Source organism: Heterodontus francisci, chromosome 2 (assembly GCF_036365525.1).
Source record: "Heterodontus francisci isolate sHetFra1 chromosome 2, sHetFra1.hap1, whole genome shotgun sequence".
Lineage (NCBI taxonomy): Eukaryota > Metazoa > Chordata > Chondrichthyes > Heterodontiformes > Heterodontidae > Heterodontus > Heterodontus francisci.
Window position 1 is genome coordinate 217,133,180 of NC_090372.1, and position 71,877 is coordinate 217,205,056.

The 71,877-nt window shown below is 45.8% G+C and overlaps 2 protein-coding genes across 6 annotated transcripts in view; both read left to right on the forward strand.

Annotated features, from left to right (window-relative positions):
• The window catches only part of slc52a2 (solute carrier family 52 member 2), a 26,367-nt gene extending 20,842 nt beyond the window's left edge, over positions 1 to 5,525 (forward strand). The window contains exons 5-6 of the mRNA XM_068015754.1: positions 3,383 to 3,506; positions 4,210 to 5,525. Of these exons, the coding sequence (XP_067871855.1) occupies positions 3,383 to 3,506; positions 4,210 to 4,422 (337 nt within the window). The 3' untranslated portion in view covers positions 4,423 to 5,525. The remainder of the gene's footprint in view (positions 1 to 3,382; positions 3,507 to 4,209) is intronic.
• A 1,069-nt stretch (positions 5,526 to 6,594) lies between these two features.
• slc52a3-2a (solute carrier family 52 member 3-2a) lies at positions 6,595 to 54,685 on the forward strand. 5 transcript variants are annotated; one of them, XM_068015750.1, is made up of 6 exons: positions 6,595 to 6,814; positions 13,274 to 13,333; positions 25,842 to 26,335; positions 42,445 to 43,555; positions 46,866 to 46,989; positions 53,674 to 54,685. In XM_068015750.1, the coding sequence occupies exons 4-6, from the start codon at positions 42,525 to 42,527 to the stop codon at positions 53,884 to 53,886; spliced, it is 1,368 nt and encodes a 455-aa protein (XP_067871851.1). In that variant the 5' UTR covers positions 6,595 to 6,814; positions 13,274 to 13,333; positions 25,842 to 26,335; positions 42,445 to 42,524; the 3' UTR covers positions 53,887 to 54,685. The 5 variants fall into 5 exon arrangements, with proteins under 5 accessions (XP_067871851.1, XP_067871852.1, XP_067871850.1 ...); XM_068015751.1 differs by lacking the exon at positions 13,274 to 13,333 and adding an exon at positions 30,481 to 30,716; XM_068015749.1 differs by lacking the exon at positions 13,274 to 13,333.
• The last annotated feature ends 17,192 nt before the right edge of the window (positions 54,686 to 71,877 follow it).

A 71,877-nucleotide genomic window follows, 5' to 3' on the forward strand; every position in this document is an offset into this window, starting at 1 on the left:
ATTATCCAGATCACAACATGCTTCATTTATTTAATAAAATTCTGCTTGTATTCCCCTTGGGTTCTTTTGCCAGTTATCTCGAAGCTGTGTCTGCTGGTTATCAACCCTCCGAGTGAAAACAATTTATTTACCTTGTCAAAACCCTTTCATGATTTTGAATATCTTTAAAATTTCTTCGTCTTAGATCTAAGAACAACTCAAGCTCCTCTAGTCTCTCCTCTTCCACAGTCCCTCATCCCTGGTATCATTCTGCTATATCTCTGCAACCATTCTCAATCTGATTTTTAGGCAGCCCTCTTAATTTTTCCTTCTGCAGCTCAGTACCTGTTCCCTTATTTGTTCCTATTTATGATCTTTGCCCTTCTCTCGAAACTGTCTTCATGTTCTCTACACTGACTGCCAGTTGTCTATCTGCTAAAGGTTACTACACAAGATAAGAGCTCATGGTGTTGAGGATGATATATTAGCATTGGTAGAGGACTGGCTAGCTAACTGGAAACAGTCAGGATAAAGGGGTAATTTTCAGGTTGTCAAACTAGCTAGTGGAGTTCCACAGGGATCGCTGCTGGCGTCTCAACTATTTACGATCTATATTAATAACTTGGATGAAGGAATCGACTGTATTGTAGCCAAATTTGCTGACAATACAAAGATGGGTAGGAAAGCAAATTGAGGAGTACAGAGTCTGCAGAGGGATTATAGGTTATAGCTAGGTTAAGTGGCAAAAAATTTGGCAGTTGAGAGCACATACAAATTAGGAGCAGAAGTACATTCAGCTCCTTTGATCCGGCTCACCATTTAATAAGATCATGGCTGATCTGATTGTGGCCTCAACTTCACATTTCCACCTACCCCTGATATCCTTTGACTCCTTTAGTCAGAATTTATCTACCTCTGCCTTAAATATTCAATGACCCTGCCTCCACTGCTCTCTGGGGAAGAGAGTTCCAAAGACACTCAACCCTCAGAGAAAAAAATTCTCCTAATCTCTGTCTTAAATGGGCGACCCCTTATTTTTAAACTGTCTCCTAGTTTTAGCCTCTTCCACAGGGGAAACATCCTTTTCAGCATCCACCTGTCAAATCCCTTCAGGATCTTGTGTTTCAATAAGATCACCTCATTCTTGTAAACTCCAATGGATACCCAATCTGTCCAACCTTTAAGATATTCTTCCACCACCACCCCCCCCCCCCCCCCCCCCAAATTCTCAGGATATCAGTCGAGTGAACCTTCCCTGAATTGCCTCTCATTTATATCTCTCAAATAAAGAGACCAAAATTGTGTAGACCACTCCAGATGTGGTCTCACCAATACCCTAAACAACTGTAGCAAAACATCCCTACTTTTATATTCCATTCCCCTTGCAATAAATGACAACATTCCATTTGCTGCCTTAATCACTTGCTGTATCTGCATGCCAACTTTTCCTGATTCATGGAGCAGGAAACCCAGATCCCTCTGTACCTCAGAGTTCTGAAATCTCTCTCCATTTAAATAATATGCTGCTTTACTACTCCTGTAAAAATGGACAACTTCACATTTTCCTACGTTATACTCCACTTGCCAAATCTTTGCCCACTCATTTAAGCTCTAATATATATATATATATTGCAGACTCCTTGTGTCCTCTTCACAACTTACTTTCCTACCTATCTTTGTCATCAGCAAATTTAGCAACCATACCTTCGGCCCCTTTGTCCAAGTAATTGATATAAATTGTCAATAGTTGAGGCCCCAGCACTGAGCCTTGTGGCACTCCTTGTCAACCTGAAAAATGACCCATTTATGTTTGCTGTTTCCTGTTAGGTAACCAATCCTTTATCCATGCTAATATGTTACCCCCACAGCATGAGATCTTATTGATGAGTATAATGTGGTAAAATGTGAAGTTGTCTACTTTGACAGGAATAATAGAAAAGCAGAATATTTAAATAGAGCGAGACTGCACAATGCTGCAGTAATAGCATAAAAATACCACAGAGTAGAGGGATCTGGATATCCTTGTGCATGAATTACAAAGTTAGTATGCAGGTACAGCAAGAAATTAGGAAGCAAATGGAATGTTGGCCTTCTTTTCAAGGGGGATGGAGTATAAAAGTAGGGAAGTCTTGCTACAACTGTACAGGGCATTGGTGAGACCACACCTAGAGTACTGTGTATGGTTTTGCTCTCCTTACCTAAGAAAGGATGTACTTGCATTGGAAGCAGTTCACAGAAGGTTCAATAGGCTGATTGCTGGGATCAGGGGTCTGTTTTATGAGGAAAGGTTGGGCCTATATTCATTAGAGTTTAGAAGATTGAGAGGTGATCTTATTGAAACATGTAAGATTCTGAGGGGGCTTGACGGAGTAGGTGCTGAGGATCTAGAACTAAGGGGAAGAGTTTCAAATTAAAGGGTTTTCCTTTTAAGACGGAAATGAGGAGGAATTTCTTTGAGGGTCGTTAGTATTTGGAATTCTCCTCCCCACTCAGCAGTGAAGGCTGAGTCATTGAATATATCTGAGGCTGAGTTAGACATATTTTTTGATTGACAAGGGAATCAAGATCTTTGGGGGGGGGGGGGGGGCAGACAGGAAACTGGAGTTAAGGTCATGTTCAGATCAGCCATATATTGAATGGTAGAGCAGGCTCGAGGGGCTGAATGGCCTACTTGTGTGTATAACACTTAAGGCCATTTTCTAAATCCCTAAAAATGTGCAACTTGCACAGTGGTTAAAGCAAGTAGCGTAGAAACATTTAAGGGGAAGCTAGATAAGTACATGAGGGAGAAAGAAACAAGGATTTGTTGATGGGGTGAGATGAATAGGGGTATTAGTGGTTGTTACTAGACTGGTAATTCAGATGTCTGGAGTAATAATCTGGAGACACGAGTTAAAATCCTATAGCACAAGGGAATTTGAATTTAAATAATTTATTTCAGGTTTTATTAGGTTCACTGTCACTATTACTGATGTGATCAGATTGTTACTACAAGCCCATCTGGTTCACTAATTTCCTTTAGGGAAGGAAATCTGCTGTCCTTAACTGGTCTGACCTATATGTGACTCCAGACCCATAACAATGTAGTTGACTCTTAAATGCCCTCTGAAATGGCCTAGCACGCTATTCATTTGTATCTGGGCAATAAATGTGACATCCACATCCCATGAATAAATTAGGGGGAAAAAAAGCTCTGGAGCATAAATGCCAGCATAGACCTGTTGGGGCCCAATGGCCTGTTTTCTAATGTGGCCTAACCAAGATCTTTGTGCCGAGTAGTGGTGCTCTGGTCCTGTACGATCTCTTCCCTTTATCAAGAGTGTGTACACCTGGGCTGTACGACTGCAGAAAATTTTGGTTCTGTATATTTTAAAAATCTATTCTCTTGTTTTATTTTGTACAGATCAAGTCTTGGATTGAGTGTCCTGGCATTGCTAGGGGTGCTGTTTGCAGTCTACATCTTGACAGTGGCAGCATTCAGTCCATGCCCCCCACTGCTGGGGAAGCCTGTGGGTGTTGCTTTGATGGTAAGTACCACAGACCATGTTGTTTTAAACCATCAGCTAATGAGATGCATGGCAAGTACCTTTTTTTACATAGCATTACATACATTTTTATAGCACAGGCCATTTGGCCCAACATGTCCATGTTGGTGTTCATGCTCTACACGAGCCTCCCCCCAACTCCTTCACCTACTAACATATTCTCCATTTAAGGAGAACCTAGATAAATGCATTTGTTATTTTACTTCAACTATGCCTCGTGTTAGCAAGTTCCATTCTCTGGGTAAACAAGTTTCTCCTGAATTCGCTACTGGCTTTATTAGTGACTGTCTTGTATTTTATGACCCCCAGTTCTGATCTCCCTTCAATTACAAGGATTTTCTCTGTTAGGCCTCTCTGGAATCATATCCCAGTAAGCCAGCTACTTGAGAGAATTTACATTTATATAGCACCTTTTCAGGACATCCCAAAGTGCTTTACAGCCAATGAAATGCTTTAGAAGTATAGTCACTGTTTTAATGTAGGAAACATGACAGCCAATTTGCACACAGGATTTCACAAGCAACAATGAGATAAATGACCAGATAATCAATTTGATGTTGGTTGAGGGATTAAATATTGGTCAGAACACCAAGGAGATTAGATTGGCGGAATGGGATATGTTGCTTTAGTTGACACTGCCTGTTGACTCATGAACTTGACACTAGTGGGGTTCTCTCTCTTGCAGGTGATTGCATGGATGTTGTTCACTGGGTTGTTCTCCTACCTGAAGGTGGTGATTGGCAGCATCCTCCATGAGTCAGGTCACTTGGCCCTGGTCTGGTGTGGGACAGCAATCCAGATGGGCTCACTGATTGGCGCCTTGGTCATGTTCCCACTGGTTAGCATCTATCACCTCTTCACATCTGGGCAGGCGTGTGTGGACACTTGTGGGCAGTGACCAGCGTTGGAGGCATTGAATCAGACTGAACCAAGGGGGCATCTCCAATGACAGCAAAGAGCAACTGCACAGGTGATGCAACCTCAAACATGTACTTCTTGGCGATGGATAATCTCAGGGTTAAACAATTTTTGAAGGAACACTCCATGTCTTTCCTATTTGGCCTGGATTTCCAGCAACCCCCTCCACTGTTTTCCCATTTTAAACTTCATATTCCAACTCTGCCTCCATCCTTTCCAGTCTATTGTGTTCAGCACTGCCTTTTTATTCTCCCTGCATTTTTAATCTACCTGGTGAGTTAGCAGCCAATTGAAGGCTGGTATTGGCTCTGAGGGTAAGTGTGAGCCTCCTGCTGTTAAGGGGAAATGGTCACTATTTTAAATGCAGACCTGGGGATCAGTCTCTGATTTATGATCACTTGTTTTGTTCCTTTTCACTCTTCAATGCAAATGGTGTCAGCTGGTGATTTAACAGGGAGAAGTTATCTCCTATCAGCCATTTATGCTGCTGGGGGGGGTATTTGATTCAGAGAAGCAAGGTTGGGGTAAAAGTGGGGCTCAGCAGTTAAGTACTCCCCCAGGCCAGCAATAGACTGCATGCTCCAATATGGAGATGTCTGGTTTGAGGCCTTGCTGTGCCCTCTGTTAGCAGCTCCTCAGCCAGCTGGGCTTCATTTATCCAGAGGTATTCCCTTGCCCAGGGCAGGGATTCCTGCTCACAATCGGGTTCACCTCCCTTGAACCCTCTTCCACCCACCCCTTTCTCCTTTACTTCCCACCCCTGCCCCCAAATACAATTTACTTATTTGTAGACTTGGGGTGATGGCAGGGTTGGACTTTTTATGATGCACTCCACAATTCATTATTCTCCTAGCACTTGGGGCCCAGGAAGCGGAGAACAGCTGTACCCTGGTGAGTTGGTGGCTTCTGGTGAGGAATGTTTGGGGTGGGGGGGAGGGAGCAGTGTGGGTGATGTAAAGGATGGAAGAAAGAACTAATAACCTCAAATGCTTCCTTCAGGAAGAGAAAACAAGGTAGTGTGGACTGTTTTTTTTCTTTAATAAATGCTTTTGTTTCTCTATTAAAATGCCTTTTTTGACTCTGCTGCTACTTCATTACAAGTCTTTAAACATTTTAAGCCTTTAGGTGGGGGTAAAACCTGCCTAGGCTCTTTGAACTCAAAATTGGAAGTGGAAAAATCAGCAAAGAAGCTGGCTGGCAGTAGAAGTAACCCTGAAGCTGTTGGATTGCCTAGGACGGTGCAGTTGTACAGCACTTTTTCTGAACTTGGGGCATTCGAAAGCACTTATCAGTTATTCAAGCACCTTTTAAAATCTTGTAATGTACAAAATCCTAGGCAGCCCAAACTGTGCACAGCAAGATCCCACAAACAGCAAAACAATAAAGGACTGGATAGTCTGCATTGGTTTGTTAATGCTCGTCAAAGAATGGAAATATGATGTGGCAAGAGAAGCAGAGTTAACGTTTCGGGTCAGTGACCCTTTTTCGGAACTAGCTGCCAGACTTGCTGAGTGACTGAGCATTTCTTGTTTTTATTTCAGATTTCCAGCATCTGCAGTATTTTGCTTTTATTATGGAAATGTGCTGACTTTTTTTAAAAATTCTTTCATGGGAATGTGGGAGTCATTGGTAGGCCATCAGTTGTTTCCCATTAAGATTATCTTTCAATTCCAGATTTTTAATTAATTGAGTTTAAATTCTACCAGCTGCCATAGTGGGATTTGAACCTGTGTCTCCAAGGCATTAGGCCTGCACCTCTGGATTACCACTATGCCACCATCTTACCCCAAGGTTCAAGGAGGTGGCTACTTACCAGCTGCACTGTCTCAAGGGGTAGCTAGAGCCAGGATAATAATGGCCAGCTTTCCTCAAAGCAAATTCCCTGTTTCAATGTGATGGCCCCATGGCGCAGGGGCTGCCGCCTGCCACTCGAGCCCCAGGCTCTCTTCCTGGCCTTAATCCTGGCGCTCAATGGCCCACCTGTGCCGGCGCGTGCCGTTACGAAGCGCCGCCCTCGTAGCCACGGCAACGCGGGCGACCGTTAACCGTTTCCCCATGGAACTTCTCCAGGCGCATAAACAAGCCTCCGACCATCGCCGCTTGCGCACGCGCAGCAGCTGCAGTCGGAGCAGAAAAGTCAAAGCCCGCCCCCATCGTCGCCATCTTTGTTAAGGGCAAGTCCGAGCGCTGTTCAGCCAGGCCAAGTAAAGCACCACAGCCCCATAGAAAGATGGACGCCACTCCAGAATTGTTACACCGCAGAAGGAGCCCATCGTGTCGGTACCGGCTCTCCTAATGAGCATTTCACCTAGTGCCACTCCCCGTAACTCAATTCTGAAGGATTCTCTGCTCCCCTCTTCCCGGAAGTGCAGGTGAGAGGAGACGGGATTGTGCTTGGCTATGATGCCATCTACAGTTGAATAACCAGGAAATGCCATTCTAAGGTCATACATGAAAGGCCTTTGGGGTGAATTACTGGGGTGACTGTAGAAGCACCAACAGATTGTATTTATGTAGGACTGAGATGAGAGATTTCTTCACCCAGAGAGTGGTGAACCTGTAGAATTCTGTACTACTGAAAGCAGTTGAGGCCAAATCATTAAATATATTCAGGAAAGAGTTAGATATAGTTCTTGGGGGTAATGGGATCAAGGGATAAGGGGAGAAAGCGGGAACAGGTTACTGAGTTTGGATGATCAGTCGTGAGCCTATTGAATGGTGTAGCAGTCTCGAATGGCCGACGCCTGCTCCTATTTTTTTCTATGTCTTTAATGTAATACAACATCTCAAAATGCTTTGAGTGTTATTACCAAAATTTGACACCCCATAAGGCGATATTGAGCAGATGACCAGAAGCTTGATCAAAGAGGTAGTTTTAAGGAGTGTCTTAAAGGAGGAAAGCGAGGTAGAAAGCTTAAGGCCTCAATAACTTAAAGCACAGACGCCAATGGTAGCACAATTAACATTGGGCTACTGGAGGCCTGAATTAGAGGAATGCTGATATCTGAGGGTTGTGGGCTGGAAGATTGTTGAAGTAGGGAGGAGTGAGGTCATGGAGGGATTTGAAAATAAGCATGTGAATTTTAAAATCAAGGTATTGCTTAGCCAGGAGCCAGTGTAGATCAGTGAGCACAGGGGTGATGGAAAAAAGGGACTAGTTGTGAGTTAGGACACAGGCAGCAGAGTTTTGGATGACCTCCAGTTTAAGGAGGGTAGAATGTGGGAGGCTGGCCAGGAGTGCATTGGAATAGTCAAGTATAACAAACATATGGATTAGAGTTCAACAGTAGATGACCTGAAGTAGGGATGGAGGTGGAAATAGATGGTCTTGGGATGGTAACAGTTCAAGAAGGTCTATCATTACCACCTTCTCAAGGACAATTAGTGTTGGACAATAAATTCTGGCCTTGCCAGCAATACACTCGTCCCAAGAACAAATTTTTTTACAATTTAAAATGAATTAAAATGGGTCAAATAACCATCTGTAATTATTTTCTGAAACCTGCTCCCTCCACAGCCACCCCCTGTATGTACTACAGCTCATTTAATCTCCCAAGGAAAAATTCTCTTAATGTTCAAATGATCCTAAAAAAATCAAACAGGAAGCCATTCAGTCTTTTGCACCTGTTCCACCATTCAATTAGACCATGGCTGATCTGTACCTCAACTCCAAACTCTTTCTGTTTTATTTCCCTTGATGCCCCATACCTAACAGTCACTGTCTATTCAGCAGGGTAACTGTTACTCACTGAATCACAGAATTGTTGCAGCACAGAAGGAGGCCATTCGACCCATCATGTCTGCGCAGGCTCTCTAAATGAGCAATTTACCTAGAGCCAATACCCGGCCTTCTCCCCATAACCCTGCACATTCTTCCTTTTTAGATAAGTCTAATTCCCTTTTGAATGCTTCAATTGAACCTGCCTCCACCACATTCTCAGGTAGTGCATTCCAGACCATAACCACTCACTGTGAAAATTTTTTTCCTTATGTCGTTTTTGCTTCTTTTGCCAATTACTTCAAATCTATGCCCTCTCGTTCTTGATCCATTCATGAGTGGGAACAGTTTCCCCCGATCTACTCTGTCCAGCCCACTCATGATTTTGAATACCTCTATCAAGTCATCTCTCAGCCTTCTCTTCTTTAAGGAAAACAGTCCCACGTTCCTCATCACTGAAGTTCCTCATCCCTGGAACCATTCTTGTGAATCTTTTCTGCACTCTCTCCAATGTTTTCACATCTTTCCTAAAGTGCAACACTCAGAACTGGATGCAATATTCCAGCTGAGGCCGAACTATTGTCTTATACAAGTTCAACATAATTTCCTTGCTTTTGTACTCTGCCCCTATTATTAAAGCCCAGGATACTGTATGCTTTATTAACTGCTTTTTCATCCTGTCCTGCCACCTTCAATGACTTATGCACATATACACCCAGGTCACTCTGCTCCTCCATCCCCTTTATTCTATATTGTCTCTCCATGTTCTTCCTACCAAAATGAATCACTTCACGTTTCTCCACATTGAATTTCATCTGCCACCTGTCTGCCCATTTCACCAACTTTATGTCCTTTTGAAGTTCTACACTATCCTCCTCACAGTTCACAATGCTTCCAAGTTTTGTATTGCCCTCAAATCTTGAAATTATGCCCTGTTCACCAAGGTCTAGGTCATTAGGTCCAGAGGAACAAAGGTCCCAACACTGACCCCCTAGGTAATTCCAATACAAACCTTCCTCCAGCCTGAAAAACATCCATTAATCACTACTCTCTGTTTCCTGTCATTCATCCAATTATGTATCCATGTTGCTACTGTCCCTTTTATTCCATGAGCTATAACTTTTCTCACGCGTCTGTTGTGCAGCACTGTATTAAACGCCATCTGGAAGTCCATGTACACCACCTCAACAGCATTGCCCTCATCAACCCTCTCTGTTACCTCTTCAGAAAACTCCAGCAAGTTAAATATGATTTTTGCTTAACAAATCCTTGCTGGCTTTCCTTAATTAACCCACATTTGTCCATGTGCCTATTAATTTTGTCCCGAATTATTCTTTCTAGAAGTTTCCCCACCAACGAAGTTAAACTCACTGGCCTGTAGTTTCTGGGCTTATCTTTACACCCTTTTTTAAACAAAGGTGTAACATTTGCAATTCTCCAGTCCTCTGGCACCAACCCTAAGTCTAAGGAAGATTGGAAAATTACGGCCAGTGCTTCCACAATTTCCACGCTCTCTTCCCTCAGTATTCCTGGATGCATCTCATCCAGTCCTGGTGCTTTATCAACTTTAAGTACAGACAGCCTATCTAATACCACCTCCTTATCAATTTGAAATCCTTCTAGTGTATTAATTACCTTCGCTTTCACTGTATGCAACAACATTGCTTATTTGGGGTAAGGGTTATTCTATGTGTAACTACAGTCACTTTATTCCGGGTAAGGGTTATTGACTGTACAGAGGTTACTATTCATTCAGCGGGTACGCATTACTGTCTAAGTAACTTGTATTCAGGACAGGGGGTTATTGCCTATGTAACTGTACAGAGTCACGCTGTCTGTGTGCTTAGGGGCGGCACAGTGGCGCAGTGGTTAGCACCACAGCCTCACAGCTCCAGCGACCCGGGTTCAATTCCGGGTACTGCCTGTGTGGAGTTTGCAAGTTCTCCCTGTGTCTGCGTGGGTTTCCTCCGGGTGCTCCGGTTTCCTCCCACACGCCAAAAGACTTGCAGGTTGATAGGTAAATTGGCCATTAGAAATTGCCCCTAGTATAGGTAGGTGGTAGGGAAATATAGGGATAGGTGGGGATGTGGTAGGAATATGGGATTAGTGTAGGATTAGTATAAATGGGTGGTTGATGGTCGGCACAGACACGGTGGGCCGAAGGGCCTGTTTCAGTGCTGTATCTCTAAACTAAACTAAACAAAACTAAAGATACTCAAGCAGTCCGCGCCTTAATGCAGCAGAACCTGGACAACATTCAGGCTTGGGCTGATAAGTGGCAAGTAACATTTGTGCCACACAAGTACCAGGCAATGACCATCTCCAATAAGAGAGAACCTAACCATCTCCCCATGACATTCAATGGCATTACCATCGCTGAATCCTCCACCATCAACGACCTGAGAGTTACCATTTACCAGAAACTGAATTGGACCAACCACATAAATACCATGGCTGCAAGAGCAGGTCAGAGACTGGAAATTCTGTAGTGAGTGACTCAACTCCTGACTCCCCAAAGCCTGTCCACCATCTACAAGGCACAAGTCAGGGGTGTAATAGATTACACTCCATTTTCCTGGATGTGTGCAGCTCCAACAACACTCAAGAAGCTCGACACCATCCAGGGCAAAGCAGTCCGCTTGATCGGCATCCCATACAGAAAACAGAGAGTAGGAATAAATGGCTCTGTGACTAGTGGGGTACCGCAAGGATCAGTGCTTGGGCCCCAGCTGTTCATAATCTATGTCAATGATTTGGATGTGGGGACCCAATGTAATATTTCCAAGTTTGTCAATGACACAAAACTAGGTGGGAATGTGTGTTGTGAGGAGGATGCAAAGAGGCTTCAAGGGGATTTAGATAGGCTAAGTGAGTGGGCAAGAACATGTCAAATGTGTAAAAATGTGAAGTTATTTGCTTTGATAGGAAAAACAGACATGCCTAGTCTTAAATTGTGAGAGATTGGGAAGTGTTGATGTCCAAAGAGACCTGGGTGTCCTTGTTCATAAATCACTGAAAGCTAAAATGCAGGTTTAGCAAGCAATTAGGAAGGAAAATGGTATGTTGGCCTTTATTGCAAGAGAATTTGAATAAGGAGTAAAGAAGTCTTGCTGCAATTGTATAGAGCCTTGGTGAGACCACACCTGGAGTATTATGTACAGTTTTGGTCTCCTTACCTATGGCAGGATATACTTGCCATAGCGGGAGTGCAACATAGGTTCACCAGACTGATCCCTGGGATAGTGGTTTTGTCCTATGAGGAGAGATTGATGAGACTGGGCCTATATTCTCTAGAGTTTAAAAGAATGAGAGGTGATCTCATTGAAGTATACAAAATTCTTACAGGGCTCGACAGGGTAGATGCAGGAGTCACAGTCATTTACAGCACTGGAGGAGGCCATTAGGCCCATCAAGTCCATGTTGGCTCTCCACGGAGCTGTGCTGTCAGTCCCACTCCCCAGCTCGATCCCCGTAGCCCTGCTAGGCCATTCAACTTCCTTTTGAAGTCATTGATGGTCTTCACTTCCACCCCTCTTGTGGGCAGCGAGTTCAAGGTCATTACCACTGGCTGCGTAAAAAAGTGCTTCCTGATATTCCCCCTGCATATTTTGCCCAAAACGTTCAATCCTAGCCCTTATACCATTAGTTCATGGGAACAGTTTTTCCATCTCTAACTTATCTAAGCCTGTCATAATCTTGCACACCTCGATCAAATCTCCCCTCAATTTCCTTTGCTCCAGGGAGAACAACCCCAGCTTCTCCAACATAGCCTTGTAACTAAAATCCCCCCTCCCTGGAACCATTCTGGTAAATCTCCTCGACACCCTCTCAAGGACCCTCACATCTTTCCTGAAGTGTAGTGACCTGAACTGGATGCAATACTCCAGTTGGGGCCTAACCAGAGCATTATAGACATTCAGCATAACTTCCCTGCTTTTGTCCTTAATGCCTCTATTTATGTATCCTGACATCCCACATGCTTTACTAACCACTCTCTCAATTTATCCTGCCACCTTCAAAGATTAATGCACACGCACTCCCATGTCCCTCTGTTCCTGCACACTCTTTAGAACTGTGCCGTTAAGTATATGTTGCATCTCCCTATTCCTTATGCATCACCTCACATGTCAGTATTAAATTCCATCCGTCACCTCTCTGCCCATTCTGCTAGTCTATCTATGTCCTGTTGCAGGCGGTTCATGTCATCCTCACTGTTTGCTACACCTCCAGATTTGGTGTCGTCAGCAAATTTTGAGATTCTACTCTGTATTCCAAGATTTAAGTCATTTATATATATCAAAAAAGCAGTGGTCCCAGCACTAACCCTTGGGGAACTCCACTGTCTACCATGCTGCAGTCTGAAAAGCAGTCATTTACTATGACTGTTTTCTGTCCATAAGCCAATTTCTTTTTATCCAATTGGACACTGACCCTCCTATTCCATGAGGCTCAATTTTCTTAACAAGCCTTTCATGTGGTACCTTATTAAATGCTTTCTTAAAATCTGTATAAACAGCATTCACTACATTCCCTTCATCAACCTTCTCTGTTACTTCATCAAAAAATTCTATCAGATTAGTCAAGCATGACCTGCCTTTTACAAATCCATGCTGACTATCCTTAATTTACTCAAGCCTCTAAGTGTTCGTTGATATTTTCCCTCATTACAGTTTCTAAAACCTTACCCACCACTGATGTTAAACTAAATGGCCTATAGTTGCTAGGACTGTCCTTACACCCTTTCTTGAATAAGGGTGTCATATTTGCCACTCTTCAATCCTCTGGCACCTCACCTGTATCCAGGGAAGATTGGAAGATTATGAAGCCCTTCCACTATCTCCACCCCCACTTCCTTTGGCAACCTGACATGCAAGCCATCGAACCTGGCATGCAAGCCATCGGACCTGGCCACTTATCTACCCTAAGCATAGCTAACCTTTTCAGTACGATCCTCTCTCAATTTTTATCCTATCCATTGCCTCTACTCTCACTGCTTCTACTGATATTTTGTCAGCCTCGATTTCCTTAGTGAACACTGATACAAAATACTCATTAAGCATATCAGCTTTGCTCTGCACCACTAAGCATACATTACCCTTTCTGTGCCTAATAGGAATGATGGTTCTCGTGGCTGGAGGGTCTAGAACCAGGGGACACTGTCTCAGAATAAAAGGTAGGCCATTTAGAACTGAGACGAGGAGGAATTTTTTCACTCAGAGGGTTGTGAATCTTTAAAATTCTCTACTTCAGAGGGCTGTGGAGGCTCAGTCATTGAGTATATTCAAGACAGAGATCAATAGATTTCTAGATATTAAAGATATCAATGAAAATGGAGATAGTGTGGGAAAATGGCGTTGAAGTAGAAAATCTGCCATGATCTAGTTGAATAGTGGAGCAGACTCGAGGGGCCGAAAGGCCTACTCCTGCTCCTATTTCCTATGTTCCTGTATTCCATCCACTGGTGCGTAATGGCACTATCTACAACATGCACTGTAGCAACTCACCAAGCCTCTTTTGACAGCACCTTCCAAACCAGCGACCTCAACCACCTAGAAGGACAAGGGCAGCAGACACATGGGAACACCACTAGCTGCAAGTTCCCCTCCAAGCCGCACACTATTCTGACTTGGACTATATGGGCGTTCATTCACTGTTGGGTTAAAATCCCTCCCTAACAGCACTGTGGGTGTACCCGCACCAGATGGACTCGGTTCAAGAAGGTGGCTCACCACCACCTTCTCCAGGACAATTAAGGATGGGCAACAAATGCTGGCCTTGCCAGTGGTGCACACAACCCATGAAAGAATAAAAAAAGGTGATTAGTCTTGCTATGATTCCATAGAATTGATAAATTGTCCTTTTGTTTCTTCATTTCTTTCAATCCATCTTTCTTCCTTGCTATATTTCTCTGTCTTATCTTTCTCAATTTCTTTATTTCTTTCCCCTTCTTCCTCTTTCATTCTGTCTGCTCATTCTCTCTTTTATTTTCTTCCATCTCATTGCCTATTTTTTTCTCAAACTTGCTGTCATCAGCAGGTGGTAAGGATATAATTTCTGAAAAGTTCAGACCAGCTTTTCTAAATTGTACATTGTAAAAACAAACTTCCAAGGCTAACTGAGCTATAATCTTATCAAAATGCCATACATTGGCATTCTGTGTGTATTGCAGACTCTAGACTCAATATTGTTGCACTCAACTTGCTAGAACATGTTGTTGACCTTTCCTCCACTCGTTTCCTTGCCTAAGTATGTGATCTACCCAGGTTTGTCTCTCTCCACTCTACAGCAGGAACCTGTATTCATATAGCATCTTTAACATAGTACAACATCCCAAGGCACTTCACAGCAGTGTAATGCCAAAATTTGACATTGAGTCCTGCATCCTGTCAGTGTCAATGGGGTTTTCAGCTGAATGGTACAACTTTGCCTGATTCTGCCTTTCAGATATAAGTCAGAGTTGCTGGATAGCAATAAGGTGCCAGAACACCAGCTGGTTTTCTATGGGATCTGAGGCCCCTACTTCCATATCAGTTGTGATCACTTAGTGGAAAGTGGGGGACGGAGTGGGGGTGAGATTAACCAGCAACACTGGATGCTGAAATGGGGTGTTCTTTAGGATCTTTGCAATTAACCTGCTGAAATAGGCTGTACTTTAGGAGCTGTCTGGGTGCATTAATTAAGATTGTTGCTCGATCAAAATCAAGGACCTCTGTATCCAACAGTACCTCATGGACAGCAGTGGTTCAAGAGGATCCATCAACTCCATCAAGGATGGGCAATAAAAGCTAACTTTGCCAATGATGCCCACATACTGAGAATTAATAATTTAAAAAAAGGCAAAAGGGCTTTTCTTTGCAAATAATTGTCTTGTGAGAAGTTTGATCTTTGCCCCTCCCAGATGCTCCACTGAAGCCATTGACTTCCATGAAAAAGCAGAGTGCTTTATTAAGTTCAGTAAGTTTCATAAATGCAGTGGGAGAGGAGGGAAAGTCCAAGAGAAAGAGACTAATTTTCAGGAGTCAGAGTTGTATTTTCCTTGTTTTTAGACCCACAACGTCTTCCACCTAGAAGGGCAAGGGCAGCAGATTCCCCTCCAAGCCACACACAATCCTGACTTGGAACTATATCGCCGTTCCTTCATTGTCACTGGGTCAAAATCCTGGAACTCCCTTCCTAACAGCACTGTGCGGGTACCTACCCCACATGGACTGCAGCGGTTCAAGAAGGCAGTTCACCACCACCTTCTCAAGGGCAATTAGGGATGGGCAAAAATGTTGGCCTTGCCAGCGATGCCCACAACCAATGAAACGGATAAAAAAAATCCCTCTGTGTCGACCATCCCTATCTCTGTAACCACCTCCAGACCTACAACCCTCCTAGATCTCTACGTGCTTCCAATTCTAGGCTCTTGCACACCCCGATTTCCTTCACTCCACCATTGATGTCTATGGCTTCACCTGTCCAGGCCCTGAGCTCTGGAATTCCCTCCCTAAATCTCTCTGCCTCTCTAATTCTTGCTCTCCTTCTTTAAGGCTCTTTAAAACCTACATCTTTGACCAAGCTTTTGGTCACCTGTCCTGATATGTCCTTATGTGACTTGTCAGATTTTGTTTGATAACTTTCCTGCAAAGTGTCATAGTGATTTATGGCACAGAAGGAGGCCATTTGGGCCGTCGAGTCTATGCCAGCTCTCCACAGAGCTATCCACTCAGTCCCACTCCCCCTCTCAATTGCCATAGCCCTGCAAGTTTATATGTTTTATTTCCTTCAAGTGGCCATCCAATTTCCTTTTGAAGTCATTGATTGTCTCCACTTCCACCACTCTTGTGGGCAGTGAGTTCCAGGCAATTACCATCTACTACGTAAAAAAGTTCTTGCTCATATTCCCACTCATCTCTTGCCCAAAACCTTCAATCTGTGTCTCCTAGTCCTTGTACCATTAGTTAATGGGAACAGTTTTTCCTTGTCTAATTTATCTAAGCTGTCATAATCTTGTACACTTCTATTAAATCTCTCCTCAATCTCTTTTGTTCTAAGGAGAACAACCGCAGCTTTTCCACCCTAACCCTGTAACTAGAATTCCCCTTCCCTAAAGTGTAGTGACCAGAGCTGGAAGCAATACTCCTGGTGGGGCCTAACCAGAGCTTTATAAAGGTTCAGCATAACTTTCCTGCTTTTATACTCAATGTTTCTATTTATGAAGCCCAAGATCCCATATGCTTTACTGACCACTCTTCTCAATATGTCCTGCCACCTTCAAAGATTGATGCACATGCACCCCCAGGTCTCTCTCTTCCTGCCCACTCTTTAGAGCTGTGTCATTAAGCATATATTGCCTCTCCCTACTCCTTCTGCATCACCTCACACTTGTCAGTATTAAATTCCATCTGCCACCTGTCTGTCTATGTCCTGTTGCAGCTGGTCCGTATCATCCTCACTGTTTTCTACACCTCCAGGTTTGGTATCATCGGCAAATTTTGAGATTCTACTCTGTATTCCAAGATCCAAGTCATTTATATATAGCAAAAAAGCAGTGGTCACAGCACTGATCCTTGGGGATCTTTTACTACATTAAATGCACTGCATAAATGTATGTCACTGTTGTTCTAAAAGTAAAGAAATCTCCAACTGAAGAGATTGAATGGTTTTGGGAGTAACAAAATAGGTTGAGCCAGCACATTTCAATCTTTAACTTCGAGATTAATTGAATAGCTCTACCAAAGAGCTGTCACAGGCAAGATGGAGCGAATGGCCCCCTCTGTGCTGTAAATTCAATGATTCTGTGAAAAAAGCTGAATTCAAGAGGTGAGTTGAGAATGAATGTCTTTGACATCAAGGCACATTTGATAAGTTTCTTCCTTATTATTCTTTTAATGTTTTTTTTATCCTTCTCCCTGCCATGATGCAGAATATTGAGAAATCGGACTGGGCAGTGTCCTCCATGTGACCTGCAATACGCCCTAATACAAAAAGGATGTGTACATTTTTCACAATTCAGTAAGATTTTGCAAAGAGAAAAAGAAGTAGCTTCATTGAAGGTTCGGGGAACTTGCTCAGTTAATTGGCAATTATTCATTTCCCGATAGTGCAAATGTAAGTTTCTGAATGACTCATTTCCCCACCCACTGTGGGAGATCTTTTACTGCTGGTTCCTGATAGAGGTGGCAACCCTCCAGGTTTGCCCTGGAGCCTCCCGGAATTAAAGTTTAATTTCCTGGAGGCTGCTGCAGCAATCCAGGAAAAACATAGTTAGTGCTTGTCATTGAATGCTTTAGTTTATTAGTTATAAAATTATTGGAGATGGGAGTAAAGGTCAGGGAGGGTAGAGGCGGGAGTTCATGTGATGAAAATTCAGGAATACTGCCAACTAGAGTTGATAACCCTGCCACCTTTTTTTTTTATTCATTCACGGGATGAGGGCGTCGCTGGCCAGGCCAGCATTTATTGCCCATCCCTAATTGCTCTTGAGAAGGTGGTGGTGAGCTGCCTTCTTGAACCGCTGCAGTCCATGTGGGGTAGGTACACCCACAGTGCTGTTAGGAAGAGAGTTCCAGGATTTTGACCCAGCGACAGTGAAGGAACGGAGATATAGTTCCAAGCCAGGGTGGTGTGTGACTTGGAGGGGAACTTGCAGGTGGTGGTGTTCCCATGTATTTGCTGCCCTTGTCCTTCTAGGTGGTAGAGGTCGCGGGTTTGGAAGGTGCTGTCGAAGGAGCCTTGGTGCATTGCTGCAGTGCATCTTGTAGATGGTACACACTGCTGCCACTGTGCGTCGGTGGTGGAGGGAGTGAATGTTTGTAGATGGGGTGCCAATCAAGCGGGCCGCTTTGTCCTGGATGGTGTCGAGATTCTTGAGTGTTGTTGGAGCTGCACCCATCCAGGCAAGTGGAGAGTATTCCATCACACTCCTGACTTGTGCCTTGTAGATTGAAACAGGCTTTGGGGAGTCAGGAGGTGAGCTACCCGACATCTCCTGATGTTACCTGACAGCTGAAATACACAGGAGTAAAGTGGGAAGTGTGAACTGAGGAGGAAGGTTTCAAGAAAGAAAGCGTCAAGGTTGGTAATAGTACAAGACAAGACAAAAATAAATTGTGTAATTCATGATGCCAAGTTTATGTTGCACAGACCTTCAGATTAGCAAAGCTCAGTTTTCCAACCAATAAATTACTTCTGAACTGTAGTCACTGTTGTCACCCTGAGTATCTCTCTGAATGACATTTTAACTCTGTCTGCATCAGTCAACAGAGGTTTTGAGCATAATAAAAACAAGAAATGCTGGAACCACTCAGCAGGTCTGGCAGCATCTGTAGAAAGAGAAGCAGAGTTTTAACGTTTCGGGTCAGTGACCCTTCATCGGAACTGACAAATATTAGAAAAGTCACAGGTTATAAGCAAGTGAGGTGGGGGTGGGGCAAGAGATAACAAAGGAGGTCTAGATTGGACCAGGCCACATAGCTGACCAAAAGGTCACGGAGCAAAGGCAAACAATATGTTAATGGTGTATTGAAAGACAAAGCATTAGTACAGATTAGGTGTAACTACACTGAATATTGAACAGCAGCAAGTGCAAACCTGAAAAAAAACAGTGGGTAAGCAAACTGAACAAACTAAGATGAAATGAAATAAATGCAAAAAAAAGATTGTAAAAAATGTAAAAAAAGAATGGAAAAAAAAGGAAGAAAAAATAACTAAAAATGAAAGTAAAATGGGGGGCTGTCATGCTCTGAAATTATTGAACTCAATGTTCAATCCGGCAGGCTGTAGTGTGCCTAATCGGTAAATGAGATGCTGTTCCTTGAGCTTGCGTTGATATTCACTGGAACACTGCAGCAATCCCAGGACAGAGATGTGAGCATGAGAGCAGGGGGGAGTGTTGAAATGGCAAGCAACCGGAAGCTCAGGGTCCTGCTTGCGGACTGAGCAGAGGTGTTCGACAAAGCGGTCACCCAGTCTGCGTTTGGTCTCCCCAATGTAGAGGAGACCACACTGTGAGCAGCGAATACAGTATACTACATTGAAAGAAGTACAAGTAAATCGCTGCTTCACCTGAAAGGAGTGTTTGGGGCCTGGAATAGTGAGGAGAGAGGAGGTAAATTACACCTCCTGCGATTGCAGGGGAAGGGGCCCTGGGACGGGGACGAGGTGGTGGGGGTAATGGAGGAATGGACCAGGGTGTCGCGGAGGGAACGATCCCTTCGGAATGCTGACAGGGGAAGGGAGGGGAAGATGCGACTGGTAGTGGCAGAAATGGCGGAAGATGATCCTTTGGATATGGAGGCTGGTGGGCTGAAAAGTGAGGACAAGGGGAATCCTGTCACGGTTCTGGGAGGGAGGGGAAGGGGTGAGGGTAGAGGTGCGGGGAATGGGTCGGACACGGTTGAGGGCCCTGTCAACCACAGTGGGAGGAATCCTCGGTTGAGGAAAAAGGAGGTCATATCAGAAGCACCGTCATGGAAGGTAGCATCATCAGAGCAGATGCGTCGGAGACGGAGAAACTGGGAGAATGGAATGGAGTCCGTACAGGAGGTAGGGGGTGAAGAAGTGTAGTCGTGGTAGCTGTGGGAGACGGTGGGCTTATAATGGATATTAGTGGACAATCTATCCCCAGAGATGGAGACAGAGAAGTCGAGGAAGGGAAGGGAAGTGTCAGAGATGGACCATGTAAAGGTGAGAGAAGGGTGGAAATTGGAAGCAAAGTTGATAAAGTTTTCTAGTTCGGGGCGGGAGCAGGAAATGGCACCGATAGAGTCATCAATGTACCGGAAAAAGAGTTGGGGGAGGGGGCCTGAGTAGGACTGGAACAAAGAATGCTCGACATATCCCACAAAAAGACAGGCATAACTAGGACCCATGCGGGTACCCATAGCGACACCTTTTACTTGAAGGAAGTGCATGGAGTTGAAGGAGAAGTTGTTCAATGTGAGAACAAGTTCAGCCAGGCGGAGGAGGGTGGTGGTGGATGGGGACTGGTTGGGCCTCTGTTCCAGGAAGAAGCGGAGAGCCCTCAAACCATCCTGGTGGGGATTGGAGGTGTAGAGCGATTGGACGTCCATAGTGAAGAGGAGGCGGTTGGGACCAGGAAACTGGAAATTGTCAAAATGACGTAGGGCGTCAGAAGAGTCACGGATGTAGGTGGGAAGAGACTGGACCAACGGAGAAAAGATAGAGTCTAGATTGCAAGAAATAAGTTCAGTGGGGCAGGAGCAGGCTGACACAATGGGTCTGCCGGGACAGTCCCGTTTGTTGATTTTGGGAAGGAGGTAGAAGCGGGCTGTTCGGGGTTCTGGGACTATGAGGTTGGAAACTGTAGAGGGAAGATCTCCAGAGGAGATGAGGTCAGTGACAGTCCTTTGGACGGTGGCTTGATGTTCGCTGGTGCGGTCATGTTCCAGAGGGAGGTAGGAAGAAGTGTCCGTGAGTTGGCGTTGAGCTTCTGCAAGGTCGAGGTCGGTACGCCATACGACAACAGCACCACCCTTGTCTGCAGGTTTGATGACCATGTCGGGGTTAGACCTGAGAGAACGGAGTGCCTCAAGTTCAGAGGGGGACAGATTAGAGTGAGTGAGGGGGGCAGAGAAATTGAGACGACTAATGTCTCGCCGACAGTTTTCAATGAAGAGATCAAGAGCGGGTAAGAGGCCAGGGGGAGGGAGAATGCTGGAGGCGGGTGAATGGGTCTGCTGGTCGGGGGGAGGACTCCTGGTCAAAGAAGTGAGCCCGGAGGCAACAGAAGAAGAGCTCAACGTCATGCCGAGCGCGAAATTCATTGAGGTGGGGGCGTAAGGGGATAAAACTGATACCTTTGCTGAGTAGAGAATGCTCAGCATCAGAGAGGGGGAGGTCAGAGGGTATAGTGAATACACGGCAAGGGGTCAGATCAGAAGGGGCGGGGTCAGAGGGAAGTGAAGCGGAGGGAGGATCTGGAGGGGCATTAGTCCCCATCAGCTGCTGGAGCTTGTGTTCCTTAACACCTGAAAGGAAGAAAAAAAGTTTTTTGTTAATGCGTCGGATGAGACGGTTGCTTGCCATTTCAACACTCCCCCCTGCTCTCATGCTCACATCTCTGTCCTGGGATTGCTGCAGTGTTCCAGTGAACATCAACGCAAGCTCGAGGAACAGCATCTCATTTACCGATTAGGCACACTACAGCCTGCCGGACTGAACATTGAGTCCAATAATTTCAGAGCATGACAGCCCCCCATTTTACTTTCATTTTTAGTTATTTTTTCTTCCTTTTTTTCCATTCTTTTTTTACAATCTTTTTTTTGCACTTATTTCATTTCATCTTAGTTTGTTCAGTTTGCTTACCCACTGTTTTTTTCATGTTTGCACTTGCTGCTGTTCAATATTCAGTGTATTTACACCTAATCTGTACTAATGCTTTGTCTTTCAACACACCATTAACATATTGTTTGCCTTTGCTCCGTGACCTTTTGGTCAGCTATGTGGCCTGGTCCAATCTGGACCTCCTTTGTTATCTCTTGCCCCACCCCCACCTCACTTGCTTATAACCTGTGACTTTTCTAATATTTTTCAGTTCCGATGAAGGGTCACTGACCCGAAACGTTAACTCTGCTTCTCTTTCCACAGATGCTGCCAGACCTGCTGAGTGGTTCCAGCATTTCTTGTTTTTATTTCAGATTTCCAGCATCCGCAGTATTTTGCTTTTATTTTGGAGGTTTTGAGCAATTTGTCCAGAAAATTCTAAAATGAAAACAGGGCTCCAAATGTCTTTTTTCTCTTTCTATTTCCTGATGTGAAGACATTAGTTATGAAGGATAATAAGATGACAATTAATTTTCATCAGCAATTAGGTTCTCATTTGCCTCAAGTTATGCCCCCACCTGCTGTTCTTTGTCCAGTTTTGGGTTTGGTAACAAAAAGTAAAATAACGCAGATGCTGAAAATCTACAATAAGGCATCAGCCGTGAGTCAGTGGGTAACAATTGTACCTTGGAAAGTTGTGGATTCAAGTCCTATTCTAGAGACTGTAGCCCATAATCTAAACTGAAACTTCAGTGCAGTACTGAGTGAATGCTGCACTGTCAAAGATGTTGTAGTTCAGATGAAACATTAAATGGAGGTATACCTACCCCCTCAGGTGGATGTAAATGATCCCATGGCACTATTTCAAAGAAGAGGAGGGGAGTCCTCCCTCGTGTTCTGGCCAATATTTATCCCTCAATCAACATATATAAAACAGATTATCTGCCGAGGACATTTTGTTCAGGGTCAGGGAGTGAAAGGCCTGAAAGGATAGCGAAAAAAGGATAGCGATTTGGGAACCTTGGATAACGCGGGATATTGTGAGCCTAGTCAAAAAGAAAAAGGAAGCATTCGTAAAGACTGGAAGGCTGGGAACAGACGAAGTCCTTGAGGAATATAAAGACAGTAGGAAGGAACTTAAGCAAGGAGTCAGGAGGGCTAAAAGGGGTCATGAAAAGTCATTGGCAAACAGGATTAAGGAGAATCCCAAGGCTTTTTATATGTATATAAAGAGCAAGAGGGTAACCAGACAAGGGTTGGCCCACTCAAGGACAGAGAAGGGAATCTATGTGTGGAACCAGAGGAAATGGGCGAGGTACTAAATGAGTACTTTGCATCAGTATTCACCAAAGAGAAGAACTTGGTGAATGATGAGTCTAGGGAAGGGAGTGTAGATGGTCTCGGTCATGTCGTTATCAAAAAGGAGGAGGTGTTGGGCGTCTTGCAAAGCATTAAGGTAGATAAGTCCCCAGGGCCTGATGGGATCTATCCCAGAATACTGAGGGAGGCAAGGGAGGAAATTGCTGGGGCCTTGACAGAAATCTTTGTATCCTCATTGGCTACAGGTGAGGTTCCAGAGGACTGGAGAATAGCCAATGTTGTTCCTTTGTTTAAGAAGGGTAGCAAGGATAATCCAGGAAATTATAGGCCAGTGAGCCTTACGTCGGTGGTAGGGAAACTATTAGAGAGGATTCTTCGGGACAAGATTTACTCTCATTTGGAAACAAATGAACTTATTAGCGAGAGGCAGCATGGTTTTGTGAAGGGGAGGTCGTGTCTCACTAACTTGATTGAGTTTTTTGAGGAAGTGACGAAGATGATTGATGAAGGAAGGGCAGTGGATGTTATCTATATGGACTTCAGTAAAGCCTTTGACAAGGTCCCTCATGGCAGATTGGTACAAAAGGTGAAGTCACACAGGATCAGAGATGAGCTGGCAAGATGGATACAGAACTGGCTCGTTCATAGAAGACAGAGGGTAGCAGTGGAAGGGTGCTTTTCTGAATGGAGGGCTGTGACTAGTGGTGTTCCGCAGGGATCAGTGCTGGGACCTTTGCTGTTTGTAGTATATATAAATGATTTGGAGGAAAATGTAGCTGGTCTGATTAGTAAGTTTGCGGACGACAAAAAGGTTGGTGGAGTTGCGGATAGTGATGAGGATTGTCAGAGGATACAGCAGGATATAGATCGGTTGGAGTCTTGGGTGGAGAAATGGCAGATGGAGTTTAATCTGGACAAATGTGAGATAATGCATTTTGGAAGATCTAATGCAGGTGGGAAGTATACAGTAAATGGCAGAACCCTTAGGAGTACTGACAGGCAGAGAGATCTGGGCGTACAGGTCCACAGGTCACTGAAAGTGGCAACGCAGGTGGATAAAGTGGTCAAGAAGGCATACGGCATGCTTGCCTTCATCGGTCGGGGCATAGAGTATAAAAATTGGCAAGTCATGCTGCAGCTGTACAGAACCTTAGTTAGGCCACACTTAGAATATTGCATACAATTCTGGTCACCACACTACCAGAAGGACGTGGAGGCTTTGGAGTGGGTACAGAAGAGGTTTACCAGGTTGTTGCCTGGTCTGGAGGGCATTAGCTATGAGGAGAGGTTGGATAAACTCGGATTGTTTTCACTGGAACGATGGAGGTGGAGGGGCAACATGATAGAGGTTTACAAAGTTATGAGCGGCATGGACAGATTGGATAGTCAGAAGCTTTTTCCCAGGGTGGAAGAGTCAGTTACTAGGGGACATAGGTTTAAGGTGAGAGGGGCAAAGTTTAGAAGGGATGTGCGAGGCCAGTTTTTTACACAGAGGGTGGTGAGTACCTGGAACTTGCTGCCGGGGGAGGTGGTGGAAGCAGGTACGATAGCGACGTTTAAGAAGCATCTTGACAAATACATGAATGGGATGGGAATAGAGGGAATTGCAGAAGGTTTTAGTTTAGACAGGCATCAAGATCGGCGCAGGCTTTGAGGGCCGAATGGCCTGTTCCTGTGCTGTACTGTTCTTTGTTATTAGGAGGAGTGATGGGATCAGGAGACCATAGGTGTCAGTAAACAGAGGACACCAATTTACAATAATTGTTAAAAGACCAAAGATGATATGAGGAGAATTTTTTCGACGCAATGAATTGTTATAATCTGAAATGCACTCTCTGAATGGGTGGTGTTACGACCGACTGCTCCAGACAAAGCCCCCAATCAAAATATATGATTCTGATTGTGGTGGGAGCAACGCATTGTTGATTCAGTCCCGCCCCTCCACAGATCGCTTAACAATCATTTTAAACTTTCCAAATTAAAGAAAACCATAGCCAAATTGACCATCTATTAAACCCCGAATGAGGCTAACCAAACCAGGTGTCTTAAGATCAACAAATTAACTGTTTAATTAGAAAAACTAAATTCTTGAACACTATTAAGATATAAACAACATTTAAAATAGAAAAAATTAGTGTCCTTGCAGATTTACGCTCCCGCCAAAGTAAAATCTTCCAATGTGGAACAGTCCAAGGTTGCTTGAAGTCCTCACAGCCATTCGATGGGAGGAAAAAAAGGTTCTTCAACAGTAGAACTTGTCTGTAGTCTAGTTCAGCAGTTGAAGTGATGCTTTTCTTCTGGCGATTAATTCAGCAATCAACAACTTGCAGACACTTTTTAATGAATCAGTTTGGCTTTAGAATTTTTGGGGGATAAAAGATTGTCACAGTCTAACTTCGCTTCCTTCAGTTTAAATTATCAGAGATCTCTGTTCCATTCATGCTGGTTCAGCTGTCTGTCTGTGTCTGTTAACTGTGTCTCAAAAGCCATTTTTTTCAGCCAGTTTCAAATGTCAGTCAGCAAAATTGTATCTTTGTCCTTGTTCTCCAAATGGCTATATCCTACGGCAACGGGAATTCATTCCTTGACTCAGTTCCTGGAGCTTGCTCCCTTAAAGCAGTACTGATCCTTTTCCAGCCTTGAAGGCACACCGCATACTTCCCGAAAACAAACCTACAGGATCATAACAGCGGTGAAAGCAAATTCAATAGTACCTTGCAAAAGGGAATTGGTTAAATGCTTGAAAGGCGAAAATTTGCAGGGCTGTCGGAAAGAGTAGGGGAATGCGACTAATGGATAGCTTTTTCAGAGCCGGTACAGACATAAAGGGCTGAATGGCCTCTTTCTGTGCTGTATAATTTCTATGGGAAGAAAGCAAAGAGGAAGAGGGATCAGGAGAGGCGTTAGCAACCGAGCGTAATCAGAGAGTTTGCTGTTTTTGTCACCTGAAAGGAAAAAATAAAAGGTTTTTGTCAAAGCATTCCAGGAGGCAAAGGATCAAATGGAACTAGACCTGAAACATTATCTGAAATAAAAACAAAGTGCTGGAAATACACAGCAGGTCTGTTATTCTTTGACTTCTCTCTCCACAGATGCTGCCTGACGTGCTGAGTGTTGCCACCATTTGCTGGTTCAGCTTCTGATGTATTTCAAAGTGTTGTAATGAAGGGTGGAGTGAACTGTGGAATTTCTTCACTCAAAGGACTGATCAGCTGCTGGGTATTAGAGACAAAGCGCTTGCATCACTTAAGAATTACTTGAATGTTGTAATGGAACTGTAGGGTATTTTTTTTTTAATGAATAGACGAATTATAGGCCACAACTGTTCTTTGTCTCATCTACCTATTGAGAAGCTGCTTCCCTGAACCCTTTGTACTCCGGTGCGGTACAACATCCCTTTCCCCCTGCCAAAACGGTCGCTGCCAGTTTAAACCATTACTAACTTGGAGCTTCTCTGCTGAATCTCAGCCGTTAATGCTGACTCATCGTTCGCTGACTTGGTGCCTCTGTGGGGGGTGGGAAAGGAATTATTCATTCATTTGAAATGCGGTAACTGCATCGTGTCAATGTGATCGACGCTGAGTCGGTGAGTGGTTTATCTTACACTGAATAATCTTCAGTTAAAGGGATTCAGGGGTTATTATGAAACGTGTGCTGACTCTCCTCTCTCTGATCATCCCGCTGCCGATCCTATGTAACCGGGGGTGGGGGCTTTTAAAGAACGGTTCCCTTGGGTACATTACCAGTTACTTAACCCCTGACTGAGGCTCTCTGTAATTATCGTCATGAACCAAACTAAAGCGGTTAGCGTTATAATAGTTATCCTTCGTTCAAAAAGCCAAACATTCATTATATTCAATTTAACTGCTGTTTGAGTTGATCATCACAGAAGCTTATTAAGGTCTATTTGTACCAGGAGAACTAGATGGGCTGTGATCTTTTTCCTCCTTTAGTAATTCTGTTATGTAGATACAGTGATGCTGCATTAGAAAAGTAATTTAAACGGAATCAGTGTTTCTTTTCTTAAAAAAATACAGCAGTGTAAGAGACGTCTCGCGTTTGAGAATAAATGAAGCAAATAAGATTTAATCTTCAATCTGGAATGCACGTTGGTGAGGGGGTGGGGGGGGGAGCTCCGAGTATTTTACTGGACACTGGTTATAATAGCCCCCTGTTAGCGGTGCGCTGCTTGCAGCTCGGGATTAAGGGGATGTTTGTATCCGTTTGTTTCACGTTATTACATTTCACTCCAAAGGGAGCCGCGCTCCTGTCATTCATGAAGGGAAGAGGTGTGGCTGTGTGTGACCTAACGATGGCATTGTCCAATTAGTGAACACGACGCCCACTGAACCTGCTAACCGTAAACCAATCGGGAAGGAGAGCGAGGTTGGGGGGTGACATGGTTATTGGAGCAGGCGCAAGGGGATTTGTGACAATGTTGGAAATGCATACGAATTATAAAATACAAAACAAGGTAAAGCTTTCTTAATCATTTTCTTTAAAAAAAGAATATGACCAGTGTCCCATTGGCAGTGCAACAAAAACAATCAACCAAAACCTTCACACATTATTTTTTGTTAAATCGGTGTACTATGTTACAGATCATGTACAGGAAGGAGGTGGATGCTTGTACTGACTGAGATATGCATAAACCAACCCTCCTGTAGCTCAAGGAAGTAATGGAAAGTGCAAAGTTTTAAAAATTTATTCTCAGGATGTGGGTATCACCAGCATTTATTTCCTATACCCAGTTGCCCAGTGATTTGATGCAACTGAGTGGTTTGGTCAGTTAGAGTTAACCATGTTGCCACGGGACTGAAGTCACCTATTGGCCACACTGGGTAAGGCCACGAAGTTCCAGTCCCTAAACGGCATGAATGAACCAAAACACAAAATGCTGGACATGGTCAGCAGGTCAGGCAGCATATGTGGAGAGAGAAACAATGGAAAACATTGCAGATGTAACAGCTTTTACGAAAATAAAGGGGGAGAGATTGAAAAACCAAAAGGGAAGGTCTGTGCTAGGGTGGAAAGCAGAAGAGACAAAATGGATGATGATAAATACTAAAAACCTCTCATATAATGGAGAATCAAGGGATTAGTGTAAACAAGGAACTGCAAGATACAATGTCGGCGAGACATTGGTCGTCTCAATTTCTCTGCCCCCCTCACTCACTCTAACCTGTCCCCCTCCGAACTTGAGGCACTCCGTTCTCTCAGGTCTAACCCCGACATGGTCATCAAACCTGCAGACGAGGGTGGTGCTGTTGTTGTATGGCGCACCGACCTCTACCTTGCAGAAGCTCAACGCCAACTCACAGACACCTCTTCCTACCTCCCTCTGGACCATGACCCCACCACCGAACATCAAGCCACCGTCCAAAGGACTGTCACTGACCTCATCTCCTCTGGAGATCTTCCCTCTACGGCTTCCAACCTCATAGTCCCACAACCCCGGACAGCCCGCTTCTACCTCCTTCCCAAAATCCACAAACGGGACTGTCCCGGCAGACCCATTGTGTCAGCCTGCTCCTGCCCCACTGAACTTAATTCCTCCTATCTAGACTCTATCTTTTCTCCGCTGGTCCAGTCTCTTCCCACCTACATCCGTGACTCTTCTGACGCCCTACGTCATTTTGACAATTTCCAGTTTCCTGGTCCCAACCGCCTCCTCTTCACTATGGACGTCCAATAGCTCTACACCTCCATCCCCCACCAGGATGGTTTGAGGGCTCTCCGCTTCTTCCTGGAACAGAGGCCCAACCAGTCCCCATCCACCACCACCCTCCTCCGCCTGGCTGAACTTGTTCTCACATTGAACAACTTCTCCTTCAACTCCACGCACTTCCTTCAAGTAAAAGGTGTTGCTATGGGTACCCGCATGGGTCCTAGTTATGCCTGTCTTTTTGTGGGATATGTCGAGCATTCTTTGTTCCAGTCCTACTCAGGCCCCCTCCCCCAACGCTTTTTCCGGTACATTGATGACTGTATTGGTGCCGTTTCCTGCTCCCGCACCAAACTAGAAAACTTTATCAACTTTGCTTCCAATTTCCACCCTTCTCTCACCTTTACATGGTCCATCTCTGACACTTCCCTTCCCTTCCTCGACTTCTCTGTCTCCATCTCTGGGGATAGGTTGTCTACCAATATCCATTATAAGCCCACCGACTCACACAGCTACCTCGACTACACTTCTTCACACCCTACCTCCTGTAAGGACTCCATTCCATTCTCCCAGTTTCTCCGTCTCCGACGCATCTGCTTTGATGATGCTACCTTCCATGACGGTGCTTCTGATATGACCTCCTTTTTCCTCAACCGAGGATTTCCCCCCACTGTGGTTGACAGGGCCCTCAACCGTGTCCGACCCATTCCCCGCACCTCTACCCTCACCCCTTCCCCTCCCTCCCAGAACCGTGACAGGGTTCCCCTTGTCCTCACTTTTCATCCCACCAGCCTCCGTATCCAAAGGATCATCCTCCGCCATTTTCGCCACCTCCAGCGTGATGCCACTACCAGTCGCATCTTCCCCTCCCTTCCCCTGTCAGCATTCCGAAGGGATCGTTCCCTCCGTGACACCTGTGTCTGCGTGGGTTTCCTCCGGGTGCTCTGGTTTCCTCCCACATGCCAAAGACTTGCAGGTTGATAGGTAAATTGGCCATTAGCAATTCCCCCTAGTATAGGTAGGTGGTAGGGAAATATTGGGACAGGTGGGGATGTGGTAGGAATATGGAATTAGTGTAGGATTAGTATAAATGGGTGGTTGATGGTCGGCACAGACTCGGTGGGCCGAAGGGCCTGTTTCAGTGCTGTATCTCTAAACTAAACTAAACTAAACCCTGGTCCACTCCTCCATTACCCCCACCACCTCGTCCCCGTCCCAGGGCACCTTCCCCTGCAATCGCAGGAGGTGTAATACCTGCCCATTTACCTCCTCTCTCCTCACTATCCCAGGCCCCAAACACTCCTTTCAGGTGAAGCAGCGATTTACTTGTACTTCTTTCAATGTAGTATACTGTATTCGCTGCTCACAGTGTGGTCTCCTCTACATTGGGGAGACCAAGCGCAGACTGGGTAACCGCTTTGCGGAACATCTCCGCTCAGTCCGCAAGCAGGACCCTGAGCTTCCGGTTGCTTGCCATTTCAACACCCCCCCCTGCTCTCATGCTCACATCTCTGTCCTGGGATTGCTGCAGTGTTCCAGTGAACATCAACACAAGCTCGAGGAACAGCATCTCATCTACCGATTAGGCACACTACAGCCTGCCGGACTGAACACTGAGTTCAATAATTTCAGAGCATGACAGCCCCCCATTTTACTTTCATCTTTAGTTATTTTTTCTTCCTTTTTTTTTTACATTCTTTTTTACATTTTTTACAATCTTTTTTTGCATTTGTTTCATTTCATCTTAGTTTGTTCAGTTTGCTTACCCACTGTTTTTTTCAGGTTGTTTTTCTTCAGGTTTGCACTTGCTGATGTTCAATATTCAGTATATTCACACCTAATCTGTACTAATGCTTTGTCTTTCAACACACCATTAACATATTGTTTGCCTTTGCTCCGTGACCTTTTGGTCAGCTATGTGGCCTGGTCCAATCTGCACCTTCTCCTTTGTTATCTCTTGCCCCACCCCCACCTCACTTGCTTATAATCTGTGACTTTTCTAATATTTGTCAGTTCCGAAGAAGGGTCACTGACCCGAAACGTTAACTCTGCTTCTCTTTCCACAGATGCTGCCAGACCTGCTGAGTGATTCCAGCATTTCTTGTTTTTGTTGTGCAAGATACTAACATTAGTTTAAAAAAAAGTACTTGAAAAATTAATGGGATTTAAAGTAGCTAAATCGCCTGGACCTGATGATCTACATCCCAGAGTGTTGAAAGAGGTGACTGTAGAGATAGTTGATGCATTCGTGGTCATCTTTCAAAATTCGATAGACTCTGGAATGGTTCCAGCAGATTGGAAGGTAGTTGCAACGAAAATGAGTTAATACCTTCAGCTATTCTATTAACTCAGGAATGAAGACATTGAATGAGAGAGTCACATTGGGTCCCAATTATTACAGCCTTTCTGTAGGCCCAGAGACTATACTTTCTTTCCGCTTCCCGCCCACCTCGCCAAGGCCAAGTGAAACATGCACTCTCTCCATTGGCAGCTCCACTTTCCTGTCTCAAACAGCGGTTTAATCAAGAAAAAAAGGTCTCCCTTAAGATGTGCTGGCAGCTTCCAGCCAACACAGGGTGGCTCTGCACACCATCCTGACTTGGAACTATATTGTCGTTCCTTCACTTTTGTTGGGTTAAAATTCTGGAACTGCCTTCCTAATTGCACCGTGACACACCAAGGGACTTGTCAAACCATGTGCAAATGGTATCCAACAGTAAAAACCTGAATTGGCTATGCATGCACAGTCTTTGTTTTGCTGAGATGATTTCACTCATCTCCATATACAAGGGTGATTACTGATGGGACAAAACAACTGGCAGACTGACTGAAATCTTCTCGTAGGCCCCCCAATTGAGAACCCCTAGTCTAAAGGAGGTATAAATGGGAATGGAAGGATCATCATCAACAGCTGCCATTCAAAAAATTGGGGAGGTTACGATCTGAAATTGTTGAACTCAATATTGTGTCCAGAGGCTGTAAAATGTCTAATCTAAAGATGAGGTGCTGTCCTTTGAGCTTACATTGACCTTCATTAGAACAGTGTAGGAGGCCGAGGTTGGAATGGGAAGGATAATTGAAAGGACAGGTCTGACTTGCTGAGTATTTGTGACATTTTCTATTTTTATTACAGATTTCCAGTATCCACAGTATGTTGCTTTTGCATTAATGAACCAGTTGAATTTTTACAATCTAACAGCTTCATTCACTTTACTGATAAAAGTTTTTTATTTCCAGATTGTTTCAAACTGAATATAAATCTCAAAGTGCCCATGGTGGGTTTTGAACTCACGTTCTCTGGATTATTAGTCAAATAAGATAACCACTACATTCCTGTACCCTTCTGTATCATTGTTTTAAGTGGAAGTTGGGAGTGAATTTGAAAATCTGGGAAACTTTGCTTCGGACAGTAAACTTTGTCACTAGCGGAGGTCGCCTAACTGATGTGTAATTCTGTGAGAGCGGAGTAGATTAATTTTAATGCAGATGCAGCCAGTAACTCAGGATGTGGTTGAGAGGAGTCACTGAATCTGACAGTTGGATTTTTTAAATTCTTTCATAGGATGTGGGCATCACTGGCAAGGCTAGCATTTGTTGCCCATCCCTAATTGCCATTGAACTGAGTGGCTTGCTAGGCCATTTCAGAGGGCAGTTAAGAGTCAACCACATTGCTGTGGGTCTGGAGTCACATGTAGGCCAGACCAGGTAAGGACAGCAGATTTCCTTCCCTAAAGGACTTTAGTGAACCAGATGGGTTTTTACGACAATCGATGTTAATTGGCACCATTACTGAGACAAGTTTTCAATTCCAAATAATCAGTGGAGATAGAGTTGATAATCGTTGAGAGGCATCACTCTGTCTGAGAGCTGGATTAAGAACCATAGAGATACAGTCAGTAATGACTGAGAGGTGTTACATGTCTGGACAGCCTGAGGGAAATGGTTTTATATGAATATAGATATGGTAACTAACAAGTCAGGAGTGTGATGGAATACTCTCCACTTGCATGGATGGGTGCGGCTCCAACAACACTCAGAAGCTCGACACCACCCAGAATAAAGCAGCCCGCTTGATTGGCACCCCATCCACAAACATTGGATGGAGATGGAGTTTAATCCGGACAAATGTGAGGTAATGCATTTCGGAAGATCTAATACAGGTGGGAAGTATACAGTAAATGGCAGAACCCTTAGGAGTATTGACAGGCAGAGAGACCTGGGCGTACAGGTCCACAGGTCACTGAAAGTGGCAACACAGGTGGATGAGGTAGTCAAGAAGGCATATGACATGCTTGCCTTCATCGGTCGGGGCATAGAGTATAAAAATTGACAAGTCATGCTGCAGCTGTACAAAACCTTAGTTAGGCCACACTTAGAATATTGCGTGCAATTCTGGTCACGACACTACCAAAAGGACTTGGAAGCTTTGGAGTGGGTACAGAAGAGGTTGACCAGGATGTTGCCTGGTCTGGAGGGCATTAGCTATGAGGAGAGGTTGGATAAACTCGGATTGTTTTCACTGGAACGATGGTGGTGGCCGGGCGACATGATAGAAGTTTACAAAGTTATGAGCGGCATGGACAGAGTGGATAGTCAGAAGCTTTTTCCCAGGGTGGAAAAGTCAGTTACTAGGGGACATAGGTTTAAGGTGTGAGGGGCAAAGTTTAGAGGGGATGTGCGAGGCAAGTTTTTTACACAGAGGGTGGTGAGTGCCTGGAACTTGCTGCCAGGGGAGGTGGTGGAAGCAGGTACAATAGCGGCGTTTAAAAGGCATCTTGACAAATACATGAATAGGATGGGAATAGAGGGATACAGTCCCCAGAAGTGCAGAAGGTTTTAGTTTAGACAGGCATCAAGATCGGCGCAGGCTTGGAGGACCAAATGGCCTGTTCCTGTGCTGTACCGTTCTTTGTTCTTTGTTTGTTTATTCACTCCTCCACAACCGACACACAGTGGCAGCAGTGTGTACCATCTACATGATGCACTGCAGCAACGCGCCAATGCTGCTTAGACAGCATCTTCCAAACCTGCGACCTCTACCACCTAGAAGGTCAAGGGCAGCAGATGCATGGGAACTTCACCACCTGCAAGTTTCCCTCCAGGCCAAACACCATCCTGACTTGGAACTATATCGCCGTTCCTTCACTGTCGCTGAGTCAAACTCCTGGAACAACAGGTGGATGAGGGTAAAGCCGTGGATGTGGTGTATATGGATTTCAGTAAGGCGTTTGATAAGGTTCCCCACGGTAGGCTATTGCAGAAAATACGGAAGTATGGGATTGAAGGTGATTTAGTGCTTTGGATCAGAAATTGGCTAGCTGAAAGAAGACAGAGGGTGGTGGTTGATGGTAAATGTTCATTTGTTACTAGTGGTGTACCGCAAGGATTTGTTTTGGGGCCACTGCTGTTTGTCATTTTTATAAATGACCTGGATGAGGGTGTAGAAGGGTGGGTTAGTAAATTTGCGGATGACACGAAGGTCGGTGGAGTTGTGGATAGTGCCGAAGGATGTTGTAGGTTACAGAGGGACATAGATAGGCTGCAGAGCTGGGCTGAGAGATGGCAAATGGAGTTTAATGCGGAAAAGTGTGAGGTGATTCACTTTGGAAGGATTAACAGGAATGCAGAGTACTGGGTTAATGGGAAGATTCTTAGTAGTGTAGATGAGCAGAGAGATCTTGGTGTCCAGGTACATAAATCCCTGAAAGTTGCCACCCAGGTTAATAGGCCTGTTAAGAAGGCATATGGTGTGTTAGCTTTTATTAGTAGGGGGATCGAGTTTCGGAGCCACGAGGTCATGCTGCAGCTGTACAAAACTCTGGTGCGGCCGCACCTGGAGTATTGCGTGCAGTTCTGGTCACCGCATTATAGGAAGGATGTGGATGCTTTGGAAAGGGTGCAGAGGAGATTTACTAGGATGTTGCCTGGTATGGAGGGAAGGTCTTACGAGGAAAGGCTGAGGGCCTTGAGGTTGTTTTCGTTAGAGAGGAGGAGGAGGAGAGGTGACTTAATAGAGACATATAAGATAATCAGAGGGTTAGATAGGGTGGATAGTGAGAGTCTTTTTCCTCAGATGGTGATGGCAAACACGAGGGGACATAGCTTTAAGTTGAGGGGTGATAGATATAGGACAGATGTTAGAGGTAGTTTCTTTACTCAGAGAGTAGTAAGGGCGTGGAACGCCCTGCCTGCAACAGTAGTAGACTCGCCAACTTTAAGGGTATTTAAGTGGTCATTGGATAGACATATGGATGAAAATGGAATAGTGTAGGTCAGATGGTTTCACAGGTCGGTGCAACATCGAGGGCCGAAGGGCCTGTACTGCGCTGTAATGTTCTATGTTCTATGTGGGTGTACCTACCCCACGTGGACTGCAGCAGTTCAAGAAGGCAGCTCACCACCACCTTCTCAAGGGCAATTATTGATGGTAATAAGTGCTGGCCTAGCCAGTGACGCCCACATCCCATGAACGAATAAAAAAAAGGGCTGAGTCATGCACTTTTGGCTAGAGAAACCAGTTCGAACTTGCTACCTAATTAACTAACTGTAGCTGCCTCTCCAGCAGGGAGCTTGTTTATCCCTGACTAAAACTGAAAGAAACTTAACTTTAACAGTAAATCATAGTTAAATGCTATATGCACACTTGACAAGCTGTTTGAAAGAAATTAACACGTAAAATTCCCACACTTGTCAAATTCCCAAGCTCTCAATCTGCTCTTTAAAAAAAGCACATAAAGAATGCACCATTCCCAGGGTTAGTTCAGTGTGAGCTTGTGAGGTGCTCACAAGTAGCAAGTGAGTGGACCTTTAACCTGGCTGAGGGAGATCTCCAAGAGGAAATAAGCATTAGCTCTCATTAAGGTGACAATACATGTTGTAAGTCAGTATCATTTCACAGATGGTGGTAGATTTAAAGATGGCGTTAGCCAGCAGGCTGCAGAGAAATGAGCTGCTGGAAGTTTTAGTCAGGGACAGCTGGCACCGTGTGCTGGCCACTCTGAACCAGGAGAATCTCATTCTGAGCTGTGAGCAGCCCGGGGACCCCGCCTCCTGGAATGGTCTCACCAACGGAGCTGGCTCGCACAGTCCTCAGCCCGGATCCCTAAGTCCGAAAGCCACCGGGATCCGCAATGCCTATACCGAGCTAAAGGAACAAATCCCTGAGACCACCAGAAACGAAGCATCAGGGTTATCAAGCACGAAGTCGGGGGCCTGGGGATCAGCATCAAGGGAGGCAGGGAAATCAAGATGCCAATCCTGATCTCAAAGATCTTAAAAGGTCTGGCAGCCGACAAGACCGAGGCTCTATATGTGGGGGACACCATCGTAACACCCTAGATACCCCTTCCCAGCTCCCCCTTCACACCCCCTCGCACCCCCTCCCCCTCCACAACCCCTTCCCCCCCACCGGCATCCACCTATCCCTGAGCAGGGGCTCTAACAACTCCACTGCCTTGTGGGCGTCTCGGGAGAGACCAAGGCTAAGGGAGTAAACCCTAACAAAAAACCTGGAGCGGAACCCCAAAGGCGATGTGTCACCTTTGGCATGTTTTTGGCAGTTCCTGCAGCCATACCGGTGCCAGACGTCGTGCTCTGCACTCCTTTGGACCCCACTAGGAAGGCCGAGAGGGGGGTTTTGACACTTGGGCAACTCACAACCTCCATACATCCACCCAGGCATGCGCCATGGAGAAGTCACTCCATAGTCACCTCACAGCAACCAAAACAACATGGGCGGCACAGTGGCGCAGTGGTTAGCACCGCAACCTCACAGCTCCAGCGACCCGGGTTCAATTCTGGGTACTGCCTGTTTGCAAGTTCTCCCTGTGACCACGTGGGTTTTCGCCGGGTGCTCCGGTTTCCTCCCACAGCCAAAGACTTGCAGGTTGATAGGTAAATTGGCCATTATAAATTGCCCCGAGTATAGGTAGGTGGTAGGGGAATTGTGGGGATGTGGTAGGAATATGGGATTAATGTAGGATTAGTATAAATGGATGGTTGATGGTCGGCACAGACTCGGTGGGCCAAAGGGCCTGTTTCAGTGCTGTATCTCTAAATAAATAAGCACAGAAGGCAGCAGTTACGGGTTATAAGCCCAGCTCAATTGGCGTAGAGATTGGGCGCCATGGGTTGCCTTTGTCGGTGGGAGAGGCCATCGCATCTCACTGGACAGCTACCACCTGCATCAAACCAGGCAGCCCCCGGTCAGTAAGGTTCTGTCCCGCCACAGTCCACCTGCTTCAATGGGTGCTTGGAGCTCAGGGCCGTTGCCCGACAAGTGGACTGTAACACCGCACCAAACAGCACGACAAAAAAAGGAAAGAAGGTACCTGGCCTTCGTTTTGCAAGCTGGAACGTCAGAACTATGTGACCTGGCCTGTCGGAAGACCTTACACAAATCAACGATTCTCGGAAGACCGCCATCATTAACAACGAGCTCAGTAGACTCAATGTGGACATTGCAGCACTTCAGGAGACACGTCTCCCTGCGAACGGATCTCTAAGAGAGCAAGACTACACCTGCTTCTGGCAGGGTAGGGATCCTGAAGAACCAAGACAGCATGGAGTGGGCTTCACCATCAGAAACTCTTTACTCAGCATGATAGAGCCACCTTCAAATGGCTTGGAACGCATACTGTCCATCCGACTGCTCACCGCTTCTGGTCCAGTACACCTACTCAGCATTTATGCTCCAACACTCTGCTCCCCACCTGACGTTAAAGACCAGTTCTACGAGGAACTCCATAATATCATTAGTAGCATCCCCAATACCGAACATCTGTTCCTGCTGGGGGACTTTAATGCCAGGGTTGGGGCTGACCATGACTCATGGCCCTCCCGCCTTGAGCGCTATGGCATTGGAAGGATGAATGAGAATGGACAGAGACTGCTGGAGTTGTGTACCTATCACAACCTCTGCATCAGCAACTTGTTCTTTCATACTAAACCCTGTCACCAGGTTTCTTGGAGGCACTCAAGATCACGTCGTTGGCACCAGCTGGACCTCATCATCACAAGGCGAGTCTCTTTAAACAGTGTTCAAATCACACGTAGCTTCCACAGTTCGGACTGCGACACCGACCACTCCCTGGTGTGCAGCAAGGTTAGACTCAAACCAAAGAAGCTGCATCACTCCAAGCAGAAGGGCCGCCCGCGCATCAACACTATCAGAATTTCTTATCCACAGCAGTTACATATGTTTATAAATTCACTTGAAAAAGCCCTTCAAAACACTCCTACAGGGGATGCAGAGACCAAGTCGGCCCACATCAGAGGCGCCATCCATGACTCAGCAATGACCACTTGTGGCAAACATGTGAAGCAGAATGCAGACTGGTTTCAATCTCACTTTGAAGAGCTGGAACCTGTCATAGCCGCTAAGCGCATTGCACTGTTGAACTACAAGAAAGCCCCCAGCAAGTTAACATCCATAGCACTGAAAGCAGCCAGAAGCGCTGCACAAAGAACAGCCTGGCGCTGCGCAAATGACCACTGGCAACAGCTATGCAGTCATATTTAGCTGGCCTCTGACACCAGAAACCTCAGAGGAATATATGACGGCATTAAGAGAGCTTTTGGGCCAACCATCAAGAAGATCACCGCCCCCCTCCCCCCTCAAGTCTAAATCAGGAGACACAATCACTGACCAACACAAGCAAATGGACCGCTGGGTGGAGCACTACCTAGAACTGTACTCCAGGGAAAATGTTGTCACTGAGACCGCCCTCAATGCAGCCCAGTCTCTGCCTGTCATGGATGAGCTGGATGAAGAGCCAACAAAATTGGAACTCAGTGATGCAATTGATTCTCTAGCCAGTGGAAAAGCCCCTGGGAAGGATGGCATTACCCCTGAAATAATCAACAGTGCCAAGCCTGCTATACTTTCAGAACTCTACGAACTGCTTTGCCTGTGCTGGGATGAGGGAGCAGTACCACAGGACATGCATGTTCAACCTTGCCCATCTAAGAACGAAGACCAAAGTACGGAAAGTCCTCATCAGGGAACACCTCTTTGCTGACAATACTGCATTAACATCCCACACTGAAGAGTGTCTGCAGAGACTCGTCGACAGGATTGCGGCTGCCTGCAACAAATTTGGCCTAACCATCAGCCTCAAGAAAACGAACATCATGGGGCAGGACATCAGAAATGCTCCATCCATCAATATCGGCGACCACGCTCTGGAAGTGGTTCAAGAGTTCACCTACCTAGGCTCAACTATTAGCAGTAACCTGTCTCTCGATGCAGAAATCAACAAGCGCATGGGTAAAGCTTCCACTGCTATGTCCAGACTGGCCAAGAGAGTGTGGGAAAATGGTGCACTGACACTGAACACAAAAGTCCGAGTGTATCAAGCCTGTGTCCTCAGTACCTTGCTGTATGGCAGCGAGGCCTGGACAACGTATGTCAGCCAAGAGCGACGTCTCAATTCATTCCATCTTTGCTGCCTCTGGACAATCCTTGGCATCAGGTGTCAGGACTGTATCTCCACACAGAACCTCGAGGTGGCCAACATCCCCAGCATATACACCCTATTGAGCCAGCGGCGCTTGAGATGGCTTGGCCATGTGAGCCGCATGGAAGATGACAGGATCCCCAAGGACACATTGTACAGCGAGCTCGTCACTGGTATCAGACCCACCGGCCGTCCATGTCTCCGCTTTAAAGACGTCTGCAAATGCGACATGATGCCTGTGACATTGATCACAAGTCGTGGGAGTCATTTGCCAGTGATCGCCTGAGCTGGCGGACAGTCATAAAGGCGGGGCCAACGTGTGGCGAGTCAAAGAGACTTAGCAGTTGGCAGGAAAAAAGACAGAGGCGCAAGGGGAGAGCCAACTGTGTAACAGCCCCGACAACTAATTTTATCTGCAGCGCCTGTGGAAGAGTCTGTCACTCAAGAATTGGCCTTTATAGCCACTCTCGGCGTTGCTTCACAAACCACTGACCACCTCCAGGTGCTTACCCGTTGTCTCTCAAGACAAGGAGGCCATAGAAGAAAGACGTCACTATCGTGGCGGGAAGCGGAACTAATTCAGGCTCGTTGCTGCAGGTGGTCAGGAGAAATTAGATATTTATTATCCTGCTGTGAGTGGCACCAAGTCCAGTTGAGCTTGTGTCCTGCTGTCTCAGTCTGAAGTGTAAGTAGATGCCTGATTGTACGAGAACTCACTCTGGGACACACATTACTCTTACAGATGGAGGCAGTGAAGAGGGGTTCCTTTCACCCAGTCTCTTCTAACTGCACATACTGCAGTTTTCAAGGTTCTTTTGATACACTTGCATCAATGTATGATGAATTGCAATACACTTCTATCAGCACATTGTGCTGTGTGATAGTCTTACTGATGACCCGCATCCTTGGAATGTCTGATTATCTTTGTTGCTGGTACAGTATGTGCATCTGCTTTGGCCTTGGCTGTCGGGAGGGCTAAGGGAAGCAAGATTTCTATGACACTTCAGGGCTAGACTGCCGAGCAGCACGGATGTCTCGGAATCTCCACTCCTTTTGATACTTGACTCTTGTAGCTGTGGCTCAGAGAAACACCGCAATTGACGGAGGGTTTTATTTGGGGTGAGGCGGATGACCTCCCTCTTATGTGGCACAGATTTGTTTACTAATCCGGGCGCTATCAAGGTATGGGGGCAAACAGCTGTACAGGATAGGTCTTGGTGGTAGACTTGTCAGTCGAGGAGAAGGGTTACAGGTTGGCCTGGATGAGTTGATGATACAAAGTCCAAAATCTTTGTAAGCTCGGCTTTTGAGAGGCAGGAAATTGGCTTTTAGTCAACTTTTTTGTAAAATAAAATAAGTTGGTCCTGTTACAATTTAAGATAATTGCCAAAAGAACTGGGAGGAAGGTGAGGGGAATTTACTTTTTTTACCCAGTGAGTTGTTATCTGGAATGTGCTGCCTGATAGGGTAGTGAGGGCAGATTCAATAGTAACTTTTAAAAGGGAATTAAAAAGGAAGAATTTTCAGGGCTGTGGGGAAAGAACAAAGAGAGTGTGATTAATCGATTGCTCGTTCAAAGAGACAGCATCGACATGATGGACCAAATGGCCTCATTCTGTGCTATAAAATTCTATAATTCTTTCAGTAGAAATAGTCAGTCGAAGCAAATTAATAGAAAGTGAAAGCTTCAAAAGTTGAAGGAGAAATATTAGAGAATGTAAGAAAAAAATGGCAATTCAATTTAAAATTTAAATAGAGAGGGAATAGGAGGGAGAAAATGGTACAACTAAGTAAAGTGATCTGTTTTTATTTCCTTATTAGATTGTTTTACATATATTCAAGATGTATAGATGGATTTTTTTTGGTGAAACTGTAGTAATATTTGTGTCACATTGAGGGAGCTGAACAGTCCATACTCTTCCGTCTGGGAAGAGGAATAGCTTCAAACCTGACCACGGTCTAAAAGTTAGAACTGGGGGAATGAAAGGTTAACTGAATTCTTGTAGATTCTTTTACTAAATTGGAACTTTGTATGTGTCAGTGTCAGTACGTGTGCATGCAATTCGGATCGAGTGTGCGTGTGCTGTGAGCAACCTCCACACTGCAGTTTACCCTGGTCTGTCATTTTGATGGATTTTCCGTAGTTTTTGTATATTCCTGGGATTTAACACTTTGTTCATTTTGAGGGATTTTGCTTCAGAAAATGGAACTGGAGGAGGGAATGGCAGGTCTCCTTACCTAAGGAAAGATATACTTGCTTTGGAGTGGGTGCAGCGAAGGTTTTACTAGGTAGATTCCTGGGATAAGAGGGTTGTCCTATAATGAGGGGTTGAGTGGAATGAGAGTTGACCTAATTGAAACCTATAAGATCTTAGATGGCTTAACAGGATAGATGCCGAGAGGCTGTTTGCCCTGGCTGGGGAGTCAAGATCTGGGGTTCACAGTCTCAGAATAAGAAATTGGTCATTTAGGACTGAGATGAGAGAAATTTCTTCACTCAGAGAGAGTTGTGAATCTTTGCAATTCTTTCCCCCCAGAGGGCTGTGGCTGCTCAGTCGTTGAGTATATTCAAAGCTGCGATCAATAAATTTTTAGACTATAAGGGAATCCAGGAATATGGGGATCAGGTGGGAAAGTGGAGTTGAAGTAGAAGATCAGCCATGATCTTATTGCATGGCAGGGTAAGCTTGAAGTGCTAGGTGCCCTCCTCCTGCTCCAATTTTGTATGTTCTGATGTACCTGGGCTCAGTTGTTACAAATGTGTCATTCCCATCAACCAGGAAAGAGGGAGTTTGGTGCCTGGTCTCTGCAGAGTTGGTGTGATTTCAGTGAGGATATTGTAGTTAACCTCAGCACCATAGGCTGGTACGGGAGAAAAAAAAATCATCTTCCAATCCTGATTGCTATCAAGTGACCCCTTCCTGAGGAGGGGGGGGGGGGGGGGGGAGAGAGAGAGAGAACGCGCGCGTGATAGAGAGCCAAAATAAAAGCATGCACAGGAACGATTCACTCACTACCTGCTGGAGTGAGACTCCACTGTGTCATCGTCCCCTTTTTAAGTCAGGACCATAAAACACATCATTAAGAGGGAGTTTACGACATGACTTACCAGCCTGAAATGGTAATCGTTTCAGTTTTGTTGACTCTAACAAATTGTCCAGCAGTTTGTGGAGAATTGGAACTCACGGCATATCTCTTCCCTGGCACAAATTACTGATTTTTTTTTTTTAGAAGCACTATTAATGGCAGTGCCTTGAACTTGCTGTTTTTTATCCAGCAATTTCTGAGCTATTGTCAAACTCATACAGTAGGGGGTGCTCTATGACAGTGGTGTGGGGGGAGAGTTAAAGCATATTGTTGGGATAGAGAAAAGGGAGCCCCACTCTACACTTCACAATGATCCACCTGACCTAGGGAATGCTTGGTGTTGTTGCTGGACACCCCAAATAGAAAAGTGACCTATTCTCAGAGCTAACAATCATCATAACCCTATTTCCTTTCTTCTTTTACTGTAGGGCTGCACAGGAACCCAATGCTTTACTGAATTTGTTTGTCTGCCTTTTATTTTTAAAGGAGAACATCAGCTTCACGTTGAGAAACTGGGTGGCTACCGTTGAAGACCATTGAGTAGCCACTCATTCCAGGTGATTACCATGGCACTGATAGTCCATGGGCTGGCTGCCCTTTTTGGATTAGGGTCATGGATAGCTATCAATGGTCTCTGGGTAGAACTACCTCTCATTGTGCCAGAAATCCCAGAAGGCTGGTACCTCCCTTCATATCTCACCATCATCATCCAGTTCGCCAACTTGGGGCCTTTGTTTGTCACCCTGATGCACAAGTTCTTACCCAGGAAGCTGAATGAGTTGGGTGTGATCTACGCCATTGTGTGCTTAGGCATTGTGGCCTCCTTTCTCCTGCCTTTCTTCTGGAAGGTGACAACAGTGTTTGCTGGTGCACTGCACAGCACAGCACTCCTGGTCTTGGCGTTTTTCCTCTCGTTGGTGGACTGCACATCTTCAGTGACCTTCCTGCCCTTCATGACCCGCCTGCAGCCCAAGTACCTGACCAGTTATTTCATCGGAGAGGGCCTCAGTGGGCTGGTCCCAGGCCTCGTCGCATTAGGCCAAGGTGTCGGGGTTGTTAGCTGCATCAACATGTCCACGAACGCAACTGGCAGCGTGACCTCAAACTCAACTGGAGGTGACAGCTACAGCATCATAGCCCAGTACCAGCCAGCCAATTTCCCCCCAGAGGTCTTCTTCTTTTTTCTCAGCAGTATGATGGCCGTGTGCTTGGTGGCATTCATTCTCCTCAACTATCTCCCACAGTCCCATCGTCAACGAGCAACCAGTAAATACGTTAAACAGACAGAAGCTGCCAATGGAGGGACAGAATTGTGCAAGATGGAGGTGCCGGAACAGAGACCCATGATCAGTCCATCGGACAGTCAACGGGAAGCCAGGGTGAAAACCATTTTCGGGACTGAGAAGTACTGCCGTTCAGAGATGGTTCTGATCTTTCTTGTCCTCGGCTGGGTAAATGCACTGACAAACGCTGTCTTACCTTCTGTTCAGTCCTACTCATGCCTGCCATATGGGAATTTGGCCTATCACCTGTCTGCTGCCCTTGGAGCCATGGCCAACCCCCTAGCATGCTTCATCGCCATGTTCTACCCAAACCGGTAAGCTGCTTTCTTGCTAATATCGGTACTTGAAATGCAAGTGACACTAATGCCCATCCTGAGATGTCCCAAGGGGCATTAAGAGTCAAACACATATTTGTGGGACTGGAGTCACACATAGGCCAGGTGGGGTAGAAAGGTTCCCATCCTGAAGGGCCAGGTGGGTTTTTGCAACAATCTTTCACAGTCATTCCTGGTGCTAACCCACAACTTACCAGAAATATTGAATTCAATTTTCCACTTGCCCTGGTGGGATTTCAGCTCATAATTTCTGTCATTCAAAAATGACAAATACACCAGCTGGTTCACCAAGCTTGCCCCACACTCATGATGCCTGGAGCATCTTGACTAGACACCTCCTACACTGCCTCTCCCCCCGCCCCCACCCCAGTGGCCATAAAATCTCAGGACAGCTGCAAACAAAATCCAGAAAAAGAAATCCAGGACCAAAAAGGAAAAATAATCTGGAAAATCTATCTCTGATCCTTTCAGGCAAGCAAAATCAATCCAAGAGATCACATTGACCATGTGTACATTAACTATTAAACCTAGTACCTTTTGATAAGATGCAATATATAAAATGATGAGAGCTAGAGGGGAGAAGAGGAATTTTTTTAAAACCAAGTTATGATCCAGGATGTCACTTCTGCTCCTGCTGCCGAACAAAGAACAGTACAGCACAGGAACAGGCCATTCGGCCCTCCAAGCCTGCGCCGATCTTGATGCCTGCCTAAACTAAAACCTTCTGCACTTCCGGGGCCCATATCCCTCTATTCCCATCCTATTCATATATTTGTCAAGATGCCTCTTAAACGTCGCTATCGTATCTGCTTCCACCACCTTCCCCGGCAGCAAGTTCCAGGCACTCACCACCCTCTGTGTAAAGAACTTGCCTCGCACATCCCCTCTAAACTTTGCCCCTCACACCTTAAACCTATGTCCCCTAGTAACTGACTCTTCCACCCTGGGAAAAAGCTTCTGACTATCCACTCTGTCCATGCCACTCATAACTTTGTAAACCTCTATCATGTCGCCCCTCCACCTCCGTCGTTCCAGTGAAAACAATCTGAGTTTGTCCAACCTCTCCTCATAGCTAATGCCCTCCAGACCAGGCAACATCCTGGTAAACCTCTTCTGTACCCTCTCCAAAGCCTCCACGACCAGAATTGCACGCAATATTCTAAGTGTGGCCTAATTAAAGTTCTGTACAGCTGCAGCATGACTTGCCAATTTTTATACTCTATGCCCCGACCAATGAAGGCAAGCATGCCGTATGCCTTCTTGACTACCTTATCCACCTGCGTTGCCACTTTCAGTGACCTGTGGACCTGTACGCCCAGATCTCTCTGCCTGTCAATACTCCTAAGGGTTCTGCCATTTACTGTATAATTCCCACCTGCATTAGATCTTCCAAAATGCATTACCTCACATTTGTCCAGATTAAACTCCATCTGCCATTTCTCCGCCCAAGTCTCCCACAGATCTATATCCTGCTGTATCCTCACAATCCTCATCATTATCCGCAACTCCACCAGCCTTTGTGTCGTTCGCAAACTTACTAATCAGACTAGCTACATTTTCCTCCAAATCATTTATATATACTACAAAGAGCAAAGGTCCCAGCACTGATCCCTGTGGAACACCACTAGTCACATCCCTCCATTCAGAAAAGTACCCTTCCACTGCTACCCTCTGTCTTCTATGACAGAGCCAGTTCTGTATCCATCTTGCCAGCTGACCTCTGATCCCGTGTGACTTCACCTTTTGTACCAGTCTGCCATGAGGGACCTTGTCAAAGGCTTTACTGAAGTCCAAATAGATAACATCCACTGCCCTTCCTTCATCAATCATCTTTGTCACTTCCTCAAAAAACTCAATCAAATTAGTAAGACACGACCTCCCCTTCACAAAACCATGCTGCCTCTCGCTAATAAGTTCGTTTGTTTCCAAATGGGAGTAAATCCAAGATTACTGTAAAAGGTACTTATCTTGTTGAGCTGGCAGCTCCAGCTTCCCTTACGCTGTTAGGTTTCCCGAGGCTGGGGAAACACAAACAACAGCTGTTACATTTAAATGAGGCTCCCAATTGCCCGATTTAAATAGGTTAATGAAGTGTCCTGTGGGGCACTCACACACCACGAAACCCGCCACCGTGAAAATGGAACATATTCCCTGATTTAAAACTTTTAACCTCCCTCCCCACTGCTACCATTGCACCACCCTGGCCTAACACATCGTGGTTGATATTGAACAGCTCTTTCAGATAAGCTGCTTTGCTAAGACAGGTTTGTTTCACTCATGTTGGTTCTGGCAGTTCCAGTCCTCCTCAATGAGAGGATAGTCACGTGCTCTGTAAATAACCGAAGCTCACATTCCCCACCTTGTGGCAGGAAAGCAGAACTGTAGGAGGTTCCATGGCAGTGCCAATGTCACTTGTGTCTGCACTTGCTTACATGGAGCTGGTGTGAGTACTGTGATGGCAATATGATGGTAACAATTAATGCCAAATCCTGTGCCCAGACATGAAAAAAATACTTCAAAACCAAATCAGGCTGACAGGCTGCAAAGTGTCTCTAACATTACGTCCCCTTGTTCTGGACTCCCCCACTGAGGAAAGTTTCTTTGTATCTACTCTCTTGAATCTTTGAAACATTTTAAACATCTCAATTTGATCGCTTCTCAATCTCCTACACTTGAGGGACCACAAGCCCAGTTTATGCAAAAAAAAAATCTACTTTCACTGACTGGGTTCACTGACTCAGAAGACAGCTACAGTCTGAAGTCTTCCCCAGACCGTATTTTTTAACACTGTATGACCTGATATCATTCTGCTGAATCTGTCCTGCACATTCTCCAAGGCCAATATATCCTTCCTGTAGTGCCCCGAACTAAATGCAGTTACTCCAGCTAGGATCTGACCAAGGCTGTGTACAACTGAAGCATCACTTTCTCCAACCTAAAGGTCAGGTGGTCTGGGCAAGACTTCAGACCGTAGCCGTCTTCTGAGTCAGCGAACCCAGTCAGTGAAAGTAGATTGTTTTTTTTTACAAAAATTCTGCATGGCACCACTTGGAACCCCGAAATGATGGGATATGCTTCCTGATCTCCACTGGGAAGTCCAAGACAGTTCCTGACAGAAAGGAGAGAGAGACCACAGAGCTGGCCAGCCTGGTGGAGATCGGAAGCCAAGTGGTGGTACCCACTTGCCTGTGGCACTCAGACCTTGGTGGCACCTTCCGGGTACTGTTTTCGTTTAGAATGCCATGCAGTCTTGCTGGCTTGCATTAATGTTCCACCTTTTCCCTTCCAGGTCACTAAAGCTGATGGGATTCCTGACGTTAACTGGCACTGGCATGGGATCCTACATCATGAGCATGGCTGCCCTGAGCCCATGCCCCTGGCTAGCACAGACCCAGGCTGGCAGCACCCTCATTGTGAGTTATAATTTTAGGACTTTGAAATTCCGAACCTTCTCAAATCTGAAATAAGTTTCTAAAGAAAGATCTTGTGTTTCTATAGAGCCCTTCAGCACCTCAGGATGTCTCAAAGCGCTTTACAGCCAATGAGGTACTTTTTTTGAAGTGTAGTCGCTGTTGGAATGTAGGGAAACCTGGCAGCCAATTTGCGCACAGTAAGCTCCCACAAACAGCAATGGGATAACAACCAGATCATCTGTTATTTAGCCTGGTTGGTTGAGGGATAAATATTGTCCAGGACTGTTGAGAAAAAAACAGATAACATTTCAGGTTTGTGACCTTTCATCAGAACTGGCACAAGGTAGAAATGTAATAGGTTTTGAACAAGTGAAAGGGGGGAGGGGGAAGAAGAAGAAGCAAGTCTGAGGATTGGGAGCAGTTTAGAATTCAGCAAAGGAGGACAAAGCGGGGGAAAATAGAGTATGAGAGTTAACTTGCAGGGAACATAAAAACTGACTGTAAAAGCTTCTATAAATATGTGAAGAGAAAAAGATTAGTGCAGTCAGAAACAGGGGAAATTATAATGGGGAACAAAGAAATGGCAGAACAATTAAGCAAATACTTTGGTTCTGTCTTCACAAAGGAGGACACAAATAACCTCTCAGAAATGCTATGCAGGCATAGAGTTATACAGCACAGAAACAGGCCCTTTGGCACATTGTGTCTGTGCCGGCCATCAAGCACCTATCTATTCTAATCCCATTTTCCAGCACTTGGTCTGTAGCCTTGTATGCTATAGCGTTTCAAGTGCTCATCTAAATACTTCTTAAATGTTGTGAGGGTTCCTGCCTCTACCATCTCTTCAGGCAGTGTGTTCCAGATTCCATCCACCCTCTGAGTAAAAAATGTTTTCCTCAAATCCCCTCTAAACCTCCTGCCCCTTACCTTAAATCTATGCCCCCTGGTTATTGACCCCTCCGCTAAGGGAAAAAGTTTCTTCCTATCTAACCTATCAATGCCCCTCATAATTTTGTTTACCTCAATCATGTCCCCCCTCAGCCTTCTCTGCTCCAAGGAAAACAACCCGAGCCTTTTCAGACTCTCTTTATAGCTGAAATGCTCCAGCCCAAGCAACATCCTGGTGAATCTGCTCTGCACCCTCTCCAGTGCAATCACATCCTTCCTATAGTGTGGTGTCCAGAACTGTACACAATACTCCAGCTGTGGACTAACTAGTGTTTTATGCAGTTCCATCATAACCTCCCTGCTCTTATATTCTATGCCTCGGCTATTAAAGGCAAGTATCCCATATGCCTTCCTAACCACCTTATCCACCTGTGCTGCTGCCTTCAGTGATCTATGGACAAGTACACCAAGGTCCCTCTGTACTTCCTATGGTCCTGCCATCCATTGTGTATTCCCTTGCCTTGTTAGTCCTCCCAAAATGCATCACCTCACACTTCTCAGGATTAAATTTCATTTGCCACTGCTCCGCCCATCTTACCAGCCCATCTATATCGTCCTGTAATCTAAGGCTTTCCTCCTCACTATTTACGACACCACCAATTTTCGTGTCATCTGCGAACTTACTGATCATATCTCCTATATTCATGTCTAAATCATTAATGTACACTACAAACAGCAAGGGTCCCAGCACCGATCCCTGTGGTACACCACTGGTCACAGGCTTCCACTCACAAAAACCACCCTCGACCATTACCCTCTGCCTCCTGCCACTAAGCCAATTTTGGATCCAATTTTCCAAATTGCCCTGGATCCCATGGGCTCTTACCTTCTTAACCAATCTCCCATGCGGGACTTTATCAAAAGCCTTACTGAAGTCCATGTAGACTACATCAACTGCTTTACCCTCATCTACACATCTAGTTACTGCCTCGAAAATTCAATCAAGTTAGTTAGCCACAATCTCCCCCTGACAAAGCCATGCTGACTATCCCTGATTAATCCCTGCCTATCCAAGTGGAGATTATTCCTGTCGCTCAGAATTTTTTCCAATAGTTTCCCTACCACTGATGTTAGGGAACCAAGGTTCTAATGAGAGGGAGGAACTGAAGGAAATCAGTATTAGTAAAAAAAAAAATGCTAGGGCAATTAATGGGGTTAAAGGCTGACAAATCCCCAGGGCCTGATAATCTACATCCCAGAGTACTAAAGGAAGTGGCCCTGGAAATAGTGGATGCATTGGTGGTCATCTTCCAAAATTCTACAGACTCTGGAGCAGTTCCTACAGATTAGAGGGTGGCAAATGTAACCCCACTATTTAAAAAAAGGAGGGAGAGAAAAAACAGGGAATTACAGACCAGTTAGCCTACAGTGGGGAAAATGCAAGAGTCTATTATAAAGGTTGTGATAGCAGAACACCTGGAAAGCATAAACGGGATTGGACAAAGTCAGCTTGGGTTTACCCATGTCAGCTTGACATGCTTAACAAGTCTACTGGAGTTTTTTGAGGATGTAACTAGTAGAACAGATAAGGGAGAACCAGTGGACGTGGTGTATTTGGATTTTCAGAAGGCTTTTGTTAAGATCCCACATAAGAGGTTAGTGTGCAAAATTAAAGCACATGGGATTGGGGGTATTATACTGGCATGGATTGAGAATTTTTTGACAGACAGGTAACAGAAAGTAGGAATAAACGGGTCAGTGACTAGTGGGGTGCCGCAGGAATCAGTGCTTGGGCCCCAGCTATTCACAATATATATTAATGACTTGGGCGAGGGAACTAAATGTAACATTTCCAAGTTTACAGACAACACAAAGCTGGTGGGGGGGGTGGGGGAGGGAATGTGAGCTGGGAGGTGGATGCAAAGAGGCTCCAATGTGATTTGGACAAGTTGGGTGAGTGGGCAAATGCATGGCAGATGCAGTATAATGTGGATAAATGTGAGGTTGTAAACTTTGAAAGGCAGATTATTATCTGAATGGTGATAGATTGGGAAAGGGGAGGTGAAAACAAGCATTCAGGTGCAGCAAGCAGTTAGGAAGGTGAATGGTATATTGGCCTTCTTTGCAAGAGGATTTAAGTACAGGAGCAAGGATGTCTTACTGCAGTTATACAGGGCCTTGGTGAGACCACATCTGCAGTATTGTGTGCAGTTTTGGTCTCCTTATCTGAGGAAGGATGTTCTTGCCATGGGGGGAGTGCAAAGAAGATTTACTAGGTTGATTCCTGGGATGGTAGGATTGACGTATGAGGAGAGATTGGGTCAACTAGGCCTATGTTCACTAGAGTTTAGAAGAATGAGAGGGGATCTCATCGAAACCTATAAAATTCTAACAGGACTAGACAGGCTAATGCAGGGAGGATGTTCCTGATGGCTGGGGAGTCCAGAACCAGGGGTCACAGTCTCAGGATACGGGGTATGCCATTTAGAACCAAGATGAGGAGAAATTTCTTCATTCAGTGGGTGGTGAACCTGTGGAATTCTCTACCGCAAAAGGCAGTGGAGGCCAAATCATTAAATATATTCAAGAAGGAGATAGATATATTTCTTAATGCCCAAGGGATATGGGGAGAAAGCGGGAACAGGGTACTGAATTAGACAATCAGCCATGATCTTTTTTGAACAGCGGAGCAGACCCAAAGGGCCGAATGGCCTACTCCTGCTCCTATTTTCTATGTTTCTAAGAACAAAAGAGAAGGTCTGTGATAAGGTGGAGGGCAGGAGAGATTAAATGACAAAAGGTACATTGCGCAGAGCCAAGTGGTGTGGTAAAGGGACAAATAAAGAAAAAAAGATGTGTCTGGATGAGGTGTATGTTTTCCAGTTCTGATGAAAGGTCATCGACCTGAAATGTTAACTCTGTTTTTCTCTCCACAGATGCTGCCTGACCTGCTGAGTATTTCCAGCATTTTCTGTTTTGGTTTGAGATTTCCAGCAACTGCAGTACTTTGCTTTTGAACCTGAGAGAACTCCCTTGCTTTTTTCTGAAATAGTGTGGTGGGATCATTTATTTTTATTCATACATGGGACATAAGCATCTCTGGCGAGGTCAGCATTTATTGTCCAACACTAATTGCCATTAAGGTGGTAGTGGTGAGCTATCTTCTTGAACCACTGCAGTTCTTTGGTGTAGGAACACCCACAGTGTTGTTAGGGAGGGGATTTTGACCCAGCGACAATGAAGAAACTGTGACATAGTTCAGTACAGAGGTGAGATGAGATGGTATACAGAGCTAGAGTTACATAAATATGGAACGAGGCGGCTGGGTGATGGAGAGGCGTTAGAGGAAGATGGTGTGGCCAGTTCCGTCAAAGGCTGCAGAGGAGTTTGGGAGGATAAGGAGAGATAGTTCAGCAGTCCCACAGGATGTCATTTGTGACTTTGATAAGCGCCATTTTGGTACTGTAGCAGGAGTGGAAAGCTGAATGGAGGAAGTTGAATATGGAGTCCTAGGAAAGATGTACATGGATTAGCAAAGTGACAACACCTTCAAGGACTGGAGAGAAAAGGGAGGTAGGAGATGGTGCAGTAGTTTGCAAGGACAGTATAATCAAGTGTTTTTTTTTGAGAAGAGGGGTAATGAAAGCAGTTTTGAAAGAGAGAGGCAGTACCTGAAGAAGTTAATATCAACTAACATGGGAATAAGATCGAGGAAGGAAAGTTGGCTGGTCAGCAGTTTAGTGGGAATAAGGTCGAGGGAAGAGGGGGTGGGTATCATGCTAAAGAAGAGCTTGGAGAGGGCATAAGGGGTGATAGGAAAGAAACTAAAGAAAGATGCCTGTTCAGGACTAGAACAGAGTGGAACTTTAGAGGAAGATTAACCCAGTGGGTGAGGGAAAGGGAGAGAAGTGGCAAAAGCTGCTGATCGGATAGTCTCATCTTAGTGACAGAGAAGTCCATGAGTTCCTCGCACTTATTGTTGGAGGTGAGGGAAGAGGGTTTTAAGAAGACAGAATAGAGAAAAGAAGCTAGGGGGTTACCTTTGTATCCCAGGAGAATGAGGAGTTTTAGCAGATGGGTGCAAGATCCCATAATGTTTTATGTGGTCCAGCCAGATCTGGCGATGAATGGCCAAACCAGTTATCCATCATATCTGTTCAAGTCTGCACCCCTTGGACTTCAGTAAATGAAAGCTGTACCGGGTAAACGGCCAGGGTGAGAGAGTAATGGCCTTTTTTGGGGACTCGGGCATCAAAGGTGAAGGTGAGGTTACGGTTGAGCAAATCAGTAGCTGCAGAAATGTCATGGCGAATGGAGGCAAAAGGCTAAACAGTTGGGATTTTGAAAGTGCAGTTGTAAGCAAATTGGGGATAGCTGGGGCATTTTAAAAAATGTTGAATTGAGTTGTATAAAATTGAGGGGTCTAGAGAGATTGTAGAGGAAGGACCTATTTTCCTTATTAGAAGTGTCAGTAACAAGGGGGCATAGATTTAAAATAATTGGTATAAAGCTTCGAGGGGTGTTGAAAAGTTTTTTCACCCAGGGGTGGTGAGGGTCTCAAACTCACTACCTAAAAGGGGGTAAAGGCAGAAACCCTCATCTCATTTAAAAAGAATACTTGGATGTGCACTTGAAATGCTGTAACCTATAGGGCTATGGAACAAGTGCTGGAAAGTGGGATTAGGCTGCATAGCTCTTTTCTGGCCGGTACAGACGTGATGAGCTGAATGGCCTCCTTCTGTGCTGTAAATTTCTATGTTTTGATGCGTGTTGCTATTTGACAGTGGAAGGGCCAGATCATGTCCTGATTGGGTTGGTTCACTTCCAGCAAGAGGTCACTGGACTGGGATTGACTCTTTGGTGGTGGGGGATGCAGGGATGGTATGGGAGCCCCGGATAATTTCCCCCTTGCTGAACCCATAAGCACAGTGGCATCTCAACTTCTGCCCAACTCTGAGTAGGTAACTTGGAATTGGGCGGGGATTGAACCCAAGACACTCTTGGGTCTGTTTGGCTCAGCAGTAAAAAGTACCAGCTGGAAATAACCTCATTATAGAGTTCCAGTGCAGCAGAGAAATAACTCGCATGACCTCAGAATGTCCGAAAGTGCTTTACAGTCAATGAGGTAGTTTTGAAGTGTAGTTAATGTTGTAATATAGGAAACACAGCAGCCAATTTGCACACAGCAAGGTGTCACAATGTGATAATAACCAGATAATCTGTTTAATTGATCTTTTTTGAAAGATAGCTATTGGCCAGGACATCAGAGACAACTCTTCAAAATAGTGTCCTCCGCTGGATTGCTCCACTATTGGCAGCCTTCAGCTGCCTAGGCACGAAGCTCTGAAATTCCCTCCCTAAATCTCTTCACCTCTGTTCTTTGTTTTCCTCCTTTAAGTTGCTCCTTAAAGCTACTTTTTGGTCATCTGCCCTAACATCTCCTCATGTGACTTGGTGTCAAATTTTGTTTTATAATTACTCCTGTGAAGCACTTTGGGATATTTTACTGCATTAAAGGTGCTATATAAATACAAGTTGTTGTCATCCTGAGAGCATTCCTAATCACCCAAGAGGGCAGATGGGACCTCGGTTTAATGCCTTATCCGAGAAATGACACGCCTGATAGTGCAGCACCCCAGCACTGCACTGAGAGTTTTCACCTGGGTGATGTGCCAAGTCTCTGGAGTGGGGCTTGAACTCCTGATTCAGAGGTGAGAGTGTTATGTACTGAGCCACGGCTGACACCATAACATGCTGAAGGTCTAACTAACGTCACTTTCCCTCTCTCCTCATCAGGTCCTGTCGTGGATCCTTTTCGTCGGGACATTATCGTACGTGAAGGTGATGATCGGCATCGTTCTGCGTGATGAAGGTCACAGCGCCCTCGTTTGGTGTGGAGCAGTGGTGCAGCTGGGCTCCATGTTGGGCGCTCTCACCATGTTTCCTCTGGTCAGCATCTACGGCCTGTTCCGCTCTGGTGACCCATGCAACACTAAGTGCCCTCTGTGAGTGGCACCCATGGGCAGAAGAAGGTAGAACAAAAGAAAAAGATGGCGACAGACTGGAGACAAAAAGCGACAACCCATTTCTAGTACCACAGGAGATTACAGAGATGACAGTGTAGATGTCTGCCAAAGCTTCTGTCTCAAGTAACCATATCGAGGCTTCTTCCTCCAGTCTGTACTCAACATCTCTAGGTAGCAGTAGAATTTCCCTGTGGTGAAGAGGTTTCTACCATAACGAGGTGGGGGAGGAGGAGGAGGAGATCAGCAGAATCCCAGAGTCCCATACCTATTTCCTCACTTCATGTTTGGAGACTGCACAAAGGACAGGAACCCGAGTGATACCTATCCTTAGGGTTCTTTGTTACCAGGAAAGGTTCCAATTTGAGTTTGTTGTCTTGAATTCAATTCATAAAATATTCCTAACATTTCCCATTCCTATGGAAGGGAAGGTGAAAGTAAAATGGAGGAAGTTCATGGCTGAGGTGGCAGGGATCCAGCAAAAGGATTTTGGTGCAGCCATACCCTTCAAACAAGATTATACATGGAAAGTATTCAGTTCAGTTTATGATTCTGCATTTTTTAAATGTAAAATTAATTTAGAAGTGTACTGTACCTTTGTCTTGGTCTCTAGTTTATTCCCTTCTTTCCTGGTGCCTTTATCCGAATTGTCCAACAAGCTCATGATTCATTTGTAGTTTTTTTTAGATGACGTCTGATTATTTTAATTAAATACACTTCAGATTTTATTACGATCTGGCGAGCATAGAAAAGAATGACACAATAAAGTATCTGTGGGGAATGAATAGTGCTGTATGTATTTGTGTTTACTTGTTACAATTTAAGTTGATATCTTGTGTTTGATTTATAAAACACTTCCTGCTCCTGTGGTAGTTGAATGTGTTCCACTATCAAATCTTACAGATGTCACTGTATTGAAAGACAGCCCATTGAATTGTGCAAACTATGAAAGACCCTCTATTCCAATATGGCACAACCTTGTGCACCAATAACCTGCCATTTCACCTCACAACCTGCCAGGTCAGTTCTCAATCTTCCACTCCACCTCTCAATCTGCCACTCCACCTCTCAATCTGCCACTCCACCTCTCAATCTGCCACTCCACCTCTCAATCTGCCACTCCACCTCTCAGTCTGCCACTCCACCTCTCAGTCTGCCACTCCACCTCTCAATCTGCCACTCCACCTCTCAATCTGCCACTCCACCTCTCAATCTGCCACTTCTCAATCTGCCACTCCACCTCTCAACCTGCCACTCCACCTCTCAACCTGCCACTCCACCTCTCAACCTGCCACTCCACCTCTCAACCTGCCACTCCACCTCTCAACCTGCCACTCCACCTCTCAACCTGCCACTCCACCTCTCAATCTGCCACTCCGCCTCTCAATCTGCCACTCCACCTCTCAACCTGCCACTCCACCTCTCAACCTGCCACTCCACCTCTCAACCTGCCACTCCACCTCTCAACCTGCCACTCCACCTCTCAACCTGCCACTTCACCTCTCAACCTGCCACTTCACCTCTCAACCTGCCACTCCACCTCTCAACCTGCCACTCCACCTCTCAACCTGCCACTCCACCTCTCAACCTGCCACTCCACCTCTCAACCTGCCACTCCACCTCTCAACCTGCCACTCCACCTCTCAACCTGCCACTCCACCTCTCAACCTGCCACTCCACCTCTCAACCTGCCACTCCACCTCTCAACCTGCCACTCCACCTCTCAACCTGCCACTCCACCTCTCAACCTGCCACTCCACCTCTCAACCTGCCACTCCACCTCTCAACCTGCCACTCCACCTCTCAACCTGCCACTCCACCTCTCAACCTGCCACTCCACCTCTCAACCTGCCACTCCACCTCTCAACCTGCCACTCCACCTCTCAATCTGCCACTCCACCTCTCAATCTGCCACTCCACCTCTCAACCTGCCACTCCACCTCTCAACCTGCCACTCCACCTCTCAACCTGCCACTCCACCTCTCAACCTGCCACTTCACCTCTCAACCTGCCACTTCACCTCTCAACCTGCCACTTCACCTCTCAATCTGCCACTCCACCTCTCAATCTGCCACTCCACCTCTCAATCTGCCACTCCACCTCTCAATCTGCCACTTCACCTCTCAATCTGCCACTTCACCTCTCAATCTGCCACTTCACCTCTCAATCTGCCACTTCACCTCTCAATCTGCCACTCCACCTCTCAACCTGCCACTTCACCTCCTAATCTGCCACTCCACCTCTCAACCTGCCACTCCACCTCTCAACCTGCCACTCCACCTCTCAATCTGCCACTCCACCTCTCAACCTGCCACTCCACCTCTCAACCTGCCACTCCACCTCTCAACCTGCCACTCCACCTCTCAACCTGCCACTCCACCTCTCAACCTGCCACTCCACCTCTCAATCTGCCACTCCACCTCTCAACCTGCCACTCCACCTCTCAACCTGCCACTCCACCTCTCAACCTGCCACTCCACCTCTCAACCTGCCACTCCACCTCTCAACCTGCCACGTCACCTCTCAATCTGTCATGGGAGATAAAAACAAAGAGGGAAAACTTGCTGTTAATTTAAGATCAACTCTGGGACGTTTCTCTCTGGACATCTATAGGAAGCAAGCGAAAGAAGAAAGACTTGCATTTCTGCACTCGCTTTCGTACCTCAAGACGTCCCAAATAGTGCCCCGAGATTTTCCACCTGAGAGGACAGATGCCTCAGTTTAGTGTCTCATCATAAAGAATGCACCTCTGACAGTGCAACACTCCCTCAGTACTGCACTGGAGTGTGCACAAGTTTCTAGAGTGGGACTTGAACCCACAACCTTGTGACTCAGAGACAAGAATGTTACCCACATCTGACACCTAAAAGTTTGATTCTGCTCCTGGAAAATGAACACAGGCAGCCTGGATTACTCTGTCTCAGCCTGGCCATTCCTCCCAGGAGCCCTCATCTCCACTCCCTTAAATCCAAGGGACACAGACTTGAACAGATATGGTGAACAAATGTTTTAGCCATCTACCACCAGATCTGGTCAGTGAACAGAAAGCACTATCGGGTTCTACTCTCGTCTACTAAAACTGCTCACTATTCCAGATCATCCTGGAATGCAAATATAACCCCCGTTCTCTTTTATCTACTGCAAACCATCATCTTAAACCCGTCTCCCTTGTTTCCTCCACCTTCACCTCCAACTTCTTTGTCATTAATATTGAGACCATCAGACAAGCTGCCTCTATCACTTCTCTCCTTACTACTTGCCCACTGAGCCGAACTTCCTCTAAAGTTCACCCCTGCCCAAGCTCTAAACTCTCATCTAGTTTCTCTCCTATCTCCCTGCATGCTTTCTGAGCTCATCTTGTTCATGAGACCCACCTCCTGCTCCAGCCTTATTCCCATTAAACTACTGACCACTCAACCTCCTTTCCTGGTGCCCATGATATCTAACATTGGTAATAATTCTCTGTCTTAAGATACTGTCCATCTCTCCTTTAAATCTGCCAACATAGCCCCCCCTCCAACCTCCCTTTCCTCTCTAAAGTCCTTGAACGCATTGTCGCTTCCCAAATATGTGTCCATCTTTCCCAGAACTCCATGTTTGAATCCCTCCAAGCAGGTTTCTGCCCCGCCACAGTACCGAAACAGCTCTCATCAAAGTCACAAATGACATCCCATGTGACTGTGACAGAGGTAACTTCCCCTCCTCAATTCTCTTGACCATGTCAGCAGCTTTTGATATAGCTGACCACAGCATCCTCCACTGTTGTCCAGGTGGGTGGGACTGCACTCGTCTGGTTCCATTCTTAGCTATCTAATCGTAGCCAAAGTATCTCTTGCAATGGCTTTTTTTCATGCTCCAGCACTCATTTCTCCCACTTATTTCTCATCTGCATGCTGTCCCTTGGTGACATCATCCGAAAGCACAGTGTTAGTTTTCACATATATGCTGATGACACCCAGCTCTACCTCAGCCCCACCTCTCCCGCCAACTCCACGGTTGTTAGATTATCAGACTGCTTGTGCGACAACCAATACTGGATAAGTAGAAATTTCCTTCAGTTAAATATTGGAAGATCGAAGTCATTTTCTTTGGTCCCTGCTATAAACTTTATTCCTTAGCTGCTGACTCCATCCCTCTCCAAGGCAACTATCTGAGACTGAAGCAGATTGTTTGTAACCTTGTTGTCATATTTGAGCTCAAGACGAGCTTCTGACCACATAACTGCACCATCATTGAGACTATTTCCACCTCCATAACATTGCTCTTCTGCTGCTGAAACCCTCGTTCATGCCTTTGTTACCTCTAGACTTGACTATTCCAATGTACTCCTGACTGGCCTCCTACAACCTTCCCTTCATAAACTTGAGGTCATTCAAAACTCTGCTGCCTGTCCTAACTCACACCATGTCTCGTTCACTCATCGCTCCTGTGCTTGCTGACCTAGATTGACTCCTAGTTAAGCTATACCTCAATTCTAAATTGCTCAGTAGCGCTCATGTAACTGTGGCCTCTTGAGCATCCCCAATTTTAATTGCTCCATTATTGGTAGCCGTGCATTGAACTGCCTAGATCCGAAGCTATGGAATTCCCTCCTTGAACCTTTCCGCCTCTCTACCGCGCCTCCTTTAAGATGTTCCTTAAACCTATCTCTGACCAAGCATTTGGCCACCTGCCCTGATATCACCTTATGTGGCTCAGTGTCAAATTTTTATAACACTCCTCTGAAGCGCCTTGGGATATTTTATTATGTTAATTAAATATTGGAAGACTGAAGCTATTGTCCTCGGTCCATGCTCCAAACTCTGTTCTCTAGCTACTGCCACCATCCCTCTCCCTGACAACTCTCTGAGACTAAGCCAGACTTCGCAATCTTGATGTCATTTTTGACCCCAAGATGAGCTTCTGGCCACATATTCGAGGGGGACTGTGGAGGGGTGGCTCCACGACTCCATCCCCTGAGCCTCCCCGCCCCCCCCCCCAGAGACACCACAGCCCATAGCATCTGGCACAACAGAGGCTGTCCAGGATGATGGTAAGTAACAGTCTTATGCCCCTTTTCAACGCTCTCTTCACCCTAATCCTGACATAGAGCATTGGTTTACTCTTCATTCAAAAGGTTGTGAATCTTTGGAATTCTCTATCCCAGAGAGCAGTGAATGCTCAGTAAGACAGAGGTTGATAGTTTTTTTGGAATTAAAGGATATGGAGACATGATCTTGTTGAATAGTGGAGCAGATCCGAAGGGCCAAATGACCTACTCCAGCTCAGATTTTTGATATTCTTCTGTTCTTATTTACTAAAATAGTCGCTGGATTAGGAACAGTTATGGGAAGAGACTGGACAAATTGGGATTGTTCTCCTTACGACAGAGAAGGCTAACCTAAGCCTTGATAGAGGTATTCAAAATCTTGAAGGTACCCTTTGGAGAGCCAGTGCAGACACAATGGGCTGAATGGCCTCCTTCTGTGCAGTAATAATTCTGTAATTCTGTGATGCCTATTTTCACCTCTGTAACATCGCCCGACTTCACCTGTGCTGTAACTCATCTGCTGCTGAAACCTTCGTTACCTCAAGACTTGTTTATTCAAATGCACGGACACTTCTTCCTACCTCCCTCTGGACCATGACCCCACCACCGAACATCAAGCCACTGTCCAAAGGACTGTCACTGACCTCATCTCCTCTGGAGATCTTCCCTCTACAGCTTCCAACCTCATAGTCCCACAACCCCGGACAGCCCGCTTCTACCTCCTTCCCAAAATCCACAAACAGGACTGTCCCGGCAGACCCATTGTGTCAGCCTGCTCCTGCCCCACTGAACTTATTTCTTCCTATCTCGACTCTATCTTTTCTCCGCTGGTCCAGTCTCTTCCCACCTACATCCGTGACTCTTCTGACGCCCTACGTCATTTTGACAATTTCCAGTTTCCTGGTCCCAACCGCCTCCTCTTCACTATGGACGTCCAATCGCTCTACACCTCCATCCCCCCACCAGGATGGTTTGAGGACTCTCCGCTTCTTCCTGGAACAGAGGCCCAACCAGTCCCCATCCACCACCACCCTTCTCTGCCTGGCTGAACTTGTTCTCACATTGAACAACTTCTCCTTCAACTCCACGCACTTCCTTCAAGTAAAAGGTGTTGCTATGGGTACCCGCATGGGTCCTAGTTATGCCTGTCTTTTTGTGGGATATGTCGAGCATTCTTTGTTCCAGTCCTACTCAGGCCCCCTCCCCCAACTCTTTCCGGTACATCGATGACTGTATCGATGCCATTTCCTACTCCCGCCCCGAACTGGAAAACTTTATCAACTTTGCTTCCAATTTCCACCCTTCTCTCACCTTTACATGGTCCTTCTCTGACACTTCCCTTCCCTTCCTCGACTTCTCTGTCTCCATCTCTGGGGATCGGTTGTCTACTAATATCCATTATAAGCCCACCGACTCCCACAGCTACCTCGACTACACTTCTTCACACCCTACCTCCTGTAAGGACTCCATTCCATTCTCCCAGTTTCTCCGTCTCCGACGCATCTGCTCTGATGATGCTACCTTCCATGACGGTGCTTCTGATATGACCTTTTTCCTCAACCGAGGATTTCCCCCCACTGTGGTTGACAGGGCCCTCAACCGTGTCCGGCCCATTCCCCACACCTCTACCCTCATCCCTTCCCCTCTCTCCCAGAACCATGACAGGGTTCCCCTCGTCCTCACTTTTCACCCCACCAGCCTCCATATCCAAAGGATCATCCTCCGCCATTTTCGCCACCTCCAGCGTGATGCCACTACCAGTCGCATCTTCCCCTCCCTTCCCTTGTCAGCATTCCGAAGGGATCGTTCCCTCCGCGACACCCTGGTCCACTCCTCCATTACCCCCACCACCTCGTCCCCGTCCCATGGCACCTTCCCCTGCAATCGCAGGAGGTGTAATACCTGCCTATTTACCTCCTCTCTCCTCACTATCCCAGGCCCCAAACACTCCTTTCAGGTGAAGCAGCGATTTACTTGTACTTCTTTCAATGTAGTATACTGTATTCGCTGCTCACAGTGTGGTCTCCTCTACATTGGGGAGACCAAGCGCAGACTGGGTGACCGCTTTGCGGAACATCTCCGCTCAGTCCGCAAGCAGGACCCTGAGCTTCCGGTTGCTTGCCATTTCAACACTCCCCCCTGCTCTCATGCTCACATCTCTGTCCTGGGATTGCTGCAGTGTTCCAGTGAACATCAACGCAAGCTCGAGGAACAGCATCTCATCTACCGATTAGGCACACTACAGCCTGCCGGACTGAACATTGAGTTCAATAATTTCAGAGCATGACAGCCCCCCATTTTACTTTCCTTTTTAGTTATTTTTTTCTTCCTTTCTTTACATTCTTTTTTACATTTTTTACAATCTTTTTTTTGCATTTAGTTCATTTCATCTTAGTTTGTTCAGTTTGCTTACCCACTGTTTTTTTTCAGGTTTGCACTTGCTGCTGTTCAATATTCAGTGTATTAACAGCTAATCTTTACTAATGCTTTGTCTTTCAACACACCATTAACATATTGTTTGCCTTTGCTCCGTGACCTTTTGGTCAGCTATGTGGCCTGGTCCAATCTGGACCTCCTTTGTTATCTCTTGCCCCACCCCCACCTCACTTGCTTATAACCTTTGACTTTTCTAATATTTATCAGTTCCGATGAAGGGTCACTGACCCGAAACGTTAACTCTGCTTCTCTTTCCACAGATGCTGCCAGACCTGCTGAGTGGTTCCAGCATTTCTTGTTTTTATTCAAATGCACTCCTGGCTGGCCTCCTACATTCTACCTTCCTAAACTTGAGGTCATGCAAAATTCTATTGCCCGTGTCCTTATTTGCACAAAGTCCCATTCACCTATCATATCTCCAACCCTCCACCCCTCTTCCTTTAAGATGCTCCTTAAAACCTACATCTTTGACCGAGTTTTCGGACATTTACCCTAATATTGCCTTATGTGGCTTGGTGTCTAATTTTGCCTTATAATGCTCCTGTGAAGGGGCTTGGGGCATTTTATTACATTAACTGCATTATACAAATATAAATTGTTGTTGTTAAATAGGCTAGAAATACTCAGCAGGTCTGGCAGCATCTATGGAGCGAGAAGCAGAGTTAACATTTCAGGTCAGTGACCTTTCATCAGAACTGGGAAAAGTTAGAAAAGAATTAGGTTTTCAGCAAGTGAAGGGGAGCTGGATGGGGAGAGAACAAAGGGGAAGGTGTTTGATAAGCAGAGGGCAGGAGAGATTAAAAAACAAAAGCTGTCCTGGGACTAAGGCTAAGTGTGTTAATGCTTGTGGTGAAAGACAAAGCATTAGTCCAGAGAGAGTGTTAATAGCAGAACAATGAGCAGCTTTGGCTACATGAAAAACAGGCACATGGTTCAAAAATAAAATATAAAAAACAGGCCAGTCATGCTCTGAAATGATTGAACTCAATGTTCAGTCTGCAAGGCTGTAGAGTGCCTAATCGAAACATCAGGTGCTGCTCCTCGAGCTTGCGTTGATGTTCACTGGAACACTGCAGCAGATCAAAGACAGAATTGTTGGTATGAGAGCAGGGGGAGTGGTGTTGAAATGGCAAGCAACTGGAAGCTCGGGGTCATGCTTTCAGACTGAGCGCAGGTATTCCGCAAAGCGGTCACCCAGTCTGTGTTTGGTCTCCCCAATGTAGAGGAGACCACATTGTGAGCAGCGAATACAGTATGCTACATTGAAAGAAGTACAAGTAAATCGCTGCTTCACCTGAAAGGAGTGTTTGGGGCTTTGGATAGTGAGGAGAGAGGAGGTAAAAGTGTAGGTATTACACCTCTTGCAATTGCAAGGGAAGGTGCCGTGGGAAGGGGACGAGGTGTCGGGGGTAATGGAGGAGTGGACCAGGGTGTTGCGAAGGGAACGATCCCTCCAGAATGCTCATGGGAGGGGATGATGCATTTGGTGGTGGCATCAGGCTGGAGGTGGTGGAAATGGTGGAGGATGATCCTTTGGATGTGGAGGCTGGTGGGGCGGAAAGTGAAGATAAGGGGAACCCTGTCAGGGTTCTGGGAGGGAGGGGAAGCGGTGAGGGTAGAGGTGTGGGGAATGGGCTGGACACAGTCGAGGGCCCTGTCAACCACAGTGGGGGGGGGGGGAATCCTCGGTTGAGGAAAAAGGAAGACATATCAGAAGCGCTGTTGTGGAAGGTTGCATCATCAGAGCAGATGCGTCAGAGACAGACGGAGAAACTGGGAGACTACAAGTTGTTGTAGTTGGTTGAAAATCAGATATTGTATTCAAGAAGGTAAAGAAATCAAAGCCTAGCTTGTAGCAAAGTTGTATGGGGTGTGATTTTTAATCACTTACAGAGGTTATTAGCGATTCCCAACATGATCTCTGACCTCACTAACCTGATTAAACTAAGCAGTTGCTAATGCCAGTCCTATTCATCATGTTTATTGAGATATCCAACAGTCATTGACAGCAGTAATTGGGACTTGCATTTATATAGCACCTTTAACATCCCAAATTGCTTCACAGGAGAGTTATACATATTAGGACAGGTGAACAAAAACTTAGTCAAAGAGAAAAAAGATCTGCTGGCATTAATTGAAAGATGAGCAGGGGAGTTCTCCCCGGTGTCCTGGAGAACATGTATCCCTCAACGAACATCACTAAAACAGATTATCTAGTCATTGTCGGATTTTGCTGTGCGCTGCTGTTTCCTATATTACAACAGTGACTACACTGCAGAAGTACTTCATTGGCTGTAAAAATTTGGGATGTCCTGAGGTCATGAAAGGCACTATGCAAATGCAAGTCTTTCTTTATCCTTCGCTGCGTTGATTGTTCCTGCTCTCTCCACATGGTCCTTTAATACTTTTTTTAGGTTAATTTCTTTACAGCCACCTGTATGTCTTTAAAATTAAAAGGATGTTTTGTGGTAAAGTGTAACATAAATGGCTAAAGACATACATGTCGATGGGCATAGATGAAATAAGCTTCATTATCAGTTATCTTTACTTGACAGCAAATCCCAATGTAACTTCTCCAGACGTCTCATTGGTGAGAGATTTACCGTCCTGAACTCAGCTACTGACATTAAATTATCTGGAGCATTAATGTTGTCTCACCAACTGAATGCTAAACAAAGATCAATATCTCCCTGCATCCCATTAGAAGGAGATCAGATATCAGATTTCAGGATTCTGCTAAGGACTATATCCAGTCAATATCCCCTTCAGAAAACTAGCTAAGTAAGCATTGTTGACAATGCCTGTAAATCATTATTTTGCTTTCTGCTGAGCATTGCTGTCTTCTATCAAACCACTTAATGGATGAATAGTTAGAATATTCCCCATGATAACGCTACATGAGTCCACTGTTCTTCCAATTCAATCAGAGATTCTTGTTCTTTGAGCTCAAGGCCTATAACAGATCCCAAGGAGCAACTTTGTACTTGATTCTATATTGATGACAAATAATCAAGGTCTATGTAGTTCACTTTATGCCATCATGGTAGTCTCATGATAATTGATAAAACGAGTTGTTGACTAATCAATCTTAATTAAACTGCAACAGACCCAGATATGCGATGAGGAAAACAACAACTACTTGCATTTATTTAGGGCCTTTAATGTTGCAAAACATCCCACAGCGCTATACAAGAGCATTATCAACCAAAATTTGGCATTGAGTCACATGAGGAGATATTAGGACAGTTGATCAAAAGCTTCATCAAAGGAGTGTCCTAAAAGGCGGAGAGGACTGGGAGGGGAATTCCAGAGCTTAGCACCTAGGCAGCTGAAGGCATGACAGCCAATAGCTGAGCAATGAAAATTGGGAATGAGCATGAGGCCAGAACTGGGGGAATGCAGAGATTGCGAAGGTTACAGAGTTAGGGAAAGATATGAAAATGAGAAATAATGGTGGAGAGCTTTGTGAAACACAGGTCCAATGTCGCCTGTTCCTCCCAAGCAAGCTACCACATGTCAATGCCTCAAATTACTCGTATGCTGCATCCCAAATTGTTACTTTCTGAAAGAGATCTATCTAATTTGCATTTGAATTAATCAATACTCTCTGTTTCCGCCCTTGCCCTTGACAGCATGTTCCATAGATTGACTGCTTCCTTACTGAAATATTGTTTCTGCTGATTGGTTTTGAATTTATCCTCCCTTCAAGTGCAGGCTATGTCCTCTGGTTCTATTGCTGCACTGAAATGGTTTAGCCTGTCCTACTGACAAATACTCTCTTCTTCTTTTACTATTATATTCCCCATAACAAATAAACCTACACACACTCTGTTATAACCCTCCTTCAGAATTCCTTATACACTTTAGACCTATCATATCATCCAACCCCCACAATTGAGAGCTATTTAGATCTAACTCATCCGTGGAAGCTAATGCCTGCAATTCTAACAATATATTGCTAATACTTACAGCATTAATACGAAAATGTTTTACGGAATTTCCTGCAAATAATTTGCAATCAGAACAGACAACTTGCTTTTTTGTCCCCTGTTTACTCTGCGGCAGAGAACTCCTCAAACAGCAGAGAAAAACAAGGAGTGAATGGGTAAAGAAATGAGGCAGGGGGATAAGGATGGGCCAGAGGGACAAGGTGGGGGTTAAGGATGGGTCAGAGGGACAAGGCGGGGGTTAAGGGTGGGTCAGAGGGACAAGGTGGGGGTTAAGGATGGGTCAGAGGGACAAGGTGGGGGTTAAGGATGGGTCAGAGGGACAAGGCGGGGTTAAGGATGGGTCAGAGGGACAAGGCAGTGGGTAAAAAAGGACAGAGGATCGGGGGGTGAGATGGGGTTGTGTTAAAAATGGGATGCATTCTTTAGTCTTGCCACCATCTAACACTTTCCACATAAGATTCACACAGTATCTGAAAATAAAATTTTGATTTTGATTTAGAGATACAGCACTGAAACAGGCTCTTCGGCCCACTGAGTCTGTGCTGACCATCAACCACCCATTTATACTAATCCTACACTAATTCCATATTCCTACCACATCCCCACCTGGCCCTATATTTCCCTACCACCTACCTATACTAGGGGCAATTTATAATGGCCAATTTACCTATCAACCTGCAAGTCTTTGGCATGTGGGAGGAAACCGGAGCACCCAGAGGAAACCCACGCAGACACAGGGAGAACTTGCAAACTCCACACAGGCAGTACCCAGAATTGAACCCGGGTTGCTGGAGCTGTGAGGCTGCGGTGCTAACCACTGCGCAATGTTATGCAAATGAAGTTAACAAGACTGTATGTTCTTCCAGAGGCTACAGAGGTAACAGATGGCAGAGAAGAGGAATGTTGGAGTCAAGACATTGCACTCCCCTCTTACTGTCCCTTCCCTAGCTCTCCCCAGTTACAAAAAAACAAATGGCACAGAATCTCAAATGGATTGAGCTCTTAGCAGACCACTTAACTTCAAAACTGCCTTGTCTACCAATGTAGTGGGGAAGGGGGGGGGGGGGGGGGGTGGTTTCAGTCACAATAGGGTTGCGAAAGCTTTGCACCTTGTGCTGTCCACTGTACCAGACTCGTCTCCTTGCAGGTGCTTTGGTTACTAAGGCATCTTTCCTTTTATTTCCCTCTTTGGAATTACATTCAGTGATCCTGTGCGTTAAACGACATCCTCTGTTACTGGTTGCACCCAAAGGATTGCCCAGCCTCACCTGTGGTTCTGATTACAAACCAATGCCCCCAGGCTTGTGACTGAACTGTGATAGTCTTTCCCACGTCTGATAGAACAATGGATGCCTTTGGTCACTGCCAACATGACATTCTATACACAGCTGTCTCCAAGACCCTGACAGAGGATGGGTGGAACCACAGAGCACAGGATGGGTTCAAATCTCACCCAGACTGGTTGAAAGGGCATCTCCTCCCTCAGAGGGTTGTAAGGGGACACAAGTGCCAAGCACAAACCTGCCAATATCTCAGCACAATTGACTTTAAATTATCAGGAAAGACATACTGGATGTAGTAAGGGGTGACCTTCTGAGGCTGGGATGAAGGCGAGTTGTCAATGTGGTGTAGGCGAGTCACTCTGCATCTACACTTCATAGAATCATAGACTCTTACAGCACAGAAGGAGGCCATTTGGTCCATTGTTTCTCTGCTGGCTCTTTAAAAGAGCCCTCCCATTAATCCCACTACTCAGCTCTTTCCCCACAGCCCTGCAATATTTTTCAAGTAAAAATCCAATTCCCTTTTGAAAGTTACCATTAAATATGACCTTTCAGGCAATGCATCACAGATCTGGAGTTGCTTTACATCATTTCTTTTTTTTTGTTCATGGCCTGTGGATGTAACTGGCAAGACCAGCATTTATTGCCAGTCCTTAATTGTCCTTGAGAAGATGGTGGTGAGCCACCTTCTTGAACTGCTGCAGTCCAGGTGGTGGAATTACTCCCACAGTGTTGTTCAGGAGGGCATTCCAGGGTTTTGACCCAGCGACAGTGAAGGAACGGCGATGTAGTTCCAAGTCAGGATGGTGTGTGGCTTGGAGGGGAACTTGCAGGTGATGGTGTTGTCATGCATCTGCTGCCCTTGTCCTTCTAGGTGGTAGAGGTCGTGGGTTTGGAAGGTGCTGTCGAAGGAGGCTTGGTGAGTTGCTGCTGTCCATTTTGTACATGATACACACTGTTGCCACTGTATGGCAGTGATGGAGGAAGTGAATGTTTGTGGATGGGGTGCCAATCAAGCGGACTGCTTTGTCCTGGATGGTGTTGAGCTTCCTGAGTGTTGTTGAAGCTGCACTCATCCAGGCAAGTGCAGAGTATTCCATCACACTCTTGACTTGTGCCTTGTAGATGGTGGACAGGCTTTGGGGAGACAGGAGATGAGTGCCTCACCGTAGAATTCTTAGCCTCTGACTTGCTCTTGTAGCCATGGTATTTATGTGGCTACTCCAATTCAGTTTCTGGTCAATGGTAACCCCCAGAATGTTGATAGTGGAGGATTCAGTGATGGTAATGCCATTGAAAGTCAAGGGGAGATTGTTGGATTCTCTCTTGTTTGAAATGATCATTGCCTGGCACTGGTGTTGCATAGATGTTACTTGCCACTTATCTGCCTAAACCTGAATGTTGTCCAGGTCTTGCTGCATATAGGCACGGACTGCTTCAGTATCTGAGGAGTTGTAAATAGTACTGAACATCGTACAATCATCAGTGAACATCCCCACATCTGACCTTATGACAGTGGGAGGTCATTGATGAAGCAGTAGCTCACCTCCTGCCTCCCTAAAGCCCGTCCACCATCTACAAGGAGTGTGATGGAATACTCTCCACTTGCCCGGATGCAGCTCCGACAACATTTAAAAAGCTCAACACCATCCAGGACAAAGCAGCCCGCTTGATTGGCACCCCATCCACCAGCTTCAACATTCACGCCCTCCACCACCGGTTGTGTACCATCCTCAATATGCACTGAAGCAACAAACCAAGGCTCCTTCGACAGCACCTTCCAAACCCATGATCTCTACCACCTAGAAGGACAAGGGCAGCAGATGCATGGGAACACCACCACCTGCAAGTTCCCCTCCAAGTCACATACCATCCTGACGTGGAAGTAGATTGCCGTTCCTTCACTGTCGTGGGGTGAAAATCCTGGAACTCCCTCTCCATGGACTGCAGTGGTTCAAGATGGCGGCTCACCACCAGCTTCTCAAGAAGCAAGCCTGAGGGAAAACTGTGCCGGAGAGCAACAAATAAAAGCAGCGACAGGGAGTCAGAGGGTGACAGAGAGTGAGGGAAAACAGTGCTGCAGACCAACAGATAAAAGTGGCTGTGGGAAGTCAGCAAGCCTGTTGGAGTCAGGAGTCAGAGACAGTGAGCCTGTGGGAGTCAGTGGGAGACAGAGAGATCGAGCCTGTGGGAGTCAGGAGTCAGAGAGAGTGAGCCTGTGGGAGTCAGGAGTCCGACAGAGTGAGCCTGTGGGAGTCAGCGGGAGACAGAGAGATCGGGCCTGTGGGAGTCAGGAGTCAGACAGAGTGAGGCTGTGGGAGTCAGCGGGAGACAGAGAGATAGAGCCTGTGGGAGTCAGTGGGAGACAGAGAGACCGAGCCTGTGGGAGTCAGGAGTCAGACAGAGTGAGCCTGTGGGAGTCAGCGGGAGACAGAGAGATCGGGCCTGTGGGAGTCAGGAGTCGGACAGAGTGAGGCTGTGGGAGTCAGCGGGAGACAGAGAGAGATCGAGCCTGTGGGAATCAGCGGGAGACAGAGAGATTGAGCCTGTGGGAGATAGTGAGATCGAGCCTGTGGGAGTCAGTGGGAGACAGAGAGATTGAGCCTGTGGGAGATGGTGAGATCGAGCCCGTGGGAGTCAGTTGGAGACAGACAGATTGGGCCTATGAGAGTCAGTGGGAGTCAATGGGAATCAGTGGGAGTCAATGGGAGTCAGTTGGAAACAGACAGATTGGGCCGATGGGAGTCAATGGGAGTCAATGGGAGTCAGTGGGAGACAGAGAGAGTGAGCCTGTGGGAGTCAGTGGGAGATAGTGAGATCGAGTCTGTGGGAGACAGAGAGAGATCGAGCCGGTGGGAGTCAGTGGGAGACAGAGAGATCGAGTCTGTGGGAATCAGCGGGCGACGGAGAGAGATCGAGTCTGTAGGAGATAGTGAGATCGAGCCTGTGGGAGTCAGTGGGAGACAGAGAGATCAAGCCTGTGGGAGTCAGGAGTCAGACAGAGTGAGGCTGTGGGAGTCAGCAGGAGACAGAGAGATGGAGCCTGTGGGAGTCTGTGGGAGACTGAGAACAAATCAACAAAAAAAAATCAAGCAGTGACATCACGAGATAGCAGGTAGGTGATTAGTTGTTCAGTGAGTACCGAGGTGAGGAGCACAAGGCAGCAGAGTGAAGTGAGCATGAGTGTCCGGGAGCAAGGTAAAAAAACTAAAAGTATCATCAGCACTAGTGCGATAAGTATAATAAGTAAATAAATAATGACTATCAGCACACATTAGGTCTAGAGCATTAATTAAAATTAATAGATTAAACAAGGTATTAATCAGAATCTAAAAGAGGGAATAGAGAGTTTTTAGACCATGATTGGACAGCTGAGACCTGTTGCTTGTAATTCCTGTGCCATGTGGGAACGTCAGGACACTTCAGGCTGGATGTTAAGAGTGTGCCACTGCTCTTGGCAGTGGGCTCATAAAAATTACTGTAAGTATTTGCCCTTCCCCCCCAAAACACTTACCTTTGAATTCTGACCTTCTCCACACCCCCCCCTCAAAGTACAAAGTTGAAAGTTCACCCCTTCCCACCATCCCCGCTGTAAAAATATTAACTTCTCCCCCTCCCCACCAGTGTCACCCCTGCTTTCCCCAGACGGAGAATTGAAGGCGTGGGAGTGCCAGCCACCGCTCTGAAGAGCCTAGCAGCCCGGAAGATTGGAAGATTGCGGGTAAGTCTATTTAAATTTATTCATCTCCTTGATTTAAATATTTAGGTTCAGTTCCCGTCGCCCAGCGGCGGGGGCCTGCCACGGAGCCTTGCCGCCACCAGAAGGATCGGGCCGGGCCGTCCCGGTGTCGGCCTCTGTGGCGGGCCTCTGCCGGAACCATCTTCCCTTCCCCACCACCACGGAGCCCGACGTCAGGGGCTCAGTAAAATCCAGCCCAACATGTGTAGGAAGTGTTTCCTACTGCTTGAGCTCAAGCTCCGGATTTCCGAGATTGAGGTGCAGCTGGAGTCACTGCGGAGCATCAGGGAGGATGCGAGTTTCTTGGATCATATGCTCCAGGAGGTGGTCACTCCACAGGCCATCTGGAAGAGTAGGAAGAAACAGGAAGTGCAGGAGTCTTCAGGGTGTGTGCTACACTCAAACGGTACTTAATGTTGGAGACTGCTGGGAATGATGACGCCGTGAAGGAATGCAGTCTAGAATATGGCATCAATGGGAAAGGGACTGGACAGGAGGGAACAGCAAAGAAGAGATATTGCAGTCATAGAATCATAGAATGGATACAGCACAGAAGGAGGTCATTCGGCCCATCGTGTCTGTGCTGGCTCTCTGCAAGAGCAACTCACCTAGTCCCATCCCCTGCCTTTTCCCCGTAACCCTGCAAATCTTTTGTCTTCAGTTTATTATCCACTTCTCTTTTGAAGGCTGCAATTGAATCAGCCTCCACCACACATTCAGGCAGTGCATTCCAGATCTTAACCACTCGCTGTCGTTTTAGGAGATTCTGTAGTTAGCATAGTGTGTTGCCCACCTGGTGCCAGGGTAAAGGACATCACAGAGAGGGTGCAGAATATTCGGCAGGGGAAAGGGGGTGAGCCAGAAGTTGTGGTTCACACCAGTTCCAATGACATAGAGAGAGCAGGTATTAAGGTCCTAAAGTCAGATTTTCAGAAGCTAGGGAGGAAGTTAAAAAGTAGGACCTCAAAGATTGTATTCTCTGGATTACTCCGAGTGCCACACACTTGCAAGAGTAGAAATAGGAAAATAGGGAGGATCAATGCATGTCTGGTGCAGGAGGGAGGCTTCAGATTCTTGGGGGCATTGGGACCAGTTCTGGGGCAGGAGGCAACTTTTCAAAAGGGTGGGGTTGCACCTTAACAGAACTGGGACCAATGTCCTCATGGGGAGGTTCACTAGTGTGATTAGGAAGGGTTTAACCTAAATTGGAAGGGGGTTTGGGTACCAGCAAATGGACATAGAGGAGAGGAATAAGGTGCATAAAGACGTGAGAGGGTTGGATAGTACTAGAGAAGGAAGTAGTACCATATTAGATAGGAGCAGACTGAGAAGGACTATGAGGAATACAAAGACAGATTTAGAATACATGTATGTAATTGCACAAAGTGAGGTGAATAAAGTGATGTGAATAAATTGGAGAGCTACAAGCACAAATAACTATGATATAGAAGCAATAACAAAAACGTGGCTTAAAAATGATGAGGACTGGGCATTTAATACTCAAAGTTAAAAATTGTTCAGAAAATATAGAAAAGGAAAA

Coding starts and splice junctions, on each gene's coding strand:
- slc52a3-2a (XM_068015750.1), top strand. CDS start 42,525: ATGGCACTGATAGTCCATGGGCTGGCTGCCCTTTTTGGATTAGGGTCA. Junction 43,556..46,865: donor GCCATGTTCTACCCAAACCG/GTAAGCTGCTTT, acceptor TTTCCCTTCCAG/GTCACTAAAGCTGATGGGAT. Junction 46,990..53,673: donor AGGCTGGCAGCACCCTCATT/GTGAGTTATAAT, acceptor TCTCCTCATCAG/GTCCTGTCGTGGATCCTTTT.